The 72089-nt window shown below is 34.1% G+C and overlaps 4 protein-coding genes across 5 annotated transcripts; 3 read left to right on the forward strand and 1 right to left on the reverse strand.

The window, feature by feature from the left end:
* The first annotated feature begins 7005 nt into the window (after positions 1 to 7005).
* LOC147396489 (cytochrome oxidase assembly protein) lies at positions 7006 to 14845 on the forward strand. 2 transcript variants are annotated; one of them, XM_086451072.1, is made up of 2 exons: positions 7006 to 7220; positions 14411 to 14845. In XM_086451072.1, the coding sequence occupies exon 2, from the start codon at positions 14449 to 14451 to the stop codon at positions 14653 to 14655; it is 207 nt and encodes a 68-aa protein (XP_086307198.1). In that variant the 5' UTR covers positions 7006 to 7220; positions 14411 to 14448; the 3' UTR covers positions 14656 to 14845. The 2 variants fall into 2 exon arrangements, with proteins under 2 accessions (XP_086307198.1, XP_086307199.1); XM_086451073.1 differs by lacking the exon at positions 7006 to 7220 and adding an exon at positions 7230 to 7374.
* A 9937-nt stretch (positions 14846 to 24782) lies between these two features.
* Positions 24783 to 26484, forward strand: LOC147396490 (RNI-like superfamily protein). Its single transcript, XM_086451075.1, has one exon. It carries the CDS (start codon positions 24923 to 24925, stop codon positions 26081 to 26083), a length of 1161 nt encoding a protein of 386 aa, XP_086307201.1. The 5' UTR covers positions 24783 to 24922; the 3' UTR covers positions 26084 to 26484.
* A 4565-nt stretch (positions 26485 to 31049) lies between these two features.
* IQD13 (IQ-domain 13) lies at positions 31050 to 36903 on the forward strand. The gene is made up of 6 exons (XM_086451074.1): positions 31050 to 31365; positions 33172 to 33277; positions 34303 to 34629; positions 34848 to 35096; positions 35174 to 35311; positions 36123 to 36903. The coding sequence occupies exons 2-6, from the start codon at positions 33200 to 33202 to the stop codon at positions 36780 to 36782; spliced, it is 1452 nt and encodes a 483-aa protein (XP_086307200.1). The 5' UTR covers positions 31050 to 31365; positions 33172 to 33199; the 3' UTR covers positions 36783 to 36903.
* A 10394-nt stretch (positions 36904 to 47297) lies between these two features.
* LOC147396492 (Serine/Threonine-kinase) lies at positions 47298 to 49438 on the reverse strand. The gene is made up of 2 exons (XM_086451204.1): positions 49285 to 49438; positions 47298 to 47925 (listed from the first exon to the last, which is right to left on the reverse strand). The coding sequence occupies exons 1-2, from the start codon at positions 49311 to 49313 to the stop codon at positions 47442 to 47444; spliced, it is 513 nt and encodes a 170-aa protein (XP_086307330.1). The 5' UTR covers positions 49314 to 49438; the 3' UTR covers positions 47298 to 47441.
* Between the last annotated feature and the right edge of the window lie 22651 nt (positions 49439 to 72089).

Below are 72089 nucleotides of genomic sequence, written 5' to 3' on the forward strand. Positions count from 1 at the left end.
AAAAACATTGATCTACCTAGAATCTAGGTAAATGGTTCAATTAAAGAGCAGGGAAGGTGTTAGGCACCCCACACTCTCCACTTTAAGTGGTTATCTTGAAAATACATGAAAAAAATATGAAAAATAATATGATTTGTATCCTTAAACATAAAGGGACATTGATATTGGTCTAGATTATGAAAATCACCTCATCGAAAAAGAGGAATATAATCTATGTCTTGCCTTGAGGTAGCACAATTTGAAAAATATAGGCTTTGATGGTCATCGATCCATTCTTATGAGAAAAGAAAGGCCCAATTTCTTTTAGCCTCAAAATTGATTTGAAGTGGTGGGTGCAAAAGTTTGTATATGGTTAAAAAAACCAAGGTAGTGAAGGATTTCAACTGAGCCGAGGCCCGATTTACTGGGTGTAAGAGAGGGTGTTCACTTTATCTTAAAGATTTCTAAACAAAAAATTTAAAAATGGTAGAGATAGAAGAGGTAGGTGCTACTACACTACTTTGTCTTTAACCATACCTTGTTATTATTTCTCTTCTGTTCTTGATGTTTTTTCTCTTAATCTCCAACGAAAGGTTTCTTGATCTTGAATTTATGTGTAGAAAGATTGGAGGTTGAGAAGTTAGTGATGTAGAGATTTTAGATAGAGTGAGAGGTGGATTTTATATTTAAAGAGAGGGAGAGGAAGATTTGAGAGTTGAGAGAAAAAATTTAAGCATTGGATTTTGTGGAGAGATGGTGGGCTTTTATAGAATTTTGACACCTCTTAAAAATTTATGGAGGGTAAAAATGGAAGAGGGTAAATGGATCTCTTTTTGACCCATGTCAATTAGTAAGATCTTAAAGGGTTGGGTTTTGCAAACCAAGCCTTGGTTGAGTGCAAGTCAAGTTAAGAGGGTGGGGTGGGTGATTGAAGGAATGGCTAAGGTAATGGGGTTGGGTGGTTTAGTTTTGGGAGGATGAAGAAGATGGTGAAAAATGGTAGTTTGATTGATAAGCATGTGTAGTTTTTTGGGGGGTTAGGTGAGTTGATTAAGGGAAAGAGTATGGGGGTTGACTTGTGAGATGATTTTTAGAGAAAATTATTGGATATGTGATATGGTGTGGTGGATGGTGAAAGTGATGATGAGATTGATTTTAGGAGGTCAAAGGTGGTGATGACATGCGGCAAGGTGGTTGGAGTGGGTTTTGACACGGATCAATAGACCTTGATTGAGGGCTTATAATAGTCATGAATATGGGATTGAGCTTACAAGTGGTATGGAGAGGGGCTTTGAATTATAATGGGCTTGTTGAACATTGGATTTGATATAGGCTAGAAATTAGTTGAGGATTTAGTCTAGATAATAGTTTAGGTTAGAAATTGGTTGGAGAATTGGAATTGACTAGGGATTGAGAAATTGGGTTTAAAAGAGATTTAAGAGTGATAATGGGCCAAGAAGATGATTGAGCTTTTAATTGGGTATAAGAATGGGTTAGGGAAAGCTTTAGGCATATGGTGGACTTAAAAGTGAATGGACTTAGAAAATAGGTTGCATGAAAAAAAAATACAAAAAAGTGTTATTTGTGGGTCCAAAGGCCTATTTAAAGGTTTTTGGGTTTTTAATCTAGAAAAAATGTGGTAGATTTTGCACACTTAAGCTTTTAGCCATTTTGTCAACAATTTGATTTAAAATACACTTTTCATGTCCTTTTTCAAGTAGGGCCAATGCAAATTAGGGTGTCTACATCTACATTTATTTGTGAGAGTTGCTTGCAATGAACTATAAAAAATGAACTTATGTGTAGATACGTGAGCTTCAAAACTTTCTAAAAGGTTTGAGCTCATCTATTTCGAGTTGGAGTCGCCAACATTCAAAGAGTTTATGTATGAATGAACATCATTAAAATAGATTTTAAAATTCATTTTAGACTTATAGTGAGTCTCATATGCATTTGGATATGTAAAGGTCTACCTAGAGATTCTAAGTAAGGAAGTTCAATAGAGGGATAAGGAAGGTGTTAGGCACCTTGTCCGTCTCATCCAAAGATGATTACCAAAATAACCATAGATGAAGCCTTTTATAGATACGTGGTTTCGCGATTACGATGGCCACATCTACTAAGGTTTGGAGTCGCCACCATTTATATTGTAAAATGGTGTGAATGGTCACTCGATATACATTTTTCGAAAAAGTGACATTTTGGTGTTTTGGTGACTCGCGATGAATAAGGTACTAATCAATCCTTGAGATTCGGAGTAAGCGGCTCGGTTGGAGAAAAGGGAAGGTGTTAAGCACCATTTTCTCCCTACCATGTGGTGGTAACCTCAACTCAACTCGGTCATTTAAAATAAAAAATGCAAAAACAAAAGTGAAGTGCCACATGTCGATATCTTGAACCCTTACTAAAGATTTGCTTTCGGCTTAATTATAAGATCATCCCATTAAAGGAGATGATCCTTATAGATCCTTAGCCTTGGGAATAACACACTTTTTAAAATGTTGGCGATGGTTATGGATCCACTCTCATGAGTTGAGAAAGACCCAAAAATCGGTTGTCTCAAAACAATTTGATGGGTTGAATCAATTTTGTTTTTTTGAAGGTGGTTACAACCTTATACTTTCGATCAAATCGAAATTCGATCTACCGGAGATAAGGGAGGGGAAGCATTACATCTTAGGGGCTATCTAAAATAAAAATTAAAGAGAGGTGAAAGGGGGTAGTAGAAGAGGGATATGGAGAAAGTAGAGAGAGGGGGGGTGTTCTTTTGACCCACCTTGAAACTTCAAGGTTTTCTCTTATTTTTTTTCCTTCCTTCTTCTTCTTCTTCTTCTATGTCTTCTTGAGTTGAGTCCTTAATAAGTTATGAGAATGTAATTCTTTTGAGATTAGTATGAGAGAGTAGTGAAGAGATGAGTAGAGAGTTGAGAGTAGAGAGTGGAATGATTTTTTATGAGACTGGGTAAGAGATTTTTGTAGTGAGAGTTAGTAACCATTTTTGGGAAGAGGAAGGGGGTTTTTATAGATGTTAGGAGGGTATTTTAGGGGTATAATGGGGTGAAGTATGGGAGAGTAGAGAATGACATATGTTTTAAAGGTGGGAGGTATGAAATTAGGAGTTCGGAGATGGGTAATTATGTAATAGAGGTAAATGAGTTATGTTTTGATCCAAATGGTTTAGATCTTACCCAAATCATTTGGGTGGAGTGTTTGGTGAAGTGAGATGATGGGTATTTAAGAGGGTAGTTGGGAGGGTGAGGGAGATGGTGACATGTGACAAGATGTGTGGAGGTTAAGGGTTTAGATTTAATTGATGAGAGAGAATGAATGTTTGATTTAAAAGGATGGGTGTAGGTTTAGGTTGTAGAGATGAGTTTATAAGAAATGATGATAGTAGATTAGGGGGAGGTATGATGATGATAGGTTAAGAGAGGTATGGGTTGGAGGTGTTTGATTCGAGAGAATAAGGGTTAGGGAATTATGAGGGTAGGTTAGGGGAGGGTATGGGTTGAAGGTATTTGATTTGAGAGAATGGAGGTTTATAAGGAGTAATAAGGGTAAGTTAGGGGGATGGTGTGGGTTGATGTGATTTTTTAGAGAAAGGGTGATGTGGTTAGTTAATGTTTTAGAGAAAGGTGATGGGGTGGGTGGTTTGATGAGGGAGAGGAGAATGGGTGATGACATGTGTCACCTTTTGATGATAAGAGAGTGATTGGTTGATGTGGGTTATGGTTTATGGGTTAGGGTTGTGGGTTAGATATGAATTGGATATGGGTTTGGGCTTAGGGGTATTGGGCTTGGGTTTTAAGATAGGTTTTGAGTTTTAGGAATTGGTTGGGATAATTTTGGATTGGATTTGGGAGGGTGGATAGGTTTTAGGGTTTAGGTGATATGGGATTGGATTTAGATTAGGGGATAATGTGATAAATACATTTTGGGTGACTTGCGGGTTAGTGGGCCTTAGATGGGTTTAGGTTTTTCTTTTATTTGGAGATGGAGCGGTGAGGGTAGAGGAAGTGATAGGTGTCCCAAGTCTCATTTTAATTTTATCCATTTTTTTTGAAGTTTTGAAATTATTGGATTAATCAAATGCCACGTGTTGGCAAATCGATTTATTAGGCCCGTTGGTGAATTTTATCGAAAATTTGGCATTTTTTATTTTTGGAAGCGTAGCGACGAATATTGGGAAAGCATAGGGTAGGCCGAGTCCTTTTGGTTGGTCTCGTAGACCTTTGGGAGGTCTTAGGGGCCTTGGTTCGATCAAAATGTCACATTTTTAGTGATTCGGGCTTTCGAGGCCCGTTAGCCAATTTTGTTGAAAAAACTGTATTTTTAGGTCCTTTCGAGTATGGGCCCGTTCAAATTAGGGTGTCTACACCTTTAAAACTAATTTTTTGAGGTTTTGAAAATAGAAGAAGTTATAAAAGGGATTAAGGAAAATTAACTATAATTTATTTTTGAAAAATAGACAAATTAAGATGATGAGTAACTACTACTAGAAGTAGGTTCTTGTTGGATTTTTTTGTGAGCTTAGGACTTTAATGAAAATTTACATGAATTTTATCATTTGGAGTCCCAAAACTTCAAAACTAGCTTATATGCTTCTTTGGGAGACTTTCTTTATTGGTTGATCATTGGGTGAGGTTCATGACTTGAACTACACCATGTAGGGACCAAAATTACATGCATAAGATGTTGCCAATTTTTGTAGCCATTTTAAAAGTGGGAGTGTGCAAAGTGTATGTGTGGGGTAGACTTAGTAAGAGAAGATTACCTCCTAAGAGTAATTACTCTATAATTCTATTATTACCAAGGAAAAAAAGAAAATACACATCTAGTCTAGGAAATTAAATTTGAAAAAAAACTAAATGAAATGTAAAACAACTATATTATGAAATTTAAATTGTATAAAGTAAATATAAGTACATAATCTAATGCTCTCAAGGAGCTTATTGAAGATTTATTAGGGAGATTACCTCTAGAAGGGATTACTTTCTACTCCAAGCATTTAGCTAAGGAAATGTAAATCTACATTACTAAACTAGAAAAACATGTAAATAAAGTAAAATTGATTGAAATTAAAAAAAGAAAATAATAAGAAGGGAAAGATTGGATGGGGAAATGAATGATTTAATCCCACCTTGGTCTTCCTTTTATTATTATTCTTCTTGGATTTTGCTTTTAAGGAGAATAAATGGCTATTTGGATAGAATTTTGGGAATACTTAGGAGCTTTGAGAAAAGATTTTAACAAAATTAAGAACTTTAGCATCATTCCTTTTTTGCCTTAAATGGGTTTCCTATTTATGGGATTTTAGGAGAGCCTTAGGGATAGATTGGTCCTAAAACCTTGATTACCCAATATTTTCACAAAAACCTTAATGAAATGCAATAATTACCTTTCTTCTCCTTGGCTTTAATGGGTTTTCACTTACCTATAGGTATCGCCAACCAAGATGATCTAGGGATAGATTAGTTAAAACCCAATAATTTCTAAAAAATTCTTTGAAGAGGGTAGAATGGTCGTAGACCTTAGGCTTTGGGTCAATTGAATGCCCCTCATTATGCTTGGAAATCTTGTGATTGTAGGAATAACATATCATCTTTATCTTTCACTGATCATTTTCAAATAGTTTCAAACCTCTTAGACAAAAGGGCACTCACATCTCTTGGTGACCGCCCAATATATTTTTCATCCCCATCTTTTTTCGACCCTTTATAAGTGCCACCCCTCTCACAATCAAAGAAAATTATAAGGCTCTTACCCTTTTGATCATCATATCTTGAGACAATTAGGTTAGTCCCAACAATCCTACCAATTTTTCTAATCCATTTACGTGGGTCATTTCAACTATGAAAATTTTGATTTGATTCAAACTATCTTGTATGATCGATTACATTAGGTAGTTATATTGAAGTTGTTGATGAAGTTAAACAATTAATACAACATAACAACTTAAAAAATTAACATATTTTTTTCTAATTTTTTTTTTAGTTTTGTTTGGTATGTACATATCGATTATATCCAAACAACTTCGATATATTGAATTTGTTTCACATCATTCGATATTGTGGTACCGAACAAGCTCTGACTAGATTTATAGTTTTGTTTGGTATGGAACACTCGATATGAACCATCGAGAATGATAAACAAAGTTTGGTATGTGCATATTGATTGACTATCTAGTATTAATTGAATTTTATCAAGATATTCAATATCTATATACCAAACCTATTTTTTCACATTTGATATGAATCTACTGAACGACATTGAAATTTTTTTATGTGATTATTTTTTGGTTAGTCCATATGAGATAACACTATCAAAAAATTGTAAACAGCAAAGATAAATCATTAAACCCTATAAAATTTATCTCCATTACTTCAAATCTATTGATGAACTCCAAATAAGTGAAAATATCTGAGTGTAATGGCTGTTATTTCTTTATTCACGCAAATTAATATATATTTTAGTAGAAATTTATAGGTTTTAATTGATGGGAGTGAAATCTTGTTCTCAATCGATGGGTTTGTTTGCACACTCCCTTTCGGTAAGTGAAGGTGTGTACAATTAATAAAAACACAAAGGGTAGAATAGTAAGTTAGATTTTTTTTTTCACAAAGTAATTTAAGTGGTCGCAAATGATCGTTTTTGTATGTCCAAATAGGAGTGATTTTTTTGCTCACAAACTCTTTAGTGCGTGTCACATAAGCATAGCAAGGGTAGTTTTGTAACTAAATAGGGTAGTTTGATAAGTTAGAGATGCCATTCAATACACGTCGGTTGATATGATAGGTGGATCTCAGATTTCTATGAGAATTTTTTTTCATGCAAATAATAGACCGACTCTTCTTTAAGGTTATATTTGGATTGAGAGAAAAGAAGAGAAAATATATTATTTTCTCTCAATTTCTCCTGTTTGGATTGTTAAGTGGGGAGAAAAGATAAGAGAAGCGAAGGGAACACGAGAGAAAAAAATGTCCAATTTGATTCTTTCTAAAAATGAAGGACGAGGAGGGAAGAGAAGAGAAATAAGTTTTACATTTCAAGTTTATCCCCTGATAATTTCAAAATTTCCAAAAGATAGGTAATATTGGCAGGCCAGCTCTTGATACTTACACCCAAGTAAACAACCAAAATTTAATCTGATTTCAGAACTCTATAGACGTGTAACGAAGGAGGCGAAGAAACTCTAGAGACGTGGAACGAAGGAGGCGAACTCGAGGAGGAGACGACCTGAGGTATCATCTCTCTCTCATTCTTCAATAATATAAATTATCAAATAATATGGGTTCAATATTGTTGTTCTGGAGAAGAAGAAATTTCATGAGAATTCGACCAGAATTTTTCAAACATCATTCATAGCTGTTAGAGCTTTGACCAAAAGAGACGTAGGTAAGGTTGCAGGATTTTGAGCCTTTGGGTTTTTCTCTTTCCCCATTTTGATGGTCTGGGTTTCCTGCATATGCTCCTGAAAGTTTTGGAATTTAGTCATTTTCTTTAGATTTGTGTGTTTCTGTACCGGTTGAGGTGATCTAGGTTTTCCCAAAATTGTGTTTGGTAATCTGGGTTATACTTAAAAACGTGTTTGTTGATTTGGGTTTGAATTTCTTTTCTGTAGATTTTGGAGGTTTATTATGAGTGTTTGGTGGTTGAGAGTTTAGAGATTTGGGTTTTGCTTAATAAAATAGATTGCTGATTTGGTATAAGTGAAGGCTCTCTACAACTGATGAGATCTGAAAAAAGACATCACTAATTTTGGGGGGGATTTTGTAGCTAATTTTGTAAGTTATATCAAATGAGATTTGGAGATTGTGTGGTTTGGTGAAGATGTCGGCTGCATCTTTTTCTCCAAATTCCTCTCCTGCTGCTCCCACCAACTTATAGTACTACTAGTCCACCGTCATCACCACCTTCAACTTCATCCCCTCCTCCAAACCCTTCTACTAATACTACTACTAGTCCACCATTGTGAATGAGACACAATCTCCAAATCTCATTGGTATCAGTGAAGGCTCTCTATAACTGATGAGATCTAAAAAAGAACATCACCAATTTTTTTTTTTTTTTTTTTTGGGGGGGGGGGGTGATTTTTATAGCTAATTTTGTAAGTTATATCTAATGAGATTTGGAGATTGTGTGGTTTGGTGAAGATGTCGTCTGCATCTCCTTCTCCAAATTACTCTCCTGCTACAGTCCCACCAACTTCTAGTACTACTAGTCCACCACCTTCAACTTCATCCCTTCTTCCAAACCCTTATGCTAATACTACTAGTCCACCATTGTGAATGAGACAATAGTTGCATTATATATTTTTATGTGTCATTCTTGTATATTTTGATTCTACCCACACACGCGCATTTATATGTTTATTTTGTAAAAATGTAGAATCTCTATCCATTACTTTTAAGAACCCCAACCCTATTAAATCCTTTTGTGAGATGAAAAATTTTGTATGTCCCAAATGCTGGTATCTGAAAAACATATGAAGGGATCATTCAGGATAAGCTCAAACACGAATTTCTGATTCTCTGCTTCTTAAAGTACTACATTTACAATAGTATTTAGCATGTGCAGATGTTTAGTGTCGAAAAATAGAAAAATCAGGAAACTATTTTCCGATTGGGCATGTATCAACACTCTGCACAAACCATAATTATAAGTATTTTGATACCTTGTTTATACTACTAATAAGTAATGTAACCATGGGTTAGCCAATAGGGATGGTCTTAGTGACACATAACAATTAATAATAGACCAAAGCATGGTGGTTCACATGGTGCAAATGGGAAGATATTCCATCGAAAAAATAACAGGTTTATTAAGTTACTACCTAATATTTGTAGCGGAACTATGGAAGTGACCATTAAAATTAAAGTATTGCTCCTAGTTCCTTACCCCATCTAGCAATGCTGTCCTCATACTAAAAGAAAATAGAGGTTGCAAATTTAGGCTCTTACATCACTTTAGCCGCCTAAGATGATGAATATTTAGGTTGTAATATTAAAGTTATTGACTTATCTTGCTTAGCTTACCAACCTGTATGATCTATTTTCCTGATAATTTTTGTATACTACACAACGTGATCCCCATTGGAATGGATGCTCATGTTTCAATTTTCTTCCGAGTGTTATGAATAAAGACATTACATATTATTACTATAACTTGGAAGCAATTGATTGAGATAATGGAACTTCTTATGAAAGAATTGAGTTTCCTTCTTCATACAAAATTACACTGAACATTGCATTGTGCACATTGGCTATTTTACTCTTCCCCCCTATTTAGTCTATTGTTATGTAAATCTCATTTCTTATATAAGTAAATCTCATTTTTTTAATGGTGGAACATTTTTATTTGCTACTGTAATCCATAAACAACTTCAGATTGACAGACAGTAAATGAAGGAGTGACCATGGGTAGTGAAACATCTCGAGATTGACAGAGAAGTGATGCGCAAATGGGAAGATATTCCTACATAAGCATCATAGAAAATTTGGCAAAGTCTCGGACCTTGATTCACACTGGTTGCATTCCATTAGAGTGGCCTAAGGTTCTAATGACGAGCATTTTTTGGGCATTCTTCTGCATCTTCGGTGATCTTTATTTTTATCTCTATCAAGTCATTGCTGGATTCACCAAGTAGAAGCATGTGGGATTTGAGTTTTCGAATCGTGGGTAGCCCCAGTTTGACTTAAGTTTATGCATTAGAATTTAGCATTCGATGATCTATAGTCATTGTTGATCTGCCAACTATAGATTTTATTCGTTGTAGATATCACGCCCATTGGACTACAAAGTTTGCATTAAATGCTGGAAGAATTCAATATTAATGGAATTTGCTCATGTCATACTTGTAGGATCGTATGCTAGGATGCTGTTGAGATGCTTCTTTAGGAAAAATATTAATGGTTGGGAGATCGATTCTTTAGCGAGTCTCATTAATCATATTCCTAATATCTTCCTTTGTCCCTCTTACAAGAAGACAATAGGATTATGCTAAAAGAGTGATAATGGAGTCTTTGAAGTCAATTCATTTTATCGTTACTTTGCAATGTTCGTGAAGTCTTGTTTTGTCTGCTCTTATCATTTGGGAGTCTAGCTTTACGTCAGTTGCACCCTATAAAACTTATCTCTATTACTTTAAATCTATCGACGATTCTTTTAGATAAATTGAATTTGTTTTTCTTAAAAGTTTCGAAAATACTTAAAAACCCAAATTTCTATGATTATTAGGATTTGTTGGTGGTTACTGATTTGTTGTTTTATTGATGATTTCCATAAACCCTATTTTAGTGCTTGATGATATTTGTGTTCTCTAATAAGATCAGAGCCCAAATTAATGTTGGAGGGAAAGGGTAAAGGGTGGCCTTTGGAGATACTTCAATTCATAAATAATTTTTTAAGAGAATTGGTTAGCCTTTAACATAGAAAATGAATCATGATCAAACTACTTTCTGGTAACCATTTTCCAAAGTCCTATGAACTACTAGGTACATGTCATGTCCATCTTTCTACGATTCACTCTAGACAATTACTACTAACTATAGAAGGATGATTTGTGGTGTGTGCTTGGCCAATGGTAACTAATCTTGAGCCACTTGTTGATCTAGATCCTTTGGTTACATAAAGAAGTTGGTTGGGTATTGGTCATTGCCAAAGTCGAGAGATAATCTCTTCTTTCTTATGTCAAACTCACCCCATTGCCTCTTGCAATCTTGAAGGCTGAAACGTCAACGTTTTTTTGTTTTGCTCGATCTTGTCTTGAAGCTGTTGATAAGATCCAAGCTAAGCTTATTCAATCCAAACTAGAGGGAAGGGCAGCCTGTAGAGATAAATTAATATAGTTGACTGCCTTTTCATTATTTCTCAATTTTTTACATAGAAAAACAATCAAGGTAAGTGTCTGTTTCTATCTTCCCTCAGACTCTGTTCTAATTGAAGTTGACTTCGACATGGAGCTCTACAATGGTTAAAAGAAGAGCGATAGTCATCTGGACAATGTGTCAATGGTGGATTTTCGGAAAGGGGGTAGATTAATTCTACTCAAGCATGTTTTGGGTTTGATTCCTATATGTCTTATGTCTATTCTTCCCATTCCTTAAATTTTTTCCAATGAGTTCGTAAGGTTTTTAGCAAACTTATTTTGGGGGAGGAGAGTTTGGTAGAAAAGCTCGCTTGGTGAGTTGATTGAAAGTGACTAAACCTTTGGAAGAGGGTGGGCTCGGAATTCAAAAGCTACATGGTATCCATAAAACTGGTATGATCAAGCTTTGTTGGAGGTCGATGTCAGAGAAAGATTTGTATGTTCTTAGGAACATGTACTTTCGGAGGGGAGATTTGGGGAGTAGCTCTTTAGAGGGTGGAGGCTCTAAAATCTAATGCTCAAGGAGGAAGATCTTGAAACTTACCATATTATTCTCTATGCACGTTATTTAGAAGGTTAAAAACACTTGGTTCATTAATGATAACTGGAAGGGTGATGGTCCTCTTGCGGATATTTTTCCCAATATTTTAATTGCTAATAAAATATGTGAGATCTGGACCCAAGGTATGGAACATTAGGAAGCTTCAAGAATTATTTGGTGAAAATGTGGCAAACTTCATCAATAATATTCAGGTGCAGCAAGTTGTTTGTGATAAAATCAATTGGAAGGCAGCCAAACCTGGGAGATCCTATACATCTATGTGGACTTCATTTCGCCCAATTGGTTTGGTGGATAAATCTTGGAAAGCTCATGTTCTGACAAAGAGGAATCCCTTTCTCACCCTTTTTTCCAATGTCGTTGCTAGTTCAATCTGGAAAGAGTTGTCTGCATTGCTTGGATGAGATTCCCTGCAATCCTTTCTTGAAAAAAGAGTTCTTCTTTGAGGTCGGGCAGATAATGTCAATCAGATCAATTTTTTGCATAACATCAGCCCTATAATTACTATGTCGGTTATATGGTTGGCCAGAAATAAAGCAATCTCTGATGATAGTAGATGTTAATCAACTCAAGCGATATCTCTTATCAAAATTGGTGTAAAGAGTTGGACATCTCCTCCAATCTTTATTGTGGAGGGCAGGAAGACCAAAACACTTTTGAAATACCTTGTACACCTTTTTCATCAATGTTAATCACTCTCAATGCATGGGATGCATTAAGAGCAACAACATTGAATAATAGCATAACTTAAAATGCTGTTAAGATAACCCATTCATTGCCAAACCAATTAGATATTTGTGGTTGTTGGGTAAATATCAATCAATGATTGTTTGGTGGGGACTAGCTGGAGGAAATGAGACAGTTATGTAGCAACATTAACAGTACTAGTTGGGCATAGCAAGGATTAGTAAAATGCAACTTAGCTATGCATATGAGAGTAAGAAATGGGAGATGTAGATGTAGAACCAAGGGTAACCAATGATGGTCAAACTGATTATTGTGTGGAGTCGAAAGGGGCTTATGACAAAGGATGTATGGTAGGCATATTGCATTCTATCATATGTACATTTACAAGAGCATCTTCAACAACTCTTGACAATTTGAAGAGTGTGTACTCTCCAATGTTGAGGTAACAGACAGTCATTTTGACTTTGACCTTCACACTCCAAAAATATAGAGAGTAAATTGTAAACTCTTCAAGTATAGATAATAATTATTATATATAGGGTCAGGTTCAGCTGCCAAAGTCCCAAACAAATGATTAGTCGTTGGAGATACAAAGATCAATGGCGCACAATGAGAGATTGCAATAACCCACTTGCATTTTTTTTTTTTCCGCTTAAAAGTTTTCAATATTTGCAAACACCTCCTAGTGCATACCAAAGCTGCATATAACCCAAATGAAGGGAAAAAAAAAACAAAAATCTGATCTCTCTCCTCTTCTGTAACCAAACCCTAACCCTCTCCGTTGTTTCGGCTGAGATGGACCTTTATTTGCTTGAAAGCTAGGATGAAATCGGTTGAGATGAAGAAGACGAGGGCAGAGGGGTTGTTTGTCGTTGCCATCGCCTTAAATGAAGACATAGATGGAGATGTAGACGTCGCCGTCGCAGAAGGTGAAGGGGTAATGGTCGTTTGAGTCTTGTCGTCGTTTGTCGCCTGAGTTGGAGTATAGAAGAGGAAACAATGGAGAGGGAAGGGTTAGTGTTTGGGTTAGAGAAGAGATACATAAGAGACGAAGAAGAAAAGAGATTTGGGGTTTTATTTCTGTTTTTGTTTGGACTTTGGCTTGGGGAGGTGTTTGCAAATTTGAAAATTGTTAAGTGAATGAATAAAGCACATGACTTTGTCATTTTCACTTTGAGCTTCACACTCTCCAGCTATAGAAAGTAATTGTACACTCTTCAAATATGTCCATCAACGCAGTCAAAATGAATTCGCCTTTTAGTTCAACGTCGGACAGGACACTCTTTAAATTTGACAATTTGAAGAGGCATTGGAGATGCTCTAAGAGAAGGGGAGGGAGAGACTGAGATAAAAAGATGATGTGGCTCTTTATTTTAAAGAGCTCCACTGCTATGATTTTTTAAACTTGGTAATCAAAGGATGGTTTGACAAGACACTATCTCCATATAGAGAATGGTTGGAGATGCTTTGAATGCGGTTCTATCTTTCAATTTGACGCTTCCTCCTACACCTCCGTTTTGCACCTTCTCCCGTGCTACCATATGGGTAATTAGATTTGAATGAGTTGACACTTCAAATCAGTTTGAAGTATTTCATGTCTTTCACTATTATTGATTATTCTTTATTTAGAAACAGTATTCTTCAACCCAACTGTATGCAAAATATGTGATGTTCACGCAATTTAATCATAGTTCTATATAGAATGCAAATCAAGCAGTACTGTGAAGCTTCATTGATGATATAAAATCAACCGTTATGGCTGAGCAGTCATGATTTTTTATTAGTTCAAAAAAAAAAAAAAAGAATATTACTAATGGGAACAACTTTTATGTTGATGTTGGGGGACCTTGAGGGAAAGGAATAGATATGAATCTTTGAGGGGAAGAAAGGATCTCTTTAGAAAGTGATCATTAGCATAGTAGGTTTGCAATTCTTTTTTATTTATTTATTAAACATAAGACTTATAATGAATTCAAAGGGGTATTTTTTTTAAAACTTTTGTTTAAATGGGATCTTACGAATTTGGATTTATGCTTGATGTACCTTTAGCTTGTGATTAGGCAGGTCTCTCAACCTCCTTTTTTAATCAATTTATACTCAACAAAAATAAAAAATTAGCCGAGGAGATCTCCCATATGCACCGTTTTACATTTAAAATATGTTGTCACAATTGGTGACCTGTACATGCAATATGAACATATTAACTTGTCTTCATACTGTATTATTTGATCAGTCTCCCGAATCTTTTTTAATATATATATATATATATATATATATATATATATATATATATATATATATATTTTTTTTTTTGGCAGTTTGAAGGGCATTTCAAGTGTCAGGAGTTCACTTCAAGATGTCTAGTTTTTTGGGGTTCAACAGCCTTGCACCCAAGACCAAGAATTTGGTAGTCGCCGGGGGCTTGACGTCATTTGTGTTTGGGGTATATTTCTATACTATGAGAGCTGTGGGGGGTACAGATGAGCTGCAGGTAGCCATCGACAAGTTTGAAGAGCAAAAACACATCAAAGAGGTTGAGTCAAGCTTGCCGCCAAGGTCTTGAGCTTCCTTTTTCTTCCCTTGTTTCTCTTTCTATTAGTTTTGCTTGCCAGATCATGTAGTTAATGGAGGAAGGATTCATTCAGCAAACACCATCTAGTTTCATTAAAGTTTTAGAGTTTTTTTTGATAATATTTTGAACTCCATCAGTTTTCTATTTTTATTGCTAAGCAAGTGAGATTAGTGGTCAGTAATTAGTAGGTGAAAGCGGGCTTTGAACTCGGGTTGGGGTATCAACACTCAAGTTCACATGCCCTAGTATCACGTGATGCTATAAAACAATAAGGCAACTCTGTGCATCATAATCCTGGAGACGGAACCACATGCCACACCAGTTGAGTGAATTTTGAGTATCTTTCTTCGACTCAGTTTATCATGATTCTTAAAAGAAACCGTCTTTATTTATTATTTATTTTTTGGTTTTGTTTGTGGGAGTGTTAGCCCCTTTTGGTGTGCAAAGAAATATAGTGCCTGTTTGTATGGTGAAAAATACAGAAATTGATAAATATTTTGATCAAGTTATGTAACTAAATATGATTTGATATATTTACAGGTCCCGTTTGACAGGCAACGTTAGGGGGACGACACGTTTTGTCATATATGGATATAGAGACCATCTTCACAAAAAATTAGCCCAATCTGAAGCTTCTGACCCCGTCAAAAGTGGTTTAGAACTGTGGATCGTTGATTGTTTACCATTAATTCGTAAATCATTTTTTATGGTGTTTGAAGTTTCAGATTTGGCTGATTTTTTGTGAGGACGATGTCCTCACCAAAAAAATCAGTTTAATCCGAAACTTTTAAGACATAAAGGACAAATTTTGTCTCCCTAACCCAAAAAGGCTTTAATGATGTTTGGTTGGGAAAAGAAATGATGTTCAATATCTGGACGCATCCGATCAGCACTCCGAACTCATTATATGACTCGAAATTGATTGGTTCTTCAATTGAGACTCGGAAAATGCATGATAGTGAAAAAATTGCGAAGCTCTATCTAAGGATAAATAAGGGGGAGTTATTGAACCACCATTAAGCCTTGTCTTACCGAGATTTAATGGGGCTTTAGAATTAGTAGCCCATCCCTCAAGGACCTAACAATTGCTTTTTAGAGTGGGTTTGGATAAATTAGTATAATTTAAATTAATAACCTTAAGAAACACATATTGTAATGAGATGTGTGAGTGAGATTGAGACCAAGGTGTTAATGCAAAGACGAGAGTGGAATGAGGTCTTGGGTTGAAATGGTGCCCTGTTTAAGTAAATATTCAATCATTTTATGTGAAATAATAATAAAATAAGATTGTTTATTGTACAAAATGGATACCATTGTTATTTTCATGCACTATTATTGGGTAGATATGAGAAGACTAATGATAATCTGACGCTCTTTTTTCTGATGCCCTCATACACTTGTTGATCTAATAGTTACAGAATCATAAATCTCTTTTTTGTGTATCCCGCCGAAGTGAAGGATCTACAATTCTATGATGGGGGCGTCTGAAAAAAGCGTGTCAGATTATCACAACTCATGTGAGAAACACTTACAAATTGACTTCAAGTTAATACAAGATATTTAGTCAATCAATTTAAATTCTTTTATTTATTTATTTAAATGAGGGGATCTTAGACCCATAGGCCCAACTAGCAGGGGTGAGGTAATTGACCTTTAAAGCACCATATCTCGTCAAAATCTCTCAGGTACATGCAATACCTCACTAGACATACATACAATCCCTGTGGGTGGCTAATGAGGGGACTTGAATAATTTCTTATACTTGAAATGATCACGATGTGATCGGTTATAGGCACTTCATTTATGTGACCTTTTAGTATTAGAATGCATGGTTTAAAATTGTGTCGATTGAATGTTACGACTAAAGAAAAAAATCGATACAGTATCGATTGATACATTCTGATACAAATCAGTACCTTTCGATACATTTCCGAAACATTCAATGTTTTGTATTAGTCTTGGCCGATATTGATACATATTGAACCGTACATTCCGATATTTTAAACCAAATTAGAATATTCTATCAAATGAAAAGTGATTGCATTTTGAGTTATTGCAATAGGATCTATACATTCAACACATACGTGCGTATATACATGTTAGTGAATCCTTAGATCAACCTGATGAACTTTTATATCGCTATGTGCAATTCCAACGTGTGTCTCTATTTTGGTATATTCTCATATTTTATAGATGATTCTCTCCTCTGAACCTAAACGAACTCCAATGGGTTCCAACCTCTGAAGCACTATTCACTATTTACATAATAAATAATAAAGAAACTTACTATTGGCAATCGACCTTTACTTATTACACCTCAAGTTAAATATATAAAATTTGCTATTGGCAACCCAAGTTTACTTGTTACACTCCAATTTAAATAAAAAAAAAAAAATACACCAATTGTATGAGAAATCAAATTTGGTCAAATCATCTTATGTTTATTAGAAAAATATAAATATATATATTTAAATTAATTTCATTTATTTCAACAAAAGAAAAAAATTACAAAAATAAAATAAAATGAATATTCACGATCAAACTTATTTTTATTACAATTTTTTGTCGAATTTGGTATAACAATTGATTAAATGTGAATTTAAAATATTTTTATAAATATTTAATAAAAAAATTTAAAAATATTGAGTAATAATAATTGAAAATAAATAAGAGACAAAAATTAGATTTAAAACATATTTTTCATTGAAAAAGAAAATTAAGAATGGCATTTATGTAAAATGATGGGGACACAATTGATATTTGTACAAGATGAATAGTGAAAAAGAGACTCTCTCAATTTTTTTTTTACTTCGTCTCCAATTCTAGAGATGTGAATAGCGATTTAGAAGGTGTGTTAGAAATTAAAAGACTGGTAGGAACTTGGTTCAGAGGTCTCTATATCTAAATATAGAGATATAAAAACCGGTTGGAGTTGCTTTAAGTAGATATCCAAGTACTTTGATTGCATTTAAGTTGGTGATATATATAGAATTAGGTTGACGAAATTGCGTACGGTGTCTGGTGAGTTATTCCACTCCACTTGAGTGATGATAAGGCGCCAATAAATAATTCATATCCATTAAGTTGGGAGAATACCTAGTAAGGGCTGCAACCTGGGCAGGTTGAGTGGGTTGGAGGGTAAATCAAGCTCAACCCAAGCAACAAAACTCTCAACCCAAGCTCAATTCAACTTGACCATCGAGCCTTAGTTCATTAACACAAGCTCAACCCAAGCTCCAGCTTCTGAAATCAAGTTGAGTTCGACCTAACCCGAGTTAGGTAATTTTGAGCGAGTGGGACTCGTTGAATGACCCTAAATATATTTTGATCAACAAATAAATTGATCATATTAAACAAGAAATACAATATCAAATACAAAATCATTAATAAATAAAACTACATATAACCTCTACAAAACCATTAATAAATAAAATTACATACAACCTCTGAATCCATCATTGAAATAATATTTAAACAAATCATATAAACCAAAGTCCATATTAGTAATAAGCAATTGTGCATGAGACAATATGAACATACATAACAATGGACTAAAATAAGAAGGAAAGTTAAAAAAAAGATTTTTTTCCCTTAGTTATAGGAAGAAGTAATTAAAAATGCTTAATAAAAAATATATATATATATACAACTAATAAGAAACTTTTTATGTATTAGTATATAGCTTTAGTTTGAGATTGAGTTGGGTTGCCTGAACCCTCAACCTGAGCTCAACCCAAATTGAGGTCGAGTCAAGATATTCTAAGTCAGACTCAACTCATCTTTTAGATAACTTGGCCCAAACTCGCCTATCAATCGGGTTGAGTTCAAGCCAAAAATGAGCTTTTAAAAATAAAAATAAAAATAAAAATGTACACAGTTAGATCTATTGGGCAAATCTCTGGTTTTGTCCAAGACCGGGTCAATGTATCACCCTTGACATTGGTTCATCCGCAATATAATATGAATCATCAAATATTAAAAAAATATCAGTCTGAATACATAAAACTCAATTGAGTCAACTGGGTTTTATATTTTTAATTCAATTACTTATATTTTTATAATTCAAATATTTATTATCTAAATTAACATGTAAAATTTTAACTAAGCATCTTTAAAGTCCAAACCCACTTATGTTATTTAAAAAAATTGTAATTATTTGCACATGAAAATGTAAACCAAACGAGATGACTTGGATGAGTCACCTCGGTATCGGTGCGTGCTTGTGTGGGGTGGTGGGGACGAAATACCCGAGTTTTAAAAAAAAGTCTCAACTCTCAACTGCTTTTCCAAAGTGAAAACGGTGTTTCTTTCTTCTCTCTCTCTCTCTCTCTCTCTTCTGTGACGATTGATGAATCAATCAAAAACTCGTTTTCCTTTCTGTAATGGTTTCTCAATGGGATCGAATTCTTCTGAAAAATCTGATCTTTGATCAACAAGTATGTCCCAAACAGATGTCTCTTACAGGTACTCTGCCCCCCGCCTCTCTTTCTCTCTCTCTCTAGAAATTTAGAGAATCTTAAAAAAAAAAATTGGGTTTTTGTTTGGTTTCTGTTTAGATCTCGTGCCCTGTTTGGATCACCATTTTTGCCCAAAAAAGGGCATCTTTGAAAGTTTTCATGTGCAAAATTTGTGATCCACAAACAACTTATTGTGTAACTAAGGTTCACTTTAACAAATTTGTTCTCTAATTGTTGCTTCGTTGGAATCTTTGTCTGTACAGGGTTGTTTTGATGGACTTAGTACATGTTGATTGTCAAAAATTCCTCCTTTTTTGTTGTTGAATTGTGTTTCGAAATTACTGTGTGTTTTGGTGGCTTAATTTTGTGGCAATTATGCTAAATCATATTTAGCTTTGATATTTATATGTGTTTGATTATGTTCTTAATATGATACAACCAGTGGTGGTTTTCTTGTAATCTTTTGAAAATGGGATTATTGATATGATATTGCGTCATATTGATTGTCAAAATTACTATTTTCTCTTGTTTTTGTTGAATTTTCTGCAATTGTGTTTGTAGCTAGCACTTGAATCTTGAGTTAGTGGGTCTTTTGGTTGTTCAACTTTTTTCTTTTATTAAAAAGTCAATGAGAACTTGAGGTAACATTGTGTCTAGCACTAATAAAAAATAAAAATTTAAATGAAATTTAAAAAAAAAAAAAAAAAAAGGAAAAGAAAACACATTGTGGTTAGAAAAATTAACACTTTAGGTACTTTTTAGTATGCTTTCCTCTAACTGCGAATGCACAGTTACTCTTTGTTGCTGGATTTTTTTTTTCTTACTTTTATTTATTTATTTATTTTACAACTCATGCTGCAATTAGTGTTGTGGTTTGTGGAGCTTTACGGTATTGCTCAAGAAGGATGTATTGTTAATCAAGCCACACATTTCACTGATCGAGCTCATCTTTGACCTCGTTGGGAGTTTGCAAAGGGGGACCCTGCCCGAAAGGTGGGGGTTCAGAGGTGGAGCCCCCAAGCCAAATTTTCCTAAGTGTATTTTTGTAATTTCACTATTTTTATGAAAAGCACTAATTCGTTAGGGTTATACTGAGTAGTTTTCTGCGGGAGAGGCATTGTAATTTTCTTTTTGGACTTTGAGTAGGGGTGTCAATGGGTTGGTTCCTAAAGAACTTAGAACCATAACCATTATATTTAAGAGAGATTTACCCGGCAGACCTTGCTGTTGCACTTTTATTACAAAATCTCCCTTGGAGTTCCGACAACTCCAAGGGAACCTTGCTTTATGAAGTTTGTTACCCACCAAACCTCACTTTATCAAGTTCATTACTGAGCAAACCCTGCAGCGGGATCCACGCCATAAATTTCTAATTTTTTGAGGTTAATTTGTTACTTAACATACCTTGGAATGGATTCTAACCACATCAATTTGTGATGTTCAAAACCATGATCTGACGTACAAGATTATAAAGGATAAAATTCTAAGAACCATAAAAAATAATTTGAAAAAAAAAAAAAGAATTTTCACCGTTTAATTTTATATTTAAATTTGGAAGTTCGATATCCATCCATTTTCAACATCTACTATCAAGCTCAAAAATGATTTTTTATTTTTATTTTTTATAATTCATTTCTGTTGAGTCTGAGTTTTTTCATGTAATCTAGAAGGCTGTGTTGTTGGATTGATAATTTGATTGTCCATGTGGGCCCAATGTCCCTTAGTAAGATTTGAAATCTTACCAAAATAGTCATGGTAGCATGATTCATAAAGTAAGGGAGTTTTTGTAATAAAATTACAATAGATAGGTCTGACCGGTAAACCTCTCTATATTTAGTTTGGTTCCGATTCTTGTCGGTTCCGGGTTCGATTCCAAAATAAATGGAACTGGAACCGGAGTTGCTAAAAAGCATAGGTACCCATCGGTTCCAATTCTCAAAGATCGAATGAGAAGAGAAGAATTTCAAATCATTATAAAACATTTTCCCTTTCAAAAAATTAACATATTATCTATAAAATTATGAACTTACTTATAATTTGTGTTATTACAAATAAAAGTTAATATTTTTTTCAAAAATAAATATTTATCTTATTTAAAAGTAATAAATTTTTAGAAGAGATAGCTCATTTGAAGTTCCAATCGATATTTTATACAACATGCATTAATTTTGAAAAAAAGAATACATTAAATCGTCTATAGTATAAAACTAAATTGGTTTCAAGTACCTATTGGATAGAACCTAATGGTTCCGGTTCTTATAGATTTGGTTCCATTTTAGACTCGCTCTAATTGGTTCGAATAAAAAGGAAACCAGAACTGGGGTTTCGGTTAAATGGGGTACCTATTGACACCCCTACCTTTTAGCATAATAGAATTGGTTCAGCTGCATGGTTTTTCCCTGTTTTAGAGTCTTCCATGTATATCTTGTGTTTTGGTTCATTTTTCTGGTTATTTTCTGTCTTGTCCTTTCTCTTCAATATTTCGCATCCCAGGTTGAAGGTTGGAGTTTTCCAAAAAACTAGTTGGTATTAGGTTTTCTTCCAAAAATTAAATTATAATTTGGGGAAATACTTTGGCTTTCAATCTTGAATTGACTATGTATATCTAAATCCATGTATTTTATTAAGGATCTGACTATGTTACATTTGTGTTAATTGCTTAATTTGATTTATTTGCATTAATAGATTTGGTTTTTAAAATGATCATAATGAATGTCAATAGTCAAATTTACCAGTTTGGTACTTTTTTTTTTGTCGTCTTCAGAATTTTTTTGCAATTGTCAACTACATCTATAGAATATTGTTATTCATTAATGAAGACTGCTTCTAATGACATTACCTCTTTGGAAGATATTTGACCAATCAAGAGCTTGATTGTTCATTAATTTTATGACTGTCCATGGATGGAGAAATTATCTTTTAATTGTTTACGGTAATTGACAAAGTGAGATTGTGGAAACCCTATTTTATTTTGTCCTTGATTGAGTTCACAATTGTGAAAATTGAGTAATAGATGACATAACCTCCTTTGAAGATATTTGAGCAGTGGAGAGGTTGAGTGTTCTCTTTGGATCTCATTTTCCCATGGTGATCTTTTTACTGATGAAGTGGCATTGTGACAACCCTATTTGTTTAGTTCTTGATTGAGTTCCCAATTATGAGAATTGAGTGATAGATTAACTTTAGGCTGATCAAAATGAATCTTTAAAGTGTTTATAAAAGAAACTTGTGGAAAAATCGACAAATTATTAAGGAAAAAATCAATGTTACCTTGGTACTTATACTTTTGGAATTTTTGTTCTGTAGATGCATGTTGGCATTGGAGACTCCTCAACATGCCACAACACTTATAAAAATATACGAAACAAATATCATATAATATCATCAAAGTGTTTTTCATTCCATAAGGCCCTTTTAGGAAAAATTTCGTGAAGTATCAAAATATTGCAAGTTATAAGTAAAATTGATTGGTTGGTTAAAAGTTATTTGTATATGACAAATAGTATAAGTTGGGTACTGACATACATTATTTGACTTTTCATCTTCATGTCAGGTAGTTTTCCAATCAACCCTCTAAGATTTCCTTGTAGTTTTGTTTCATTTGTATTGCTCCGTATGTAACATATCAAACAATTTGCACTTCTTATTCTTTTTTTCACTGGCCATTATGCCTTCTCTATTTTAGGGAGTAATAGGTCCTCGTGTAAGTATGATCTCTAAAATAGTTATTCGATTCTAAACATCCTTTAAAAAAAAATTATATTATCTCATGAAACTTTATGTTGACTTTCTTGATTAAGTCTTAAGTTTCTTGTTACTCGGTAGTTGGTACTAATATTAAAAATCATAATGCCTTTCGTAAAACAAATTGTACCAACATCCGTTTCAACGATACCCAATTGTTTTGCTTCAATATTGACATGTTAGCATTGTGCACCAAATATATGTGAAATTATACGACATTGTCTAACTATGTCATGTTCTCTTGTTTGTTGTATGTAGAACACATAATTAGTTTCTTAGTTGCATTTCACAAATAACAAATATACATGAAATTGTACAGTCTAACTATGTAATGTTCTCTTGTTTGTTGTATGTAGAACACTTATAACAGTTTTTTAGTTGCGTTTCACAAATAATTTATGAAAGAAATTTTTTTTTTTCACAATCTTATATTTAATGCTCTTTAAATGTTGGAAGTTTTGCTTAATTTAGCTGTAATGACTATAAAGAGATACTTACCCTAATAATTCTAAATGGACCCAATCAGATGGTTATGACCAGTACTTAGGCTGAGTTTTGACGATGGATCTACTAAATGGATTCAATTAATTAGACTGTCTTGATCAATAAGCATGGGCACTCTCTTATGATAAGTATCTAGAGGCCTTGTAGAACTATACTCAACTTGGTCATCAAAGTCAGCTGTTTGTGTGTATTTATTTATTTAGTATTAAGAGCAATGTTCTTAGATGATGAAATGTGAGGCAAGGCACTTGGATGGCCATTGTCTTGAGGTGTAAAGGGTAGCCTCACATGTGTGATATTTTAAGTAAATAATATAACATATAAAATAGCTAATATTAAATAATTAAAAAATTAGAATAACCACCACATATTCCCAAATTTCAAATCCGTATAATTGAATTATAACTGTTAATCCATTATTTAATATTATTTAATTAAAATATTATTATTTAATATTAAACAAAAAATATTTTAGATTTGAATAGTTGAAAGATTCTATTTATAAATAATTATTTTATGTTCGTTCCAAAAATAGTACTAAATTATTTTCTTAATAACATTCTCTCTATAATACTAAATACTACCACAAATATTTATAGACCACATCAAATCAACTGTTTTCTTTGCATATATGTGGATATACTTATTGTGTATTCGAACTCAATTCTAAGAATTCTTAATATTTTGCATGCTAACAACAACAATGAAATGAAAGTAGGGAAGAAATTTATACAATCTTGCTTAATTAGTAAAATAAAGAAGAAAGGAAAGAGAAGGACGAAGAAGAGACGAAAAAGATACGTTATATAAAAAAAATATGAAAAAAGAAACATTAATGTGAGGCATAAGCCTCGGTCAAAGGTGTACGCCTCACATTGAGGCGTATGCCTTTCGTGAGTCTCTTGATCTGAGGTGTAAGCGTTAACTGCTCTTATGCATCAACCATACACTATTTCCATTAGAGGATGCTTTGTCATACAATCACATTTACAAGCGAACTGTGTTTTTTGCTGTCTGAGAATGTATGGCTAAGTGGAGCTTAAGAACCACTACATCAACAATCTGATGAGAAAACAGACTTATTTCTTAGATCCATTTGATTGTTTATTTCTCGTTCTTTATTTCCTATATAACAAAATATTCCTGCTCACACAAGCACATGAGGTATAGAAACTAAAGGCATTTTTCATTTGTCTACAGCTGCGGGTCTTGTGGATACCCTCTGAGCTTGACTTCTTCTGACCGTATCACATCTGGCATAGGCTCTGATTACCGCAAGTCCATTAAAAAGGGCTACATTTCCTTCCTCTCTGTAGATCTTAGCCGATTCACTCAAGTTGATAAGGTAAATTGTCTCCCTATCTCTTGGGGTTGTTACCGTTCGAAAACCAAACTCCTTTGTCGTAAATGTGGAGTTCTTATCGGCTATGGATATGGAGACTCACCGACCCTCTGTGGCTTTGACTCCCCTACTTCATCCAACTCATCCTACAAAAAGTTCACGATAAAGATCCGAGCTCTACAACCTTCAGAAGAGTGCCAACAAGTCCAAAATGGTGGATCCCTGTGAAGATACTCCAACCTCCATCATGGACCTCCCGGACGATTGCTTACTTGTTATTTTCCGGGGTTTAGAAAGTGGCACCGATCGTGACTCCTTTGGCTTGACATGCCATTGCTGGCTTCAGATTCAAAACTCGAGTCGTCGATCATTACAGTTCCACTGCTCTTTCACCACATTCAACCTCACCCCTTCTTCACAACTCGGCCCCGACATCAATTCCTCCCATCTCTTTAGAATGATGACCCGTTTTCAACAGCTCAGTTCATTATCTCTATCCGGGTGCATTGAGCTTCCGGATTCAGGTCTAGCCCCATTGCAATTTTTTGGTTCCAACCTTCAAACCCTGAACTTGGATTGTTGCTTTGGAATTACAGATAATGGATTCTCTTTAGTGGGTACCGGGTGCCCCTCTTTGACATCAATTAGTCTCTATCGGTGTAAAATTACTGATCTCGGTTTAGAAACCTTAGCAAAATCTTGCTCAATCTTGCAAGATATCAATCTTTCATACTGTACACTGGTTTCCGACCATGGGATCAAATTTCTCTCTCAAGAATGCCGCCAACTCCGTTCGGTCACAATCTCATACTGTAGAAACATAACGGGTATTGGGTTTAGAGGGTGTTCACAAACTCTTGCTTATATCGAGGCGGACTCATGTAAGCTTGAACCCGACGGCATACTGGGAATTGTTAGTGGGCATGGGCTTGAGTATCTGAACGTTTCTTGTCTGAGTTGGTGTATCCATGGGGATGGATTGGGTGGGATTGGAGTGGGATTTGCTAAGAGGTTACTAGTACTAAATCTCCGAAGGTGTCGCATTGTTAGCAATGAGGCAGTGATAGCTATAGCAAAGGGTTGCCCATCACTTCAGGAGTGGAGCTTAGACTTGTGTCATGAGGTCAGGCTTCCTGCGTGGGAGGCGATCGGGTTGAATTGTCGTAACTTAGAAGTACTTCATGTGAACAGGTGCCGGAATTTATGTGACAGAGGGTTGCAGGCTTTGCGGGATGGGTGCTACTGTCTTTCAGTGTTGTACATGCATCATTGTCCTCAGATCACTCTCATGGCAATTGAGTTGTTTAAGTGCCTTAGAGGAGATGTGGTGATAAGGGAAGAGGAATTAGTATGTATCAGTCCGCGGGGGTGATTTGTTGCTGACAACTGAAAGATTCCTAGGTAGGTATCAGTCAAATTGAACTCTTGAAAGTCCTACATGAACTGGTTGAGTCGAAGGTCAATCGGACCCTAGATGGTGGTCCCAAGGAATTCATTATTTCATGGGGCTTCGAACACTTGACCTACTCTTCCTGAGGAGCTTATCAAGGCTCAGCTTGCCACTAGGCCAACACTTTGGGGTTACCCTTAAGGATTTCAATTTAAGTTCAAGTCTCTCATTGTTCTCTCTCTTCTATAAGCTCATCAAGTCTTTCAATGCTCAAAGAGGTAGTCATCCTTGAAATGAGGTTGGCTGCCATTGAGATCATTTTCTTTATCATGTTTGCAAATTTAAAGACTACTATCTGGATCAATCTTGAAAAGCTTTGCTGATGATCTTAGCGTAGGTTGACTCATGATGTTTCTCTTCGCAGCAATTTTCCTACATATTTCAGCCAATTTAAAATCCTCCTATGGGAGATGAAGGTTACCCAAATGGACAATTACTTAATAGACCCAGAGGTGGGCTAGTAAAATCTTTCTTTCTCACCCTGATTAAATGTCAAACTCAAATTGTTGAGATTGCTTGACATTTCAAATTGTTGAGATCAACTATTCAAATCATTGATCAGGGCAATTTGAATCATTGACCTCAATGATTCATGTTCAAAAGCCAAGATCAACAATGTATAAATTGTTGATCTTGATGATTGGATCAAAGGTTGATCTCAATGATTTGAATTGTAGATTTTGACAATTTGAAACATTAATCTCACCAGTTGAAAGAAGCTGGGGGGTGGGGGGTTAGAAGGGGCATTAAAAAAGAAAAAGTTCACTAAAAGGACTATCAAGTTACCATGGAAAAGTTAAGGGTGTATAGGAAGTAATCACTCCATCAGGGTTCATTAAGTAATTTTCCCTAACCCCTTGGGGTTAAGGATCCCATGAAAATGTTGAGAAAGGTAATAATGGCGAGGATCCTAAATGATCATGAAAAGGTGAAAGAAGTAGAAAAGAAACCATCAGATACAAGAGGTTTTGTATTTATGTCAAGTTCAATCAGAAAATGAGGTGTTTGATGGGGTTGATCTTTAGCCTAGAAAACTCTTCTAGCAAATTTGCTTTTTTGGATATTTCAGGGAAAATTTACAGAAAACCTTGTCCACATGTAGTAATTTTATCCATTTAATAGGAAAATGAAAATAGAAATGTTAAGTGTGTACGTCATCTGGATTGCACATAGTGGCATAAAAAAGTACACATTCCTGGGCCTTAATTGTTATATTTCCTAAGAAAATCTAAGAGTGCAAGAAGATATCTCACAAATAAAAGGCTCTAAATGAATTCCTGATTTATTAGGATTGATTACCTTAGTTTATACAAAGGAGTTTATTTTAGAGTCACTATCTAGAACGGTGGCACATGTTTATTGGAAAATAAACACATTGGCTTGCTTAGGAGCCCAAATGTTTCTTAAATTATTGCCAAAACATGTCACATAGACACCGTTCCTATCCTATAGTCATTCTGGATTTTTTTATTTATCTTTACTATTATTATTATATATATATATATATAAAAGGAGAGAAGGTGGAGTAGAAGCGGTTGGACACCAAAATCAGTACCCACCTTAATATTTAAATTAAAGATAATCATAGTCAATTTGGTTAATTTTTAAAACTATAAAAATATTATTTTTACAATGTAATCTTCAACACTACCCTTTATTTAGTAAAGTAAAGAAGGATGGATCCCAACCCTTAATTAGTGTCTTAAATTCGAAATAAGGCCCATGACACCTTCTAGTCTATTTAAAGAGGGGGTCATGGGTCATGGGTAATGATTTGTAGAGAATATAGTTGTTAGATTTGCAACTACCCCTCTAACTAATTTCCTTTCCGTGTGATTGATTTGATTGATTGATATATGTACTTAAAGATGAATGTTTGTTAGAGAAATCCTTGAAGACATTAAGCAGCAATCCGACACAAGGAAAATTAAGCTAAGATCTTACATTCCCAACCCTATTAGATACTGAATTATCTTCTCAATTTGTTTTGTATCCACTAAAAAATTGTTGAGCAAGTTTTTGATTAAATGGCAGAAAGCTACTGATGTGTAAAAATGCCCAATCATCTACTTGGAAGATCCGCTCTGTGCTTTTCTTCATTTCCTTGAGATATCTTAAAATGACATCACAACTTTGAAACTTGACATTGACTTGGTGAACTCTAAGGTTCCTCCGTCATTAGCCACTATATATGGTAGGTGTTGCCCTTCCTTAAGTTGCTTCCAACATCACTAAGAGGCTCATGTCAACTATTTTACCCAATCAATGGTTTGCTACTAGTCAAGCACTGTAAGTATGTTTACAATTTATGTTTGACCATTGCTTTGTGGATGATACGCAACACTCATATATGCATAGTTTGGTGCCATTCAAACACTATAATTATTTCCAAAATGGACTAGGAAGCGGGCATTCTATGTAATTTAAAATTATTTTTCATCAAGGTATGTGATGGGTTTAAACATTTTAACCCCTAGACGAATGTCGTCTTTAATGCACAAATTCATCTATGAATGCGTAAAAGTTGACTTGTAATATTGTGAATTGTTGGGCATGAGCATGTTGCCATGCGAGCATCTACTGACACAATACTATTGCATACATATCTCTAGAAGTTACACCTGGAACTGTGCTCGACTCTGATGATGTGTTAGATGAAGGAACATAACCGATGTAGGAGGTTCATGTTGGAGAGTTGTCATGAATTCAAGCTGGATTCTTGATGATCTGTTAATGACCCATTTGACTCTATTAATCCTAAAATTTGGACTCATTTGGTTTGGGTTTTGATCCGACCCACTCCTTTGTTCTTCGTAACCTCAAGTATATAAAGGATATTTTTAGGGTCCATTCCTAATGTGTAAGAAGAGAGCTGTTAGAGAGAGAGTGCTAAATGAATGTAATAGGGACTAGGGTTTCTAATGAATTTTGTAAAAATCTCGTTGAAGATGGTGGATTGATCATCGCTGCCCATGGACATAGGCATCTTGCCGAACCACGTAAATCGTGTTTTCTATTTTCTAATCTTTTCTATTTCGTTTGCATTTAATTTCTTGCTTGTTGTTTGTTTTATTTGTTGCACATTTTCGATCAACAGTTCATGTAGTCCCTTGTCCTAAGTTGTGCATTGCTACAGTTTAAAAAAAAATAAAACAATGAGAGCAATGTCAGGCTTTGACATTACACCCTCAAGAATGATCAAGTGGAGTCGGGAAGGAGTCAAGGGGGTACGTAGTTGGCCCCACTCAATTTTTTTTTGACTTAGTTAGAAGTCCCCTAAAATTTGAAGATTATGTGATATAATCCCGTATTTTCAAGCTGATAAAATGCTCTTTTACCATGTTTCCCCTACACCCCTTGCCGTTTCAACCTTTTGCCCCTTCCCCCCACATTTTGGTGAATATTTGAAGTGCCCACTTGTGTGATATATCCATATCCGCTTACCTGACTCGTCCTACCTGAGTTATTCGAGCATGGGTACAAATTTTTTATACAATTAAGAATTCACGTAAACTTATTCGCAATTATTTTTATCCGAATATTTTTAGGGTCAGATATGAATAATATCCAACCTGAATATCCATTTATCAAAGTTTAATACGGTAAATTTAAAATAAAATATTTGTGTAACCCCAAATTAAGGTTTCTCCATCATCTTCACAATGAGGTATACATATACGATTTGGATATCCGTTTCAAATTTGGGTACAAGTCGGATACAGATATCCTTAAAAAAGTGGATAAATAGTTGGATATGAATATCCTTAGCATAATTGGGTAAAAAATTGGATATGGATAACCGGATATAGAGTAAGATAAGGATATGGAAATAGCTTCATTTGACCCACCCACGATCCATTGCCATCTCTACCTACCCCACCTACAAGAAAATCCTAGCTCTGCCCCTAAGAATGATTATACCCATATGCTCCGGAAGGTGAGTAACCGCATTAATTAATTTATTTGCTTCTACCACTTCAAAAATTCTCAAAAACGACAAAGTTCAAAAGGTAACCACTGGAAGGTGTGGAGAATGGGGTGTTCAATACCTTCTTCATTCTTTAATTGAATCACTTACCCAGTTAGTTTTTTTTTTTTTTTTAAAGACCATGAAAATCACTTGTTCTTTGAAAAGAATCGTTGAAAGAAAAATCTATTTTGGATGACCATTCACACTTTTGAATCCAATGAGATGTGGTGACTCCTTACTTATTAGTAAAAAATTTCATGGTTAATGAACTTTGACAGAGTGATTTTTCTCTAAATGCCCCCTAACTTGTTGTGGCAACTTGGTACTCCAATTATTGAACCGTTTCTTTCTTTATGCCCCCCTCACCCCTTTCAATTGAGGCTGAGATTGACAAATAAAATCGCCGAGATCAACCTTTGATCCAATCATCAAGATCGACCTTTTTAAATTATCAAAGTTGATAATCATAAATCTTCGATCTCAATGTTTGAACGACAATTCAAATTTTCAATCTCAAAAATTTGAATGATTCAATTCAATCAAAACGTTTTTAATCATGGATCTCCATGATTGAGATGAAAGTTAGGGTACATTTAGAAAGATGTGGTCTCTTAAATAATTTTCCCTAAAATGTAAATACATTTTGCACCAGTGAGGCATCATGATTGACATACCCACACTGTTATTTTAAGAAATTGGCATGTGAATCAATGGCTGAGATCACATGGTTCCATATGAATACCATGACCCCACCTCCACACACATCAATGTGAGAAAGACTGTACTAGCAGTTTTCTCAACATAGTAGTTATAGCTTTGATTTTAAGATCATTCTCCTCCTAACATATAATAATGATATTTTACTCAAAAGACAATGACCTAACCAATTTTTTAGTGGTCTTGCTGTCCAATTTGGCTTTCTACTCAAGTAAAGTCAGTTGGAGAGGTAATGGAGTGAGAAAGTGGCCAACTTCTTCATCATCAAACCAAAAGAAAATGAATATTTATAAATTCATATAAGAAAAAAAAAAAGGCAACAGAGAGAGAAAAAAAAGAAAGAAAGAAAGAAGAACCCAATTCAAAGTTGCCAATAAAGAAGAAAAGAGACTTAATAAAGTAAAGAAGGAAAAATAAAACAGCATTTGGTATATAGGAAGACTGTGTCTCTCCTTCCTCTCCTTTTAGATGAGGAACAGCTTTGTGAAAGGGTTGGAAGCTTGGAAGATCGGCCAAGGTACTAATCCTTTCATCAAATTTTTTCCTTTTTGAATTCTTATGGGTTGTTTTTGTGGAGAAAAATAATCATAAATTCGAAAAATTAACTAATTTTTTTTTTTTTTGAAAAATAAATGATTTTGAAAGAAAACAAGCTAAGAAGATCAACCAAGGTTGTAATCCTTTAATCAAATTTTGTCTCTTTTTGTTTTTAGTTCTTATTGGTAACCCACCCAGCTATTCTTGTTTTTGTGGAGAAGAATAATCATAAATTCTTAAAGTCAACTTCTTTCTTCTTCTTCTTTTTTGTTTTTGTTTTTTTGTTAAAAAGCTGTTGATTTTGAAAGAAAACAAGCATGGAAGATCAGCCAAGGTAGTGATCCTTTCATCAAATTTTACTTTTTTTAAAATTCTGATGGGTAACTATCTATTCTTGTTTTTGTGGAGAAAAATGATCATAAATTATTCAAATTAAGTTTTTTTTTTGTCTTTTTTTTTGAAAAATTGTTGATTTTGGAAGAAAACAAGTAGTTATTTTCTTAATAAATTTCTACTCTGTGTCTGTTTCCCTCTTTTCTTCTTCTGACATCTCATAGTAAATAACTCTAAATTGTGAGAAATGGCCTTCTATAATCTGAAGCAGAAGAAGGTAAGATTTATGGGTCTCCTTCTCTTGCTTCATAATTTTTTATTTTGTTCAAAACTTCTCATTTTTCATTGATAAAAGTGTGCGTTTTAGAGAGAGGGAGAGAGAGATTGAGTTGCTGTTTTGTGAAATAATTAATTTCAAAGAATAGGATATTGCCAGCATAATCACAAAATTCTCTGAATTTTTCCGAAAATTTGAAAAATTCTTCTAATAAGGGTTTAGCCAGTTAAATCCAAGAATAAATGAATTAATCAAAAACTTTTCGATTATCCATGGAATAAGATAATTTTTTTACTTTTCATCCTCAACATTCAAATCTCAAAAACAACATAGGATTTTAAGGTAGGTTGAAGATGATGAGTTTTGGGAAGAATTCTAAACACAACATTTGTATAATCCTCGAAATTTTCAAGAACTTATCTGAATTAACCAAATTTAACCTCCAAAGAATAGTTTCCGAATCCAAACTTCCGAAATTTGTTACCATTGATATAGGGTCTGTATGATTGCAAGTGAAAAAAGGGGAAATGCAAGTTCCCCATTTAATTGCGCATGTTTGCTCTGATAAAACCATTTGTGGCCGATGTGGGAAAATATTTGCCCACAAACCACCTTTGAGCAAATAATTTTCTCATTCAACTACCAATAATTAAAAAACCACAAATCCAATTGCTATGAATCAGCTATGAGGTTGGTTTGAGGGTGCTGATTTACCAAGGACTAGAGAAAGATTCATGGGATCACTACAAGTTTTAGTGAATTTATTTTAGGAAAATTCTAGTTTCAGTGTCCAACGAATGGCTAAGATAGGAAAATATACACCGAGATTCCCTAGGGATTAGTAATGAACCTAGGAGACATGTATTTATCTTTGTTTCCAACATCATCGGACCCTAGAAATCAGTTCTTATAATCAATGACAGTGTTTTAAAAACTGAACTAAACTATTGGGCCAACTAGATTTTGTAATAGAATCAGTTCGAGCTGGTTGTGTTATCTTTTTACAAAAGTAAGTGAAGGTATGTAGTTGTTGAAGAAGGTATATATAGATATTTAATTTATTTGATAAATATTAAAAAAATTGACAAATTTTTTTATCCAATCATCATTTCTGTTTTTAAATTATTGCTTGTAAATTATATCAGTAAAAGTTGATTCTGTGCTCTTCATTTCTAGTGTGAAAGAAAATAGTAATGCTAGGAGCATGGGGAAGAAAGGGAGTTGGTTTTCTGCAATAAAGAGGGCTTTCTCACCTAACCACCCCAAAGAGAAGCTAGTCAATGTAAGTGTTAATGTTATATTATGTTAATTCCATGAACTATACACTTGTTCATTTGATATCCATCTAGGCATCTGTAAATCCCAAATCTCGGTAAAAGAAATATTCACTGGTATCGGGTACTTGGTTAACCCTCTACAAATCGATATAAATTATTGTCGCTGCTTGGGTTACTCTTTATTGTCTGCATATTACTTCAAAGTTTTACTGTCTCACGATTTTCCTTAAGAAATCGTTCAAAACTTTGCCGTTCTGCATAAAACTTTACAATATTTACGCTGTGATAACCCTACAACTAGCTCACATGCAAGACCTTAGCTGCTCACAGAAAAGTCAATATGGGATTTCATAGAGTCCCAAAAATAGGATTGAGCAATCACACGAGTCCGTCTCCCAATGTACAAAACTACCCTTGTTAGGCCTTGTGTGATTGGTCATCCGGGATTTCTGAAATCCCGGATTGACTTTTCTGTGAGCAAAAAATCTCTTTGGAAAAATTACTAAAAGAGGGTTAAATATTTTAATATTTACAAAAAAAGAATCTATATTTTTAAAAATTACCAAAAATGAATTAAGTTGCTGGATAGTCCAGCGTTTTAGTTAACTCGTTGAACTGTCCTGCGTTTTAAATGAAGGCTAAATTGCTGGGTGTTAAAACACTGGACAGTCCAGCATTTTAATCATTAGAAGGGCATTTTTGGTAAAGCATTGTATTAAAAACACATTAAAATGCTGGACAGTCCAGCGAGTTACTAAAACATTCGCTGGACTGTCCAGAGACATAATTCGTTTTTGGTAATTTTTGAAAAAATAGATTCTTTTTTATAAATATTAAAATATTTAACCCTCTTTTAGTAATTTTCCCAATCTCTTTTAATTGTAACTCTCGTCACATCTAGTACTCTAGTTATTAATTAACCCATTGCTAATATGAGTGGGGATAAGCTAAACTGATAATTGAGCCTCGAGAATTGTGGCATTGTTTACATAGAAACTTAACAATCACTCGATGATGCTTGCGTACACAGGAGCAGCAGTCGGAGAAGAAAAATGCCAAGAAAAAGAAGTGGGGATTAGGGAAGCTAAGGCATGGAGAGAACACTTCTTTTATCCCCATTCACAGGGAACCAAGCAGTATTGAAAAAATATTGGAGGATGCTGAGAGGGCGCACCATAAGACACAAACCGTGTCTTCTGATCAACGGAGACTGCCTTCCTCGCCTTCCACGGTTGTTCATCGCCAGAAAGAGAACAACTCGAACCTAACATCAACTACAACTCCAAGTCCAACTCCTACTTTGAAGAACCATCACCTTTCAGCCTTGAAGATCCAAACAGTATATAGAGGCTATATGGTATATAAATTTCAGCTTTTGGATACATATAAGTTGTAATGTGGTTTCTTGTTTCTTTTTTTGAACAATTGTGAACTTGAGACAAAAACGGGTGATAATTTTGAGAATTGTGACCCCCCTTTGTTTGATTTGGTACGTAAATTTGTGGGAATAGTTAACAAATTTTCCTTGGAACAGAGGGATGGCTCAATGGGGTTATTTGGGGTATGTTGATGCAGGCAAGGAGGAGCTTTAGAGCTTTGAAGGGTCTAGTGAGACTTCAAGGAGTGGTTCGAGGGCAAAGTGTGAAGCGTCAAACAATGAATGCCATGAGATATATGCAACTCTTGGTGAAGGTTCAATCTCAAATACAATCACGAAGGATGAAGATGTTGGAAAACCAAGCTATGCACCACCAGAATCATCTACACAACAATGAAAAGGAACTAGATAGTAGTTTTGGAGGGTGGACCTTTACTACTCAACCAGTAAGTCTTTTTAGGATCAATTTTTTTTTTAAAGATTAATAAATAGAAGTATTTTATATTAAAAGAAATTGGTATAGTCTCAAATAGGGCAGGAAGAAGAAGGAGAATGGGATGATAGTTTGCTCACAAAAGAAGAAATAAAGGCAAGGATGCAAAGGAGGGTGGAGGGTATTATCAGAAGAGAGAGGGCATTAACATATGCTAATTCCCACCAGGTAACTTCACCATCTTTACAAAATTATTATCTCCCAAGTGTTTTTTTTTTGGGCTTTTTTACGTTCTTCATTTATTTATGAGAAATAATAAGATATGGGACTGTTGACATCTTGAGATAGTAGTAATTTATCAAATATCATGGATGTAACTCGGGGTATGATTCATGATCTAGATCCAATGTTTGAGCATCGTTGGTACATCTTTACATTGGGATCACCACTAAGTATGATCATATGCATAGATATAGTCATCACCATCTATAAATGTGGTGGCACTCCATGTGCAAGTCGCTGCTACAATTTTATCGTTAACATCTTACCTCTACAATATTATGGCATTCCCTTTAAAACATGAGAGCTTCTATTGCCACCCCAATTTTTACTAAGAGCACCCCAAGATGTGTACTAATTTCTTATTTGACATCACATGAATTGGGGTGCTCTTAGTAGAAGTTGGTGTGGCAATAGAATGTATGTAAAACAATCATTGACTGAATTATTGACCTAGTTAGAAGGAATGTGTAAGAACATTGATTGAAGCAGTGAAATCAGACATATAAGCACCATAGTATTGATATTAGACATGACTTCATATATAATAATCGAATGGAAAAATATGATTCATTTGGATGATCTCAATTTTTTTGTGATAAGGCTTCAATTATGATGCACTAGCATCATGCATGTACATTTGATGCATTGTCATGATGCCCCTTGCACCGAATTATCTGAACTCAAGTACATGGGACATGCATGTTAATGTCATCTTACCGTGTAATTTGTAACGTATTTTTTACTTTTGTCTCTTCAGTGGGTGAAATCTTCTCCAACATCAGCTGAGTCTGCTCTAATGGAAATCCGATCAGGGGGGTTCCCTTGGTGGTGGACATGGATCGAACGACAACTTCCCGAACACCATTCGACGAACAATCTAACATCTCCCAATAAGCAGCCAGTTATAGAACCCGTCTCACGACCTCAATCAAGCAGTTCTAAGCAACCACCACCAAGGCTTGGATACAACAATAATTATTCATCTACACCAAAATCTTCTAAATCAGCAATGCATCATAAAAAATCGAGGACTAACAAGGACAATGAATTCTCATTCGATGTGACATTAAGGGATGACGATAGCCTCACAAGCTGCCCACCATTTTCGGTCCCAAATTACATGGTGCCTACTGCTTCGGCTAAAGCGAAGGCTAGAGCTTATAACAATCAAAAGGAAGGATCCTTAGCGACAACACCAACTCCGGAACAGAAGAGACGGCTTTCGTTTCCTCTGACTGGGAGCATTGGATCTCTAAGGTGGAACAAGGCTTCCTTGTTCTCAAGTAAGGATTCTACAAGCTCTCAAAGGAATTTCAGGAAGCACCAACCTGTGCATTCTATTGGTAATTTGAGTGTGGATTCGACAACTTCTTTGCCAGCTGGAGTTGGAAGAAAGCCCTTTAATAGATTTGTGTGATTTTTTTTATTTTTATTTTGGGTGGTGTGGTTTGCTTGAAATATCAAATTTGAAATCTTGAATTACTTGTGCTTATATATGTAATAAGAAAACAATAGAAAGTGGTGATTTTGAAGGACAATTGAATTTTCATATAAAAAACCAAAAAAAATAAATTAAAAATCTTGCACAGAAATATTGTCCCTAGGGCAATGTTACCACAGACTAGGGTCAGTTCTGACGATTCGGTTCCTATAGGATTCGGAACCATCAAAAAAAATTCTCTTTAAATGGTTTTGGTTCTCAATTTTTGTCAATTCCTATTGATTTTGGTTCTCAATCAGTTTGATTACAAGAGACGCTACTCTAATCAATTCCAAGGATTATTAGTGACCTAAAACTATATTTATTTTTGGTTCAATTAAACCGGTACCCATTGACACCTCTACGACACACATATCTAGTCGAGGTATCTTTCAAAAACAAGAAAAAAATCTAGTCAAGGCAATGAATATGTACTAAATATTTCAAAATTTAGAAGAATAATGCTGAAGTAACCTCAGGCTGTAACCTCATATTGCACTTCTTGATGTGAAAGTGTCTATAGACACTTTCACATCTATGTTTCCTATCCACTTTCACATCAAGAAGTGCTATATGAGGTTTCAGATTGAGGTCACTGTAAGACTAAATTTAGAATTATATTTATCTTGTATTTTAAAATGTTAAATATAACTCAAAATTTTTAAAATACAAGTGGAACCGTGTTCTTGATGGCTGGTTAGAGCTGCTTTGGCTTAGAGCATAGGTCTTCAAAATCGAAGTCTGATGGGCATTTATAAATTTTGATCATTATGTTACTCATGAGTGACATAAAATGGTATGAGTCTAACATTAATTCGGAATTCAAATTTACTGGATAGAAGGGAAAAGCACAAACGATTCCATTTATATACATAAAAGGGAAAATTATTAAAAGAGAGTTAAATATTTTAATGTGATAATGCTGAAATAACATTAAACAATACATCGTGCGAGATAATTTTGACGTGGATGTGTGTCAAATAGATGTTTTCATCGAGATCTAACACAAATCCGAAATGTCCACCGTGTATGTACATTTCAATGTTATTATAGCACAACTCATTTTAATATTTACAAAAAAGAAAAAAAAAATCTATTTATTCAAAAATTACCAAAAACAAATTAAGTTGCCGGAGAGTCTAGCGTTTTAAATGTAATTATAAAAGCACTCCACAAATTAATAAGGGCAACCCACGCTATAGTCAAATTGTTTTGTCTTATATGGGTTAAAATTTTCGGAATAAGCTGATTTTTGGTGAGGATAATCTCCTCCTCACAAAAAATCAGCTCTTTCCAAAATTCTGAACCCCATCAAAACTGGTTTACAAACAAATGGACGATTTACAGTTCTTAAACTTGTTTTAATGGGGTTAGGATTTCGTAATTGACTGATTTTTGGTGAGGATGAACTCCTCATCATAGAGATCATCTTCACAAAAAATCAGCTGATTATGAAACTTTTTAGTCATATAAGACAAAAAAAATCGACTATAATGTGGGTTGCCCTTAGTAATTCGTGGGGTGCTTTTATAATTACCCGTTTAAGCAATTGTCAAAATGCTGGACAGTCTAGAGTTTTAATTATTCCAAGGGCATTTTTGGTAAAGTAATGAATTTTAACACATTAAAACACTAGATAGTCCTACGAGTTACCAAAACGTTGGATAATCCAGCGACTTAATTCGGTTTTGATAATATTTATAAAAAGATATATATTTTTTAGTAATTTTCACAATTTAAATACAGTAGAGTTCTCCGTGCCCACGGACATCCCTTTTAAGTTAAGGAGGGTAAAATTTGAAAAATAATAAAGTTGAAGAGGTTAAGGGTGCACATTGGATTGGGTAAATCTGAGAACTGAACCAATCCGAGCCTTTTGAATTGGATTGGTTCGGATTGAACATGGTTTTGTTCGGGTGCGGATTGTAAACAAAAAATCTAATTGATTTGGTTCGGTTCCGAATTAGGGGTATAATAGAATCGAGCCAATCCGAGAACTGACCATATATATATATATATATATATATATATATATATATATAGGGTCACGTTATTACGACCCCCATTACGACCCCCTTTGCGACACACCTTTTTGTCTTATATGGGCAAAAATGTTTGGAATGGGCTGATTTTTTGTGAGGATGATCTCTATGGTGAGGAGATCATCCTGGCAAAAAATCATCCCATTCCAAAACTTCTAGACTGTCCTAGTTTTGTTGAAAAATTATAGACCGTCCAATTTTTGTAAATCAATTTTGATGGGGTTAGAAATTTTGGAATGGGATGATTTTTTGCCAGGATGATCCCCTCATCACAGAGATCATCCTCACAAAAAATCAGCCCATTCCTAACATTTTTGCCCATATAAGACAAAAAGGTGTGTCGCAAAGGGGGTCGTAATGGGGGTCGTAATAACGCGACCCATATATATATATATAAAATCCTTTGATTTTAAGAATGACTTTGATCTTCAATCATCCCTTACAAGGTAAGTGTTAAATGATTTTTATTTTCTAATTTTTTCATGATTTTTATTTTTAATGTGTTATACGTGATGTTTTGTTTATGTTGAAATAATAAGTATGTTGATGTTTCGTTTATACGTATTATGTGTTATGCGTGATGTTTTGTTTAATATTAATTTTGTTTAGTTTTAAGTTTTAACCATTTTAATTTTGCTATTGAAAATAATAAGTATGAGAACCGAGAACCAATTTGAACCAAGGTTGGTTTGGATTGGTTCGATTTTATAGGGTAATTGGATTTGTTCGTTTATAAATTTGTAGAACCGATCATATTTAGTTTAGTTCCAATTTTGTCAAAATCCGAATCATGTGAACCCCTAAAAGAGGTGTCATTAAGAAAGGGGGAGATGAGGAAAGATAATAAAATGGGTTAAAAGGATAAGAAAGGAAAGTGAGTAAAGTTAGAGGGGTATTATTGAATTGAAAAGGGGGTACAAGATGAAAGATATTAAAACTAACGGGATATTATTGAAAAAATTAAAGGGAAGAGGGGGGAGAAAAGAAAATAAGTTGAAGGAAGTGGAGAAGAAATGCAATAAAGTGAGTTAGGTAAACCCCACAAAAATGTAGCTAAGTAAAATGTTTATCCCCATAAAATTATAACAAAGTAGGCCCTACAATTATGCTTCCTTGTATAAACTAAAGTTTAGTTACAGGCATAATCTTTGGGCTTAAGGGGTAAAAAGAGAAAAAATAATAAAGTTAGAGAGATTTTATTAAAAAATGGGGAGATAAGGAAGACAATAAAATGTATTAAAAGGGAAAAGAGGAAAGATAGTAAAGATAGAGGGATAAGGGGTAAAAGAGGAAATATAATAAAATTACGAGGATATTATTGGAAATAAAAAGGAGAAGTAAATAATAATGTTAAATGGGTGAAAATGAAAGATAATAAAGTAAGTATGATGGACTCTACAAAACTATAGCTTGATGAGAGATTTATCTCCCACAAAATTATAGTAAAGTGAGCCCTATAGTCCAGTTTTATTATATTTATATTTATGGGAAATGTTCAACACCCAACCATTTGCCCAACATGTATTGTCCTACATGGGTTAGAAGTCTTGGAATGGGCAGATTTTTGGTGAGGATGATCTCTACGGTTAGAAGATCATCCTCACCAAAAATCAACCCATTCCAAAACTTCTAATCTTATGTTTACAAGTTGAAAAATCGTGGACCGTCCATTTTTTGTAAACCATTTGTGATGAGGTTAAAAGTTTTAGAATGGGCTGATTTTTGGTGAGGATGATTTCCTCACCATAGATATCATCCTCACCAAGAGTCAGCCTATTCCAAAACTTCTAACCCATGTAGGACAAAACATGTTGGGCAAATTGTTGGGTAAATGGTTGGGTGCCGAATGAGACTCTCTCTCTCTCTCTCTCTCTCTCTCTCTATATATATATATATGTGCATAATTTTAAAAATCTTAACGTCGCGTTTTGTCCATGAACAAGATCAGGTTGTCTCAAATGAGTTTTTCGATACGGTCGAGTTGTCTCGTTCAACAATGAGAAAAATGAACCATGGTTTTAAATCCTGTCCCATACGTTTTTGGCTTGTCTATCTGTCTCGTTGGTGGACGATATCGAGATGTATTGGACGAGATTTAAAATCGTGATATTGTGGGATGTGATTCTTAAGAGTGCAATTTTCACATACCTTGTGTTGGGTCAAATGTCTTTAATTTAGGTTTGCTTGATATTATTAATCACCAAACACCTAACTTTAAGTCACAAGCGTGTGCAATCTTTTTGTTTACCCACTTCTCGAGATATATGTCAGGAAGTAACGAGATTGACCTCATATAACATAGGTAAATCTCAATCTTCTTCTCAAGCAAAATAGTTTGGTTATGAACTTTGTTTTGATGAGATGGTTAGAGCACGATACTATTCTCTGGCAAGTTGGTACACTAGTGTGATGTTCGTACAAAGACTGACGATCAAGTTATAATAGGCCAACAAAGTGTAAGAACTAAATTTCACAAGTGTGCACACACAAAGACATAGAGTTGAAAATGCTTGGTAAAGCTTATTTTTTATTTTTTATTGGTAAGTTGGGGCTATAAAGGGCTCCACATTATTGCATGAAAGTGGCTAAAATCTTTCGTACATCCCAGAAATATCCTTCAGAACAATCAACAATAAATCATAAGGGATATTAGAGGACTCAAGAAAATACCTTAACCATTGCAAAGGACTTCTTCCTTTTGTAAGGAAATATGTCACAACATGTACTTCACGTCAAGCAAATTCCATTTTAAATGACTTGAAGTCATTCATGATGGAATTTATAAATCTCAACACCTACAAATGCTTCCTATAGACACCGCAATTTGAATGATCCTCACTTGAAAAGGGTCCACAAAAGTGTATTTTCAATATAAAAAAAAACATCAATGGGCCTAAGGGCTCAAACTATCCAAAACTCAATCTTTTTGTTCCAATTAAAGGCTCTAAGGCTTTCCATAGTCCTATTGACCCACAACAAAGCCTATCTAGCTTCTAAATTCAATCATCCTCTCAAGCTATCATCATTTTAATCGAAACCTAAAATCAAGTCCTAAGCCCATGTCCAAGCCCATCTTGAATCCATTATTCCTAAGCCATTCCAAACCCCTTTTAAACCCTACCCTAAATAAATTGTAACCTATGTCTTACCTTAATCTAAGCCAATTCCAATTCATTTCCTAACCTAGACCATAACCAAAGCCCAACCTACAAAGACCCTTTTAAACCAAACCCCTACTCAAGCCCAATACCATACTCATGTCTATTATCTTAAATTTAAAACCTAATCAAGATCCATTGACCAAGGTCAAGGTTCACAAGCCTTCAAAAAGCCCATGCCCACAAAAGTGGATACTTGTCACCATGACAATCAACTTTCCAAATTCAATCTATCTAACCCCATCCCTTCAAAAGTTACATAACCCATACCTCAACCCACACCACATGTCATTATCAAACGTCATCATTTTCTCCAAATTTTCGTCACAAGCCATCCCCACACTTATTCTCCTTAATCAACTCATATAAACCACACACCTCCATACATTTTGCCACATGTCATCACCATACTCACTTTCCCAAAATCTACTTACCTAACCCTCATATTAATAATACTTTCAATCAAACACCCACACCTAAATATGAGTTGCCTAACCAACTAATTTGGATCTTATCCATGGGTATGGGTCAAAAGCAAATCACTTAACTTCTTTACCATAATTGCCCCTTCTCAATTATCAAATTCCAAACATTACATGCCGAAATCTCATGATATTTTCCCCCATCTTCTAACCTTGACCATTCGAACCCTAAAAGCAACTCTCAACACCTATAAACCCCACCTTTCCTATGCTCAAAAGCCCTTCCCTTGAAACTTAAAATTTCTAATCAAATCATGACTCACCTCATCTTTCATCTCTTTCTTTTCTCTTTAAAAAAATTAATTTAACACACTTAATCAAGGACTCAAGAAGAAGAAAAAGAAAAAGAAGATGAAGAAATAAGAAGAAAAAGAAAGTCAAAGCTTCAAGGTGGGTTAGATTAAGATGTGGTATATTTATATGCCCTTTTCTCCCCTTTCTACTCCTCTCTCTCTCTCTCTCTCTCTCTCTCTCTCTCTCTCTTTTTCTTTAATTTTAGTTTAAAAGACCCTAGGATGTAATGTTCACCCTCTCATACCTCGGATAGATTGGGCTTCGACTCGGTGGAAAGTGTAGGGGTAGAAGACACTTTCAAAAGAAAAATGTTTTAAACCTCAAACACTTTTTGCAACCACCACTCAAAAGGTCATAGGTCATTGGGTCCCCCTCATTCTATTAGAGTGGGCCCATAACCACAAGAAACAAAACTTTTCAAAAGTTGTATTCTTAAGGTAAGACATGGATAGGATACCTTTTCAATGACATGATCCTTATGATCTAGACCAACATCAAAGTCCCTTACCTTTGAGAGCACAAAATTGTCGTCTACTCAATTTTTTTATTTTTTTAAAAAATAATCATATTTCAAAGGTTACCAACTAAGGTGGAGAGAGAAATGGGTGCCTATCACCTCCTCCAATCTCTAATAAAACTCTAACCTAGATCTTAAGTAGACCAACGTTGTTATCCGTTAATGAGAGTCATTATGAAGCCCAAATATTATCTTTTTTTCAAAAATACTTTTCGAGTGACCAATAATACCTTTTTATTTAAAAAAGAATTGTGGTAAGTCCAAATCCATGTAATGTCGATATTCAAACTCGAAAATCACATAACTACATTTTCAAGAAGGGATAATTTCACAATTCAATCATTAAACAACATATTTGAATATGATGACAACAACACCCTTTTAACTACCAGCAACCTAACAATTTTCAAACCCACTAAGATCGACTCCAATTTGATAGTAGCTATATCATTGGAAGAGGAAGGACTTTTGTCCATAAATTTCACTTGATCCCAATGATCTCTAGCGATGAAACCCATTCGACCTCCTTGACTAGATAGGGAACCATCATTATTAAATTTTATTTCATTCTAACTCAGAGGAACCCAACAAAGATCATTTTGAACATGAACTTGAAGTTGAGCTTGACAACCAATTTGTTGGAACACTTGTATCGAGCTACCATGCAAGACCTTTCCTTCTTCCGAAAACACATCTTTATTACTTGAGTTGATAATTTCCAACAGTTGTTGGTCATTTGAACACGATTCTTTAAAAAGACGTCGATTTCTCTCACACCGCACATTAATTGAACAGCTAAAGTTATCCAACTATGATCCTTTTGATGAAGATATATATATATTTTTTTTTATATAGATTAAGGTAGGTAGTTATGAATTAGATCATTTTTGTCTTCTTTTTAATTGTTCAATAGTACCTATGTAGTCTAATAATTGATGTTATATTAATTGCATCAATAGCTACTTGAGTACTGGCTGAACTTGATGTTAACTCATTCTTTTAAATTGACTCAATCAAGTTATGTACTTGCAAATATCATAGATCGAGTTCAATTTTATCTATGAGATACTCAAGTACAATGTGTAGACACCCTAATTTTCTCGCACCAAGCTCGAGAGCTCTTTAAAATCCAACATGATCGGGTTTAGCTCAAAGGCCTCCAATTTGACCAAGTAGGGCCCACCTTAGGGTTACCCATTTACTTAGGCCTACATTTTCAAGCTTAAAACAATTCTTGGTCATGGGTCACCCACGACTTAGGAATGTTTTCCTTTAGGTCGTGGGTAACCCATGACCTAAGTTATTTTGGGTTTGGACCTTTAGCTACCCAAAGTCCTTTGCATTTTGGCTTAGCCCTTACATCAATTAAGGTCAAGAAAGTTAGGCTATTATGTTTGGAATTTGTCTAGTACTCCAGATTTTTTTAAGGAAATTTTACAATTATGCCCCTTATAATCCTTCATAAACTCTCATACTTGATTTTTGTGTAAATGTGTAAATCCTAAAACTTTGGCTATTGATCCTCTCAAAAGAGAATTACCTTTATATCTTTAGTTTGTTGAGATTCAATATAAGGTAATTGACTTTAGAGGTCATCATCTTATACATAATTCAAGGCTATCCTTCAAGAATTTTTTGCAAATTGATCAAGTTCAAAGGACCAAGACCTTTTTCCCTCTTAAAGAGAACTCTCTATTACTTAGGAGCAATCACCTTCCTATCTTGAAGTTTGTTGAAACTTGAGACCCTTTACCCTTAGAGGCTTAGACAAATTATATGACACTACTTTTGTTTTCATTGGAGTTTGACCATCTTCAAAGAGTTTGGACACCTTTGTCCCTAAAAAAAAATTTCTAGAACATTGTGAGTGTTTACATTTCTATTATTTAGTCATCATGGTCGACAAGACTCAGAAGGGTAAAAATGACCATCAATGACTCTTTGATTAAGGGTAAATAATGTCATTCTTTGAGGTTTGATTGGAATTAAGTTGAACTTATAGAGCTTGGACCTTTATATTTTTAAGGGTCTCACAAATGCTTATAAATAGAGGACCTTTCCAAGACAAAAAGGAGGATGCCTTCTATCTTCTCAAAATTCTTTCCAATTCTCTTTTTGAGAGTTTCAAAGACCCCAAAACTCTATCAAAATCCATTCTCAGACAGTCTTGAAGCCAAACCTTGAAAATCCAAGAAGAAAGAAGAAGAAGCAAACCAAGGTGATGAATATAATAGTTTACTTGTTTTGATTGCATTTCCCCCAATCCCTCATTTACCTTCCTGACTCTTCTTTTAAGCTTTTTGTACGTTATGTATGGGTTGAGAGTTAACCCCTTTGTGGGAGAATCCTTACCTTCGGTATGTCCATAGCAAATTTCTTTTAATATTATGTTTACCTTATCACCATCATCATGTAGTTAATCTCATTCCAACCTTATCTAATGGTTAGTATGGGTTGAGAGTTAATCCCTTTATAGGAGAATCCTTACCATCTATAAGTTCATTGTGAACTTTACATGCACCATGTAGTGTAAACATCATTAAATGGCAAGGGTGGTTAGAAAGAAATCCTTATGTGAGGTAATCTCTCCTTCTGAGTCCATGATAAGTTCCTTAGAAAAACTAATGAAAAGTCTCTTGGAATTTCACCAACAAAAAAACTGTTTACTTTGAGTGCATCCTCATTTTCATTAAAAAAATGCGAAAGTCAAAAAGAGTGTTATCCTTATGGATTAGCACTCTCAACTCAAATTAAACAAAAACATCCCCATTAGTGGTATATTTCATAACATCCACACACACTAACACTCATGTCTTCATGCATCCATACCTTCATAATTCTCACTTTTATGACTTAAAAAAATCTTCAAAAAAATTAAAATCTTAGTTTTCACTTATGACCAATACCATGGTAGCCACCAACTGGGTGAGAAAGATGAGGTGCCTAACATCTTCCCCGCTAACAAACAAACCTCTAAGACTAGATTTGAGTCACCAACTCCTTGAAAAAATGATTTTCAAAATTGCTTTTATGGTGCCATTCACACTTTAAACTCTTTGAATATATGGTGGCAACTCCCAAACCCACGTAGTAGTGAGGTTTAAACCATAAACCTTACATTGTTTACACACTGAGTAGAATCCTTAATCAATATTTTTGTCTCTACAAATGAGTGTGAGAGGAATGATTTGATGGGCCAAACTGTCTTAACAAGAAGGGTACTACATTTAGCTTAACCATGGTCGAAATCCCTACACTCTTGTGTAGGGTGTTTTATCCATTGGCCGCCTAACACTTCATTGTGGGTTATCTTCACGTATTCTATTGTGTTTAGAAGTCGAATCTTGATGATCTTGTATGTTTAAAAACAAAAAAAAAAAAATAGAGAGCTGCTATTGCCACACCAACTTTTGCTATTGCCACCCCAATTATGTGCAATTCTTTGGTGATTTACATAGAAATTGGAGTGGCATTAGCAAAAGTTGGTGTGCAATGCAACTCTAAAAAATTAGACATGTACAATAATGAAATATAACATTTTGGATTTTGGAATAATTTTCAGATTAAGAAAATGGGTACAATTATATAAGTTAGGATTGTCATCAGTCTCAAAAATAGTGAAATTAAAACTCTCATCTCTCATCCATGGAAGTAGACACAGTCGAATCGTGGAAATCGCATGTTTTCTTTATAGTCTTGATTGCTTTTCATTGCATATATTGCAACATCTTGGTATATGAATACGAGCTAACACTTTGGGATCACAAAATATAGATGTTGATCTGCTCTCAATCCATTAAATAGTAGTTTAAAAGAAGGTATAGGTTTTTTCAAATTGTTGGATTGATTATGTATTGTTCTAATTTGGACTTGAGTAATTCACTGTATAAATAATCTTAAGTTCAAGGTATATGCATCAAATTAATTCTCATAAAATCGATCTCATAATTAACCATTCCACAATTCCAAGAGAAACTAAAATGAGAAAAATGCCCAAAATATATTCTAATTGTAAAACCAATTACCCAAAAAAATAAAGAAAAACAAAATAACACAAAACAATACAAAACAAAACCAAAGATGGAAAATTTAAGGCTTTTCAATCATGCTTCTTCCTTGATTGCCATAACCATTCTACTAAGAGGGCTAGGCCCAAGTTTCTTTCTTCTCATCGAATTCCTTCTCCTTATGACTTCCATTTGATTTCGCCTTCTTACTTGCATCATTGCTTCTTCTTCCACCACAAATCTCCTCATTAGAACATCATCAGTTAATGATTTGCCCCGAAAAACTCTTCTGCTTTCTGTACTAATTCTGAATTGGGAAAATTTTTCTGGGGGCACAACTATTGACTTGGCTCTTGGATAGCTATTGCTCCTTCTTGGTGGGAGATCTGTTCGAAATACCTCGTTATAAGAAGAAATTGGTGCACAAAGACAAACTCGAGTGAATGAAGTGGCGACGCTTAGAGAGGAGCATTTCCTCAGCTTGGGTCTGCTAGAACTTGTTTGAATTTCTGTCGTGGCGGGCTTTAATATGGGTTTCCATAAATTTGCTGCCTCCATTGCTCTTTGATACCAAGGTTTCCTACAATACAAGAATGCATGAGTATGTAGCACCATATGATTGATGGTATGAAAAATGTATTTGTTCACCCCTACACATGTTAAATGAAAATATGTATGGTCTTTTAACACATAAAAAGTAAGGGTTTTGTTCTCATAATTTGAAAATCAGAATTTTATTAATTTATGTAATAAATTTATTTACATGATCGGATTAATTCTAACGTTTTGTAAATATTCTAAAGTCATAACTATTCTCATAAATTATGCTAAATTTATAGAGATTATATTGACACATTAATTTTAGTCTTTTACTTGCAACACACCGATTCTTTTAAAAATTAGAGGTCGTCAACATATACATTAATGGTTTGTTATTATAAGAAAAAATTTGGTGTATTAATAGAAGCACTTTATGATAACCAGTTAAGAAAAACTTTTAAATAAAATACTCTTTTGAAAGGTATTCATGAAATAAATATGATTGTGGACGATGTTAATCATGAACCTAATTTATTAATTTCTTTCATAAAGACATTTTCATTGAAATTAAATCGTCCTTTCTCCTAAATTTTATTTTATCTATATATTTAAGTGAATTCTTTTGATCATCATTTTAGCAAGTATCAATAGTATATTTTCGATTTACATCCCTCCTTGATACTGTATGTTGAACATGTCTCATGGGTTCAAACAAATTAAAGTTGCCTCACTAGAGCTTTTAACTTTAACAAATTCCAACAATAACTGATAAATGTAGCACTCTATATTATTATTTCAACCTCAAAATTTCTTGATTCAGAGTATTAATTTCATGGTAAGACAATATATATATATATATATATATATATATATATATATATATTTCAACATTAGAAGAACTCTGAATTTTCAACATCTAATACTCAGCAGTCACCGAGTCAAGTGTGTCTAAGATCTTTCGAGTTGGAGTTTTAAAAATTTAAGCTGATTTTACCATTAAATATAGTGATGTTTTAAGACCCAACTCGCATGTCCATCCAGTCTAATCAATTTGATGAATAGCGAGTTGACTCAAAGGAATCAATAAAATTCATTAATATAAATATTTTAAAATTTAATTTTTTTTGCTATTATTTTTTTTATATAGAAACATAAATAAAGGAAAATTTTTGTGCCCAACATCCTTAAGTATCCCTTAAAAAACACTGATTCCTGAGAAATTTTCTTCCTATCTCAACCCTCTATTAATAGTAGTAGACCCTAAAGAAGTCTTAAATACAAACTTGGCCGAGTTTTCCAACTGAACTTGTGAATTCGGATCAACTCGACCACCACCATTTATGAGTTGGTATGGAAATTCTAGTTGAGAGAGAGAGAGAGAGAGAGAGAGTAATCATACCTTGTGTTTGGGTTTTTGGGATCTTGCATGAACAAGGAAAAAACTGAAGTATGAGAGAGCTGCAGAAAATGAAAGAGAGAGAGGTCATTTGGATAGAGAGAGAGAAAGAGAGGAAGGAGCCTTTTTTGTTTGATTGCTGAAGTAAGTGGGTGGCAAGATGTTTCTTTTCTTTTCTTTTCTTTCTTTATTCAAACATTCAAACTTTTGCTTTGGCAGTGTTGATCCTCCCCACCTTTTATTTTCATAACATATTTTTGAGAATGAGAGAACATTTGAAACATTGAATTTCAAATCAAAAGCTCTCTTTGAAAAGTAATTATTTCAATAAATTTATAGACCTATATTGCCACATCAAATCTTTTTATAACACACCAAATTAACAAGGAAATTATGTATGGTGTATAGATTGCCAATAACCATTCTATTTTCTTTTAAAATTTGCACCCCATTTTTAATTTTCAAGAGATTCTATTGCCACACCAACTTTTACTATGAGCACCCCAACATGTTTGAAATTTTCAATGTTATTGAATTGGGGTGCTCTTGGTAAAAGTTGGTGTTACAATAGAAGCTCTCTTAATTTCTTCGTCTCCATACTCCATAGGGACTGATTATGAGAATGGGCAAGTAATTGAAGAACATTATCGAATGTCTCTTTTTTCCCCTCTATGTTGCAAATAAATTTTGGTGTCTGATATATTATTTCTTTCAAGTGGATTGGGATCAATTGAATCATTAAAACATATATGAAATCTTGATCATCAATTCAAGAAAATGCAATGTTCGAGATGTATCTTAGGATGTTGATATGTATGTGTTTATCAATCACAACAGTTGGTTTCATAATTTGACGGTGGGGATTTCATTATTTTTATGAGTCAACCAATTCCGAACAATTATTTTGTATTTTCCAGAAAAAGTTGGTGTGGCAATGTAAAACTCATATTTAGGAAAATCATTTTTTGGAACATTATCCCCCATATATTCAGGACTAAAAAACAAATATTTTTCAGAAACACGGGCAATCATTTTCTCTAGAAAATATTTTATCATAGGAAAAGTAAAGTGCTGCTTTTTAGGAAATTACCAAAGTGCCCTTATCTTTTACATCTTAGAAAATTAAGAAAAGTGTGACCGTATAATATATAATCCTTGCCCCCAAAGTATTTATAATGACCCTTCCACTCTTATAATCATGTTTAGTCTAATTTATTCATCTTTGTTAGCATGCCATGAAAATAATAATAATAATATTACTGCATGTGAAGTACATCAAAAAGCCTGCATCTTAGCACTACAATGAATGATCAAACCACACTTCAAGTAGGATTTTACAATCATGGTCAGTCAGTCTTTTCGAATTAATATAACATATATTGTTGCAATGGATCAACCATTTGTCTTGATGGATGTTTCAAAAATATTGTTAAACGTTTTATTTTGTAGAGTTGTGTTGGAGTGACTTCAATATTGTACCTCATATCTCACTTTCGGAACGTGGAAGTATGTAGGTTTTTTATGAGGTACAATCTTGAGGTCACCCCAACATTATTCTATTTTGTAATATTCATAAAGAGGGATAATGACCGCAAAGGCCAATTGTTTGAAGATATGTACCAAAATATCCCTTATAAAAAATTCTGGACTCTTTAATGTCCATTTTATCAAGTATTAGTCTAAAATGGATTTTTGAAGTGAAAAAATCGTAATTACCCTTTCAATGATTTTTTAAGTTTAAAGAAACATATTTATTTGAGAATATTTGAGGTACTCCTATGCTTTCAGATATTGACTTTCCCCTTAACTACGGCCATCTCTTATAAAACAATGAAAAACTGATCTAAATGAAAAAAAAAAAAAAAAAAACTAATTCTTATTTTCGCTTTCCAAAATTAGTAATTTTTAATTCACATAGAGGTTGGTGTTGATGGAGATGAATATGGTCATCATCATCATCATCAAATTGATTTGATCTATATATATATATATATATATATATATATAATATATATATATATATATATATATATATATATATATATATATATATATATATTAGATTTATTAAACTATATAAATAATTTTAAATAATTAAAACATAATTTTAAACTCAACTTCAATGGTCATCAAATTGATTCAACTCAAAAATTAGAAAGTCAACTTAAATGAGTCAAATAAAATTATATTGAATTTATGAATAACTTTTAATAAAGAAAAATATTCATTTTTTATTTTTCATAGAAATATTAATAACCAAATAAATTGGTCAAGTTTTTTATTTGACTTGGTATATTTTTAAATCAAATCACTTTGTAAAGTTGTCAAAAGGGTATTTCAAGTATTTTTCTTTAAAATATGTTCAAAAGATCTTTAATAAATTAATATTTTATTAAAGGAGACTTAAATGATTCGTATTCTTTATGAAGGGACTATTTGGTATATATTCTCAATAAGGAGTCCCTCACAGTCATTGTCCCAAATGAAAATAAGAAGCAATAATCACATGGGATATAGAAACAAAGGCAAGGTCTTACAATCTATTCGGATCACTAATTTTTCTTTTTCAAGCCGAAAAAGATGTTTATAGGTAGGTGTTTGCTAGCTTAGTTGGTAAAGTCTTTAGGTAATAATAATAGAGATCGGGTTCAAATCCCACCAACACCGAGTTACTAAACTCATTAAAAATAGACTTACCAATAAAATATTAAATAAAAAAAGCCTTTATAGTCCATTCTTGAAAAAATAAAATAAATTGTATAATATCATGGAATAGTCATTTCATCAATAACGGGTGTATAAAAAGGAAAATTGGGTTTTAAGTTTTGTTTGGACCACCATTTTTGTGCCAAAAAAGTGATCTTTAATGGATGACAGTTCTTAAAAAATGATTATTAAAATAATGGCAAACTAAAAACAGGCCATTAATAAATTTTTAGGCAAAAAAAAAATATTTTCCTAGACAATTAATTTTAAGTCCCTACAAGTTAGATTGTGCAATTTAGGAAAAATCATTTTCCATTTTTCTGTTAAGGTTAGAAAATATTTGTTGAATCAACTTCTTGGGCAAATGATTTTCATTTGTGACGATTACATCCACCGAAATGAATAAGAAAAAGCTCTCATTTTCAAATATGCAATCAGACGTGGGCAAACGTTCTTAAAAAAAAATTTCTTAGTGTAAGAAAATTTTCAATCGAAACAAGTTGAGGAAATCTTAATTACCACATCTATAGGGAAATATGGGAGGGGTGTGAAAAATATCTTGTATGTGGGTGGCAACAAGGTTAGTGTTTCTATTTAAATAAATAATTTGCCCATGGGTGGAGTCATGAGATTCCTTTGTGTGGGTGCAGTAATGTCCACAACTTCAAAAGCAGGTAGAAAGAAAGTAAGGCATAATGATTGGATTTATACTCTTAAAAACTATTAAACCACTATAATTAGTTTGATATTAGATGGAATATTGCTTCAAGATACTCGCAATCAATTTTAATATTAAAAATTTATATTTTATTATTACTTTTACTGTCATTTTCAAGAGCTGTCTCAGTGCATGTCATTTGCAGATGGTGTTATATTAGTTGATGAGACTGCAAAGGGAGTTATCACAAAATAAAAATTATAGATAAAGATGTTAGTGTTTAAGGATTTTAAAATAAGTAAAATCAAGATCAAATATGTAGAATGAAAATTTAATATTATCTAAGAATGATAAAAATTGAGGGCCTAAAAATATCTTGAAATAATCATTATTTCATATGTGTATTCAAGAAAATGTAGGAGCATCGCCTATTGGTGATAAATTGAAAGAGACTAGTCAATTAAGATACTATTTCTCTGTTCCACCATTGTAGACGTAGTCAATGAAGGATACGGTGCTACCTCGGGCTTGGTTTGCAGTCATTATTCTTTGGGCAAGTTCACTAAAGGTCGACTACAATCTCAATTGGAATTTTTTTTTTTTCTAGAAATAAAATACAAATAAAATTTTCTAAAAATGGATATGAACTCGCTTTACTAAAATAATAGGTGGCTGTAGTCCGGTGTTGCGCGTGCCGGTGGAGGGTCCCATATGTCTTGGTTCTGGCCTTGGTTCATCCGGATCCACTAGTCAAGCGTAAGTCTGAACACCCCATTATCAAAAAATAAAATAAAATGTGACTACAGACATAATTGAATGAATAGATTCGATTAGTTTCCCTCAAATATTTGGAATAAGGCTACGATAATGATGATGCAAGCATATCAAATCAACATTACATATGGTTATGCTTGGTAATTGAAAATGCCGCAAAACAAAATTTGCATGTGTTTAGTACTTGATTGTCCTACATACATCACAAACGGCATTAAATTTTGTTTGCCGACATCTTCTTTTAGTTATATTGGGGTAAAACTCATCATAAATTTTGTTAAATTCAGCACTTCAATATATTACATCCATAGAAAATTAATTATCTTATAGAATATTCATAAAAGTTTGTAGAAAAATGAACAAAAATTGCATCTCCACTTAAAAACTAAAAACCAAATCATTTTTTGATATTTTTAGGTGTAATATCAAAGATCTGAATTTATTTACCAGTGACCATATTTGTTAAAAAGTTCATTTTCTCTAGAAAATGTTTTTTTCTAAAATACCTGAATTTATTTTCCAGTGACCATATTTGTTAAAAAGTTCATTTTCTTTGGAAAATGTTGTTTTTTTTCTAAAATATTCTATTTCTCAGTAGAAGTTAAGAATTATGAGTATAGTATTAAGGTTGAAGTTTATACTTTATTTGGGGAAAGTCATCACACTTACAATTCAGGAAAAGTAAAGATGCGGGAGAGATTTCTTCTCCTAAATTTAAAAAATATATCCATTATTCTAGTCAAAAGGCACAGAGAGATTAGGGTTTCTTACCCCAACTTTTCCTTTTTTAGATGTAGACCATGGAAATGATTTTGTCCACTTAGATGCTCATTAGGTCATAGTATCAAAATTGAAGTTTAACACGTGTGAACCAACACCAGCATGCCCTACTACCCATTATCATCGCATTTTGTAATTTTTTTAATAATAAAAAAAAAAAAAATCATCATTTATTGGTCCCACAAAAGAATGAACAATACTGTCATGACGCGTTACTGAACCCCACACACCAATATGTTTCACGAAATTCTCTCTCTAAATATTTCCTAAAATTCGTAAAAGTCTCCAAAAGATATTAGTAAAATAAATTGATAAATCAACTAGTTTATCAATGATTCATTGATTAATCGTGGAATAAGATAATGATTTTATCTTTTATCTTTAAAATTTTATTTTTTTTAGCATTCAGATATTAATATAAGATAGAGATTTTCTTAGACGTTGAAGATGATGAGTTTTGATTTTTTTAATTGTAATGATCTCCGAAATGTTTCTCATATTTTATGAAACCTTCTCCAATTTATTCAAATTGAACACCAACTAAATACTTACCAATTCTGAACTTTGTTACTATGACGTCAATGGGTGACACTAAGATTTTCTTATAGTGGGGGAAAATTATAGTTAATGATATAGTTGAAGAGTTTGAAAATGAATGGTAATAAAAAGAAATTTTGGAGATTTTTTTATTGGAAGTTCAAGAAAATGTTCCAATTAGCCTATGAGAGGGTCCACTCAAGAAGTAATGCCATCTTCAAAAAATTGAGAGAGAGAAGAGGGGGGGGGGGGGGGGGGGGTTATTAATTAAAAATAGATATAGGGGTCGGGGGGGTTTGTTATTAATTAAAAATAGATATAGGAGTCTCTCAAAATTTCCTTACTTGTTTTGCCCTTACCTCAACCCACTGTCAGGGGTAGAACCATGATTTTGCCCTTAACGTTGAAGAATTTGAAGATTGCTGATTTTGGAAAATAAATTCTAGTACTTTTGATTAGAGCTTGAAGAAAAGGGCATTTTAAGTCATTTCAAATTAGTCTTTGTGAGAAGACACAAAAACATAATGTATCTCAAAAAATTTCCAAAAGGCCTACACGTTCTGTTGACCTTGGTCTTCTCCAATAGACAAAGGTAAAATGATCTCGTTACCCTCAACTTTAACTTGAAATCAAAATCTCTTTGTTTCTCTTCCCAAAATCAATCATTCTCAATCTCTTAGATAAATATTTTACCCAAATTTTAAGCATTAAATTTATTTACTTCAACCTTTATATCTAAAGAGCAATGATGAGATTTTTGATAGAAAATTCTAAGGTATTGTATGAGGTATTAAGGCAATGCTCGAAAAGATGGATTAAAGATAAAATTAATTTTCTGTTGAAGTTGAATGGTTTTATATGATGGAAAAAATAAGTTATTTTTTGGTTCCTAGTTTAAAATGAGGTTGAGAATGTCACCAACTTAAAAGTCTGAGATATCCAAATTTGTTAGAAGGGATGTCTAAATCGCCCAAAATTTTAGGGATGGGGGGCAGTAATGTCGAAGGGGTTACGTTGGGTGGTGGTGGGGCAATAGAGTCATAGGGGCATGTAAACAATTAAATCTAAGGAGTATCTCAAATTATCACAAAAACACAATTCTTCAAGCAAACAAATGAGATAAAGAGGAAAAATACGTATTTCCCAGGGATCAATACTGATATTCTAGATATTAGTACTATTTTTCTAGTGATGTTTTTTTCTTGGGAATTCCTGGCATCTCAACCATCTGTTTGATGGAGAGCCTCGCATATGCATCCCTATCAGCTTCTTTTTCAATCCCAACCCGACATTATAAGATTACTTGGTTGCACTCTATGACGGTAAATGGTGGAAAAGTTTTGTTGCGCAAAACTTTATTAGTAATTAGAGTTAGCAAATTTATAATATTTTGTTGGCAAATCCGCAGACCATGTGGTATGTATGTATTCTACAAAAATTGGAAATTGGGTTCAGATGAAATCCACTAGGCCGAGGTTCCAACCCAAATCCAAATTGAATTTGATTTGGTTGAATATTTATGTATGAACCCACAATTTTAGCCAAACCCTAATACAAAGTGGGGTATGAATTTGGCCCATCAAAGAATGTTGCAGTGTTGGATTTTATTAGGGAAAATTACTTAACATTCAAAGATAGGGACGTGTTTTTAAAAGAAGGGTGATATCTTAACAACTCCAGTTAGTAAAATCTTTTCTTCCTTAATGTCTCCTCATCTTATTAAACTGCAACCAACTCAAATTCTGAGATTAACAATTCAAATCATTGATCTCAGAGATTCATATTGAATTGTCAAGATCGATGACGATTGTAGCTAGGTTGTTTTTGATAATTCTAATCGTTGATTTCAACGATTCATGTTCAAACATTGAGATTGATGATTTACAATTGTTGATCGCGATGATTGTAGAAGGATGACCTTGATAATTAGAATAAATATTGATCTCAATGATTTGAGTGGTTGATGATGAAAATTTGGATCACCGCTCTCACCAATTGCAAAGGGGGGGGGGGGTGAGAGGGGACATTAAGAAAGAAAATGTTTACTCAACGAACTATCAATTTACCATTAAAATTAATCCTTTCATTAAGATTCATGGCTTTAACCCAACTGATGTTTTCCTGCACCTACAAACACCATTTATTCCTTGTCGTAAATGCAATACATAATTAACAGCAAGGAATATATTGAAATCAAATAGAAATAATTCATCCAATAAAGCAATTTCAATTGTAACTCAGCCTTGAGGTCTATAATATCAATTTCAATATATTAAGGGAATGCTAACGTCCAAGACTTTATTGGGACGTTAGCATTCTTCAACGCTTTTACTTTTCAAAAATACTCTTGTCCATTTTACTTTTTTAGTGAAAAAAAGTAAGGGCATTTTGATCTTTTATATAGTAAATGCATTTAGTTTACCTTTAATAAATATATTTATTATGTTAACATTAATTGCAAACCTATTGTTTAAATCTAAAGACTTAAATGCCAATAACATTTATTATATAAAAGAATAACATACCTTTATCTTTTTTTATTGAAAGACAAATTTAATAGGGGTATTATTGAAAAGTGAAAGTATATATATATATATATGTATGGGATGGGAGATGCTAAGGTTCAAGATCTCATAGAGACGTCAGCATTCTCCATCATATTTTTTTGAATAATACCTGTATCCATTTTGTCTTTTAGTAAAAAAAATAGGGGTATGTAAGTCTTTACATAATAAATGCTTATTTGCAATAATTGCCAAAGTATTTATTGTAAATAAGATATTTAATCATAAAGATTAAATTCCCTTAGCATTTATTTTGTAAAAGACAAGTATTTATTATATAAAAAGATTAATATACCCTTGTCTTTTTACTAAAAGAAAAAATGGGTTGGGTATTATTGAAATAAATGTATTGGAAATGTTACCTTCCCCATGAGATCTTGGATGAGAAATCGCATATACCTGGCAACACCATTGGAACATTGCAATATTTCCCTTAAGACAAAGTGTCAAGCATCTTAATTCTTCACTCCTGCTCTTTTTTACTTTACATATTTATTTATTACTCTATGGGAATCAAATATCGTGTTGCAAGGTTTCTTCTTCATTTGGATATTTCTCACAATAATTTCGAATCAAACATTGAATGTTTAAAGGTTCCTTACTTTGGGTCAATTATTTACATTATTTTTTATTTTTTGGTTAATCAGTGTAACGTCTCGAAATTCAATCCTACGTCGACTTAACAACATGACTTGTCGACTTGGGCATGCTCGATTCCACCCCGCCCCTAAATCTTTAGCATAGACCTCAAGACATGCGGAGGAGAGATCCGCCAACTCCCAAAATCTATCGGAGTCTAGATACCGCGCCCTAGGACTCCCATGATTCCCAAGGTATGGATTAACATTCGACGTAACTTACAGATTTTTCAACCTAAAGAAATTTCATTTACTTAACAACATAAATAATTAATTATTCAACGAGCTAACAAATCGTAATACATGAATTTTATCAAAAGTATAGGTGATACTATCGTATATAGATATTTAATGTCTTACTATATCATAAAAAATAAAAATTATAAACAAAGTACAACAGTAATAATAAACCAAGTATATTTCAAAAGACAATATACATATAAGCAAAATTCCTACAATTTGGAAATGGCAATTATAGTAACGATAAAAAAGTGGCTCCTCAAGTCACGACTTATGAATCTAGGTCTAGCTCATAGTACAGCTTTGGCTCTAGACCGTAATATGAATCCTCCTCAATGTACTCCACTACCAAGAAGGTGTCCTTAGTAGGAAAATAAAAAAGTGGAAGACTAACGCTAAGCAGGTCACTCAAGGGTGAGAAAACAACCTAGTTTCTAAATTTCGTGTATTTAAAATATTGTGTGTGACATGACTTTTATTTATAAAATCATGATGTATAATCAAGAAATATATCTAAGTATATTTAAATTCAACTATTCATTACATGGAATCTATTAGTAAAAGAAAACAAGTAAATTTCGTGATAGTTGCATATCTAAAGTATTTAATGTCACGCTCCAAAATCCAACACGAATCCCAAAGATTCATATGTTAGATCTCAAGGAATGATTAACCATCCCATCCCATGATAATATATAATAATAAGAAAACATATCATGTTAAACAGTTATAAAACGACATAAATATATAAATAATATCAAAGACTAACAGAGTGAGGAAGCGAATAACAATCAAATTATGATCAAGAATCCTTAAGTCTCAAAATAAGAATCATATTGACTGAAACAAGACATAACTGGACGACAATACTGAATATAAATTGGCACACAATTCCCTGACATAAGAGTTACAATATAAAACATAAAAATAAGTAACTACAAAGACTCTAAAACTACTCAAATTGATGGAGATGGCTGCTCATCCATATGCTTAGCCTCGGTGCATCCACATAAATCTCATCCTCAATAAATCTTCGACAACAACAAATTCTGAAAGGTGAATGGTAGAATGAGTAACGTAAGTTTTCAAATAGGAAATCTACCATTCTAACAACTAATTACAACATGCAACGTATAATCATTTTGAAATTTAAGTCATGAATATTTTGATATAATATATCATTCGAATAAAAACTAATTGAAATAAGATAAATAACACAGATATAATTGTCTATCAGTTACATCATTTAAAAATATAATCAATTCACTATGCTTTCAAAGTAAAATTATCATCCTTCGACATACAATAAGGAGATACATAATATATACACGACGGTGTAATCGATAAAAGTATTGAGGAACAAACCGATATAACCAACTTGACTATGGAAAATTGGTATTATAATACTTAACCTTCAATGTAAAGTCCCATTATTTTTATCTGATTTTGTGGCTGGTCTACTATACCATGGTTGGGTGACCATTTATTTGGTTTAGACTGACCATTGATCAAGAATCAAATACTGAGTTCAGCTAACGGTAAGGGTGACTGTTTGATGACTACAGACGCTTAGCAATCATTAACTAGTCTACAAAAAACTTTTCATGTCTAAACCTATCAAGAAATAATACATGTGAACCTCATACTATTTCTACACTATACAAAGACCATCTTTACACATAGATATTTCCTAGAAAAGAAGATAAGAAATACTCAGATCTTACTAGTTATACTACTTTTTACAAAAAAAAAAAAAAAAAAAAATATTCGGGTCACACGAGCTATACTACTATCTAAGGTATCACATACCACCCAAAATAATAATAGAACATAAAATATTATCCTATATTGATCTACTACATCCAAAAATATAACAACACATTACTTTTTATAGGTTTTCTACGACCATTTTCTAGTAAACAAAAATAGTTTTATTTTGAGTATATATATATATAGTTTCTTTCTATCGAAAATACAAATAAGATATGACAATGCCCTCCTGTGACATCCATCTATTAGTTAATCCATCAATCAAAGTCGTTCAACGACCAAAATTTTATTTTATGACATTGTCGTCCATCTGAAGAAAGTGCTAGCGATTGTTTTTGACATCCTCAAGTTTTCTCTAAGGACTTGTTTGGCTTTGGAAATCGTATTGGTAGAAGCCCTAATAAAATGTAACAAAGTACAAGTACTTTTTGCCAACAAAATTCTAAAGCCCGTTAAGCTTAGAGAAGAGGTCAAGGAGTTGGATTAATTAATAAAGAAATGCCAAGTTTTTAGTGTAGAAAGTATGGCCAATAGAAGAGGAATGATTTCTTTTTCTAACAATGACTTGGCTGTGTAATTTCCTTCTAATAAAGGTAAATTGAAGTTGCAATAGGGGATATGCTTGTGAAGCAAACCCTGGTTGACACTGGCAACTCCATTAATACCCTCCCTTTTTCTATGCTCAAGGTTTAAGGGATCCCGACTAGGTAGATCAAGATCAACGGTTCACAAATTATCTAAGGAGTTGGTAAAATGATGCAATATACTAAGTGGATTGTGTAACTTTGTGTGGTCTGTGGGGAGTTGGGATTCGCTGCATACTTTCTGCGTTAAGGATGCTACAACTTCTTTTTAGGCTCTATAGGGTCGATTGTGGATACATAAGCATGGCGGAGTTTTCTTGTCATACTATCAGTGTTTTAAGTATGTAGTTAATGGGGCATAACACATAGTCTAGGCAGTGGAAGACCCATTCGAAGCATGGGAAACTAAATGTGTTGATTCAAAGTTTTACCTTCCCCCAAGTACTCCTGAGATCCTAGTTGAGGCTCAGTTGAGGATGGAGGGAAAGATAGTGTACAAGAATGGGGTTATTACTACTCCTTTGTCAGAAGAGAGTTCATTTGAAGATTCCCCCGCATTAGTCCAACATGTAATAGACTAGAAGATTTATTATTTCCGCCTGATTAGCTGAAGAAGTAAAAAAAAGATTTAAAGAAAATGATGACAAAGGTTGACATAGCCTGCCCGACACAATCGCCACCCTAGACCCTAGAGCAAAACGAGTCCGGGTCCTGGGTTGGGCCTCCTCCTCCTCATCAGAAGAATGCCTCGCTACTTTAAATTGTTGCTCTTTACCAATCTGCAGGCCAACAGTTTGTCAAATCAACAGTAAAAAAATCTCATGTCTACCTAACTCGGAGCAACCTAACAGAAATCCAACCAACCTTACCTGTCTACCCAACTCAAGCTGTGCCTAAGCGAATCAAGTTGATCCATGTTACAAAACCCAAGAAAACCTACTCCAAACCAATTACTATTGTGTTTTTTTTCGCTGTGGGAAGGCGCTGAATGTGTCAAAAACGTTGGTCCGGCGTAACAAACGTGTTTGGCTTACCAAGTTGAAAGTTGACAGTCGACCAAATGCGATTATTTTTTGTCGAATCAGTCGACCAACAAAAGTTGAACGAATCCCTCGGCTACAGAACACCTCCATTTCTCTATCACTTTCATAGTGTCTAAGAATAGAAGGTGACACTGATCTCATCTAAATCCATTCGACAGATCTTCAAAAACATGAATTTCAAGAAACCCAAAAGAGTTTTTTACTCAAACCCATCTCGTTCAAGCTTCAGCCGCCTCTATTTCAAAAGAGTTTCTTCCCTTCCCCAAAACCCATCTTCTTCAAGCTTTAGCCTTCTCCATCTCTCTCTTTTAGAATTTGAAACCCAACACCATCGAGAATTTGAGTTTGGAGGAAGAGACTAGAGGGTTAGTTTCAGAAGAAGTGTTGGGAGTGTGATTGATAGAAGTAGGTATGGTACTTGAGAGAAGATATTGGGGGTAGATTTGTTAAGGTGGGTGGAAGTAATCTTAAAATGGATTAAGTATGGACATTTGTAGGGATAGGATGAATGGTGTGAAATGTGTAATGATGTTGATGATTGGACATGTGTAGGGCTAGGATAAATGGGATCAATGTACATTGAATTTGATATCTCGATGAGATATGATAAATTGGGGGCCAATTGTGTTGGTGTTTATGGAAAGTTGGATTGTGTCGAGTCGAGTCGAGTTGATTCGATTTGGGCTTTGATTGGATGTATTTAGGTGTTTGAATGGTGAATTAATGAGTGTGTTGAATCGAGTCAAGTTGAGTTGACCGATTTGAAGGCAACGTGGGCAATGAGAATTTTCAATTTTCAATTTTTTTTCTATTTTTCCCATTCTCGATCTCTTGATTCTCGGGCTCTATGATTGTGCAATTTCGGGGTGTCTACACCTATGATATTATTGGTGTAAATACATGTGAATTGTTCTACATTCTACATAGGATTAGCTGCTTCAATGGGATCTTTCATCCTAGTCGGTGGAGAAATTACCAAACTTAACCAAATTAGATATCCCCACATAGTAAACCGTCTCCAAAGCTTATTAGTATCATAAATCCAGGCAATCCACCAGGGACCTACATACCAGAGCCTCTTCTCAAGCTAACTCCCAAACCCAACCAAGTTAGATATCCCAACGGACATTATAAGAAATTGAATTTTTATTTTTATTTTTATTTTTTAATATTAAATCCTATGTTTATACTTATTGTTAACATATTGGTGCTTATATCAGATAAATAATATTTTTTCTTAATATTATTTCTAATTTCATCCAGCAATTTCTAGACAGTTGGTTACCAAACAGTTCAACATCTTAACAGGATAATTAGACAACATGTTACCAAACAATATATTCAATTCAGCAAGTTGCTTTAGCAACAGCAACAATAACTTTCTCTCAGCTTCAGTAACTTAATTCAATATCAGCAACTTTATATCCAACTTTTTCAAAAGAGCATACATATCCCAACCTACCTACCCGACTAATCAGTCTATCGAAGTCAAAGGTCAAACCTACGCTCTAAACCTACAAGTTCCAGTCCCAACCCCATGTTTCACCTACCCAATCCCAATACCACGACTCTATTACTAATTTCATTAATCCTGACCCCACAAGCCCATCCTATCCCATCTAAAACATCACTACCCCCACCCTTATCAACATCCGACCTATGGTCAACACAAAACCCCCAAAACTCCCGAGACAATCCACAAACTCGCCATACTACCTTTAAACCACCCCACCCAAACTATACTAATATGTCTCCCACTTTCCAAACACACCCAAAAAACATCTACCACCACGCCTCAACCCCTTGAGGATTTCCTACCAACTACCCAATTCCACAAATACTAAGCCTCACAAACTCTCAACTAAGGCATGTGTATTTATGCCATCTACCAAAACCCAATCAATCATCTATCATAACCATGCCTAAATATCACTCAAAGTAAGGAAAAAAAGAAAAAAAAATGTATGCAGGCTGTAGACACCCCATTTGTGCATCCGCCTGATTAATCAACTCGTCAACCCGATCGTAATGATTCCTAATGATGGATGTTATTTCCATTACTTTACTTTGTTACCAGATATGTTTCAGAAATCCGGATGAGGTATCTCGAACTGGCAAAACTTAGAAACCACGCTACGCTAGGAAAATACAATCCCAGAAATATAGAAATTATCATCTTGCAAACAAAAAGAAGCTTCACGATAAAAAAATTGATCAAATTACCAAAATACCCCTAACATCAAAACAACCCTAGAGCCTACATTACGCTTAGGAAAACTCTTTCGAACACATAAAATAATAAATCGGAACCAAATAAATCATTTCACCAATTTTCACAGAATTCGATAAAATTACGAAAATGCCCCTCATAAAGTTCATGACCATTTCACACAAAATAATTTCATAAATGACACAAACTAATATTTCCATTGAATTTCTTACGAAAAATCGATTCTAAAACATCCTAGAACATTAAAAACTGACTTAAAACGTGTAAAGTCCTCTCCGGGGGCAAAACGGTAATTTCACAATTTTCATAATTAAAAATTTTGAAATTAATAAATAAAATATTAAATAATTAAAATGAAACATTAATGAAATTAATTTAAAATTTTAATTAAAAAAAATCGATCAATCGACTCTTATGAAAATTGTTGAGGGTTCGTGAGATATTTCTTTAAGGACCCCTCCATTTGGGGGTCCAAAGAATTAAAGAATATAATAGAGGGGGGTTCTCCAAAAATTAAAGTCAATTAAGAAACTAAAGTCAAGGTATTAAAGTCAATCAAGTGAGACTAAAGTCAAAATTAAAGTCAATTAAGCAAGACTAAAGTCAAGATATTAAAAGTCAATCAATTAAGACTAAAGTCAAATATAAAAGTCAATCAAATAAGACCAAAAGTCAAAACCCTAATAGAGTTCTAATTAAATAATAACTCTATCTAATAGAGTTCTAACTAAAACACATTCTATCTAATAGAGTTCTAACTAAAACACAATTCTACCTAAAACAATTCTAACTAAAACACAACTCTAACTAAAAGAACTCTAATTAAACACTAACTCTATCCAAATCAACCCTTAAAAAAATCTATAAATAGATGTCCTCACACCCTATTTTCGTATCAAATCATAAACCCTAAGAGAAATAGGTCTAGAAGCCCCCCTAGCCTCCCATAAACCCTAGTATTGGAGTCCCAACTCCTTACCTAACATCCCTTCTTCGATTTTAGTCTAAAAAATACCTAAAAGCCCTTCAAAAGCACCTCAAAATCCATAATAAACTCGAAGAATTTAGATCCAAGAAAAAAGAGATACCTTGCCTCGGAGATCGAAAATCAAATCCGGAGACAGAACGAAGCAAGAAGTACGGTACAATGAGCAATTTTTGTCGGATCTGAGGGAACAAAGTCTTTGCTATCGAAAAGGTATAACTTCTTATTTTTTATTTTATTATTATCTAGATTTTTTTAGCAATGTAACTTATTTGGGAAAATTAGTAGAGACCGATTTTGGCCAGGCGGGGTTGGTGCCTAACACCTTCTAACCCCGTAACATGATCCTCGAATTCAGTTTTTTTCCTGTTCTAGATTAGTCCTTTATCTGTTTAGAGTCATTAATCGATTCCTAGACCGTAATAACTAGGTGCGACTCCCAAACCTCAATGGTCAAAAGTGGATCCGCGCACCCTGCGGATCAAGGACGCTTTCAGTGGCGACTCCACTGGGGACATTGAGGATCAAACTTGAAAAATCCCAAATATGGGAGTATCGCTAAAATAACCTAGATTTGTTTTTTATAATTTATTTGTTCTTTGTTCATTTATTTATTCATTATTTGCATCTTTGTTTTTGTTATGTTTTTATTTTACTTTTCTTTCAATTATTGAGCATGTGTTTGAGCTTTAAATATTTGGTTTCGATATACTATTCTTGTGGGTTAATCAAGAGTCATCTAATGTGATCCTGAATAATAAGGGTTGCGGAATAGTTGAAGATAATATGATGATTGGTGGACTATTGACATTTAATTTTACGTGTGAAGATTTTTTTTATTTTTTATTTTTTAGGGGTGCGTGCCATTGATCATTGGACAATGTTTTGTTTTTAGTTTCTTTAAAAAAAAAAAGAATGTGTAAGTTAGTTTCTTTAAATAAAATAATTTTATTTTTTTTGGGTTAGGAAAATAGTGCTGTCTATTGACAGCAAGAGGGAAATTAAAAAGAAAAAATTTAGCAAAAAAAAGGAGAAAATGTTTTCGTTTTGAGGTTTTGTCAACAACATATGTGGGTTGGTGTGTCATTAACAATAATGATTGATTTTCGATTTACACACCCACTTAATAACAGCGTCTAAGAATATGGGATGGTGTGTAATAAGTAAAATTTAAGTTTTCCTATTCCCACATCGTCTTCTCCAAGAGAAAACGCTGGTTCATATGGTCTCTATTCAGTTGATTAAAATCAGTGAAGATTAACATATAAAAAAATCAATTTTTTAACCCACATCATCCTCTTAAAACGCTGGTTCATATGGTCTCTGTTCTGCAGATTAAAATCACCGAAGATTAACATAAAAAAATTGATTTTTTAACCCACATCATCCTCTTAAAACGCTGGTTCATATGGTCTCTGTTCAGCCGATTAAAATCAGCGAAGATTAACATTAAAAAAATTGATTTTTTAACCCACATCATCCTCTTAAAACGCTAGTTCATATGGTCTCTGTTCAGTCGATTAAAATCAGCGAAGATTAACATAAAAAAAATCAACTTTTTAACCCACATCATCCTCTTAAAACGCTGGTTCATATGGTCTATGTTCAGCTGATTAAAATCAGCGAAGATCAACATAAAAAATCGATTTTTTAAACCCACATCACCTTCTTACAACGTTGGTTCATATGGTCTTTGTTCAGCTGATAGAAATCAGCGTAGATTAACATAAAAAAAAATCGATTTTTTAAACCCACATCACCTTCTTACAATGCTGGTTCATATAGTCTTATTGTTACAAACCGATTTTTTCTGTGTATCTAGTTCGACTGAATCACCAAATTGTTTGATTTAAACTGGTGATCATTCGTTTCGGTTTGAGTTTACGACTAATTTTTTTTTCTTTCCCCAAGCTGAACCTGCTGATTTGTTTGGTGTATTCATCGATGTTTATGAAGTTATTAGGATATAGACTTCATTGATGATTTGGATTGAATTCCGAAGGTGCTAATTGCAAAATTGGAACCATCCGATGATGTTGTAATTCTAATTTACAAGATTTAAATGTGGGGACATTAAAAAAAAAAAAATTAAAATAATACGTGTTTTTGCTCTTGGCTAATTTTTTTTAATTACTTAGTAGTGAAAAATTGGGGGTGTTGATTTTTGTTCTATTTTATTTTTAACCCGAAATCAGTCCGTTAAAATTATCAAGAATACATTTCACGGAATTCTCCAAATCTCATTGAACACGTGGAATCTCTATTCCATCATTGGCTCTGGTCAGAACGCGTGTTTGACCCAAGAATTACAATAAAAAAATGGGAATTTTGCAGCCAAAGTTTAGAATTGGATTTTCAATACTATTTGTTGATTTTAATGAATGAATTTCCACGTGAAAGTCGATTTGGGGTGTGTTAGTTTTTTTTCTCTTTAATAAAAAAGTCGGTTTATAGGTTGGATTTTTGGCCATTTTAAATTGGTATTTTTTATTTTCTTTAGTTTTAAATCCATTTTAAAAAAAATAGTAAAATCAATTGGTCGATTTTTGTAAAACCACTATGTGTTCCAACAATTACCACTTTATCCTTAATTTGAAATTCTCTTAAATCTCAATTTATTTAAGGTCACTCAAGTAACCCTTGATTGAAATACAAGAATAAATATTTCGGATTAAATGTTTGCTTTTAACATGGATATATGCTTGATATATTTATTTTCAATCATGTGATTCGATTAGTGTTGATTTTGATTAAATATTCGTGTGATTGGAATGGTGTTGATCTTGATTGAATATTCACATGATTCGAATGATTTTTTTTAATATTCATGTAATCCAATGTATGATTGGTTTGATTGGGCCCATAGGCCCATTTGTTTGAAAAAGGCCCCGGGTACACCCCACCCTATTTTGCACACTCCACATGCACGTTTATTGTTTTACCCACTTACACGTCCCATATAGCCAACGTGACACTAGTGCGTGGCCCGGTCTCTTCGGAGATGCGAAGTCATTCATGAAAATCACAACTCCAGTCACGTACCTTAGGGTATATCAAACTAGGGCATCAATACCGTCTGATCAGGTGATTCTGAGAGATATATTGATGCATCCAGGCTGGAGCGACCTGAGCCTTTGACCTATTATAAGCCACACAGTCACATGTCCCGATTGTCAACGTAGTACTAGTACGTGGTCGGTCCCCTCGTGGGATGCCAAACCATTTATGAAAGCTACAACTCTTGACTCGTACCCATAGGTATGTAAAAGATAATCTAAGTATATCAATTACACTTCTTAGTCAAAATCAATGCCTAAGCAAGATCTTGCCCCGCTGTACCCTACTATATGAGGGGATAGACTACGTCTATTCTAGACGAGAGGTATTTAAGTGGGCCCTTACTCAGCATTGTGCACCACCTCTTAACTGGAAATCAAACTGGCTGTTTTTGGCTTCAGAGAAGTGAATTGAAGTTTTAGATTATCACCTATACGGTATATCAAACCAAGTCACCACGTATCAAAAGGTATATAGGTGTGCTTAGGCAAGAGTGGCCAGATAAAAATGTATTTCACGTAGTAAGCTTAGAGTCTAAAAACCTTCTCGGTGGGTCACGACTCGAACTTATCGTGGGTATTCCCGGGTTGTTTATTGAATGGAACCTTTTGATTGATGAATGTATGTGAATGATGTGAATGATGAGATTAGAGTGTATGATTGTCCTGAAGAATAAAAAATATTACTTTTGAAAAGTAAAATGGGTGCACCGACCCAATAAAGAATCCATTCTTTTACAATAATGACCCAGTCCATCCCGATCCAACAATCATGGTGGGCCGGGCTATTTAAATCAAAATGGAAATCGAATTTTCAAAGAAGAAAAAGAAAATATTTTCCAGAAAAGAAATTTTTCCAAAAAAAAAAAAGAGTGTTCTCGAGAAAGAATGTTTTCTAAGAAAAAATATTTTCCAAAAAATATTTTCTCAGGTTTAGATGTCATAAAAAATGGTGAGCGGGAAAGCTTCAAAGGAAGCCCCTACTTACTCTATATGTGGCTTTGTGATTGTCTCAAAATCGTAGAGGTTCCATCAAACCTCGAATATGGGCCAGAACACTTTTCTAAGAGAAACTTGTTAGTGCGTCACAACTCAGTCAAAGCTTGGAGCAAATGGTTAGACTCTCGCCTTGCCCGTCATATCAGTTTTAGGTGCCCTTGGTGGATGACTGATCCCCCTATTCTAGGAACCAAAGGATCCTACTATGTCCGTCTGATTGGTTTAGAAGAAACATCTTTTTACCATCCTAATCTGATCCCAGAACAGTACGACGTACCTATAGAGTTATCTTTACCTCAGCACAAAGTTTTCTTTCCCCCCGAGCCTTTGACTGAAAAGTTAGTACACCTCATTGAGAAAACTTGGAACAAACGTACCTTAGGGTATCCAGATGGACCAGCAAAATTTAAAGAGCCAGTTGTTAGAACTAAGAGGGTCAAGCCTGACAGCAATCCTGATGACCATCAAGACAAAGCCAAGCGTCCATGTAAAAATAGTTCAAGTCAAATTTGTTGAAGGATATTTTTAATAAGAACATATTCTTTGTCAATCATTTTCAATAAAACTATCTTTCTTTTTTATGAATATTTATTTCCTTTTCGAATACTCATTGTGTGAATGGATTAATTAATGGATTGGTGCACAAACCTCAATAAAATGATTCTTCAAAAATGTTATCAAGGGGATAATACTGAAATTAATCAAATAGGATTATCATTGCGCCAAAACTTAAGCGTCCACCTCCTAGTTGGAGTCGTAAGTCTAGTCGGTTAGAATGAACTACAGTACCAAGTCAACAAGCAGAGATGGCTTCAGAATCTGAGCTCACAGAGATCCGTAAGATCTTGGCAGCCTTTGCTAATGATATCAACAATATAAAAGGCAAAGTGGAAATGTTAGAATAAACCTCGAAATCGACGGGTAATCCTCTAGATGACCCAAAAGGGAAAAAGGTAGAAGAGAAACGTCCACGTGAAGTTTTCGAACTCGACGGAGACGAAGAATATGTTGATGAAAATCCTGCATTATCTAACAGAATGTCTCAATTGGAGTCAGCTATGAATAGTATAAAGGGTATTGATGAAATTGCAGCGGGCATTGAAGCTCTGAACCGCATCCCTAAAATCCATTTGCCAGAGAAGTTTGTGATGCTTGAAATGGACAAGTTCAGTGGGACAGGGTGTATGAAAACACATCTTAAGGTGTATGTTACCAACATGCGTACTATGGGGCTCAGCGACGAACAGATGACATTATTGTTCCAAAGAACTTTATCAGGATCAGCACTACGTTGGCTAATGTCTCAAGATCCAGTTACTGTAGGTACATGGGAGAACATGTCAAAGGCCTTCTGGCATCAGTATAAATACAGTACTGAAATTGAGACCTCAAGAAGGGATTTGGAAGCAACTAAATAGAAAAATGGGGAGACATTCACTGATTTCATTGGTCGCTGGAGGGCCAAGACTACTCAAATGTGGGATAGACCTTCGGAGAAGGAACAAGTAGCCATTATCCTAAAGAACCTCTCTTAAGGATATGCTCAGCACCTAGTGGCCCAATATCTCCCTACTTTTGAGTGTCTACTACAAGTTGGAAGTCAACTCGATGATGTATTTGCCTCTAGGGTTCTTTCTAACCCCTCAGATAACAAATCTAAGAAACCATATGTTCCCAAACCTAGTGCCAATCATGTCTACATAGCCAACACATCAGCTACCCCAGTTCAACCCCTAGCCCGGACTAATAACCATGTTCACCCAAGTCAACCTCAAACTCCACATCAGTGCACCAATCTAGGGATGAGTTTCACTGTAACGCTTCACAAATTGATGAAAAAATGACTTCTTACCCCTATCCAACCCTGACCTTTACCTAATCCCTTACCAGCTGGACACAATGCTAACTTGTTTTGCGAGTTCAATCAAAATCCTGGCCATCACACGGATCGATGTATCACCTTGCGCCATGCCATTCAAAACCTTATTGACAATAAAAAGGTCACCATCCCTAGTCCACCAAATGTTACCACTAATCTGCTATCTACTTATCAACCTCCACCAACCCTGAACATGGTTTCTTACACCCCATTACTATTCGACCCTGTTTCTCTCATCCATCCAATCCAAGTTAAACCGCCTAGTTACCCCCTTGCCGGGATAGCCTTCACTGATGAGGTTTTCACTATGAACTATGAACCATTTGACTTAACCTCGAATGATACATATTGTTTATCCCCACCCCGTTACGATAGTCCCGCATTCACTAGTTACCTGTTGGCTCAAATGAATCTGAAAAATCCTGTACCTTTGACAGACGAAGATCCATACTTGTTGACTGAAGAAGATGAGCCTTTCTCCCTTTCCTATGATGAAGTTAGACATATGACTCGAGGGGGAAGAGTTTTTAATCCACAAGAAATCTGTGTTGATAATCTTGCAGTCCTGATAAGAAAAGAAGGAGAAATCCCACCAAGGAAAACATCGAAGAGGATAACTCCGTGATCAAACAGTTGAAACAATCAGGGGCCAATATTCAGTATAGGGTTTACTCATGGCTTCCACTGCTCATAGGGAAGCTTGCTCCAAATCATTAAACACAGCCCAAGTCTCCCTTGATACTTCTCCAGATCAGTTGGCCAGTAAGTAGGGACGACTTACGTGGAGAATATCCTATCCTTCTCGGACTCAGATCTCCCAAAAGAAGGGGCAAGCCATACTAAGCCGTTGCACATTACAGTGACTGTAACGGGATGAGGGTACCTCTGGTTTTGATTGATAACGGGAGTGCACTGAACGTTTGCCCGCCTGAAAACGACTACTTGTCTCGGGTTTAAGGCTGAAGATCTCAAGCTGAAAGCGCCCTCGATCCGCGGGGTGCGCGGATCCGCTTTTGACCCTTGAGGTTTGGGAGTCGCCACCTAGTTATTGTGGTCTAGGAACCAAATTGACTCTAACATGGATAAAAAGAACTAATCTACCATAAAAATTCTAAATTCGGGGATCAAGTTACGGGGTTGGAAGGTGTTAGGCACCAACCCCGCCCGGCCAAAGCCGGTTTCTACTAACTTCCCAAGTAAATTACATTGCTAAAACCTAGATAAAAATAAATATAAAAAAATACATACCTTTCCGATAGCAAGGATTTTGCTCCCTCAGATCTGACAAAAAAAAGCTCCTTGTACCGTGCTCCCTTGCTTCGTTCTGTCTTCGAATTTGATTTCGGATCTCCGAGACAAGGTATC

This window comes from Akebia trifoliata, chromosome 8 (genome assembly GCF_017979445.1).
Source record: "Akebia trifoliata isolate Shusen 1 chromosome 8, ASM1797944v1, whole genome shotgun sequence".
NCBI lineage: Eukaryota > Viridiplantae > Streptophyta > Magnoliopsida > Ranunculales > Lardizabalaceae > Akebia > Akebia trifoliata.

What these genes read in the sequence shown, in the direction of transcription:
- IQD13 (XM_086451074.1), top strand. Translation starts at nt 33,200, where the DNA reads ATGGGGAAGAAAGGGAGTTGGTTTTCTGCAATAAAGAGGGCTTTCTCA. An exon ending in CAGTATATAGAGGCTATATG is followed by an intron (nt 34,630 to 34,847) that starts GTATATAAATTT and finishes ATGTTGATGCAG; the next exon opens with GCAAGGAGGAGCTTTAGAGC. An exon ending in CATATGCTAATTCCCACCAG is followed by an intron (nt 35,312 to 36,122) that starts GTAACTTCACCA and finishes TTGTCTCTTCAG; the next exon opens with TGGGTGAAATCTTCTCCAAC.
- LOC147396490 (XM_086451075.1), top strand. Translation starts at nt 24,923, where the DNA reads ATGGTGGATCCCTGTGAAGATACTCCAACCTCCATCATGGACCTCCCG.
- LOC147396492 (XM_086451204.1), bottom strand. Translation starts at nt 49,313, where the DNA reads ATGCAAGATCCCAAAAACCCAAACACAAG. An exon ending in CCCAAAAACCCAAACACAAG is followed by an intron (nt 47,926 to 49,284) that starts GTATGATTACTC and finishes CTTGTATTGTAG; the next exon opens with GAAACCTTGGTATCAAAGAG.
- LOC147396489 (XM_086451072.1), top strand. Translation starts at nt 14,449, where the DNA reads ATGTCTAGTTTTTTGGGGTTCAACAGCCTTGCACCCAAGACCAAGAAT.